The sequence below is a fragment of the Mustelus asterias genome, chromosome 4 (genome assembly GCF_964213995.1).
Source record: "Mustelus asterias chromosome 4, sMusAst1.hap1.1, whole genome shotgun sequence".
NCBI lineage: Eukaryota > Metazoa > Chordata > Chondrichthyes > Carcharhiniformes > Triakidae > Mustelus > Mustelus asterias.
The window spans coordinates 111354603-111426691 of record NC_135804.1 but is presented as its reverse complement, the minus strand read 5'-3'; the positions used below and the strand labels follow the sequence as shown (position 1 = coordinate 111426691).

At 41.9% G+C, this 72089-nt stretch overlaps 2 protein-coding genes across 7 annotated transcripts in view; one reads left to right on the top strand and one right to left on the bottom strand.

Moving 5' to 3' along the window:
* cstf2 (cleavage stimulation factor, 3' pre-RNA, subunit 2) overlaps positions 1-25517 on the top strand; it is a 60562-nt gene extending 35045 nt beyond the window's left edge. For 2 of the 6 annotated variants that reach the window (XM_078211623.1, XM_078211625.1), the window contains 6 exons: positions 1640-1777; positions 3798-3827; positions 12616-12854; positions 13758-13841; positions 15179-15302; positions 24777-25516. In XM_078211623.1, the coding sequence (XP_078067749.1) occupies positions 1640-1777; positions 3798-3827; positions 12616-12854; positions 13758-13841; positions 15179-15301 (614 nt within the window). In that variant the 3' untranslated portion in view covers position 15302; positions 24777-25516. Of the gene's footprint in view, positions 1-1639; positions 1778-3797; positions 3828-12615; positions 12855-13757; positions 13842-15178; positions 15303-24776 lie in introns of all 6 variants that reach the window. The other 4 variants (XM_078211626.1, XM_078211624.1, XM_078211629.1 and 1 more) reach the window with 2 other exon arrangements.
* A 10294-nt stretch (positions 25518-35811) lies between these two features.
* On the bottom strand, positions 35812-68361 carry LOC144492383 (NADPH oxidase 2-like). The gene is made up of 13 exons (XM_078210388.1): positions 68317-68361; positions 68112-68207; positions 62122-62232; positions 55757-55841; positions 54952-55094; positions 52971-53152; positions 49575-49704; positions 48002-48094; positions 47011-47261; positions 43176-43338; positions 42308-42454; positions 41674-41798; positions 35812-38613 (listed from the first exon to the last, which is right to left on the bottom strand). The coding sequence occupies exons 1-13, from the start codon at positions 68359-68361 to the stop codon at positions 38487-38489; spliced, it is 1698 nt and encodes a 565-aa protein (XP_078066514.1). The 3' UTR covers positions 35812-38486.
* Between the last annotated feature and the right edge of the window lie 3728 nt (positions 68362-72089).

Sequence of the window (72089 nt, the reverse complement as noted above, 5' to 3'; positions counted from 1 at the left end):
CTAAATTACAGCTTTGAAATGTACTTCATTGGATGTAAAATGCTTTGGGATGTCTTATGGACATGAATGGTGCCATGTAAATGCAAGTCCTTTCTCTACAGTCTAGTCGATTTTATGGCATATGTTCACTTTGAAAGATCTTGTATACTAATACAAAGACCAGAAATTTGAGGTGAGGAGAGCAGGTGGGTAATGTGAAGGAAGTATCTTGTGACTATTCAGGGCAATTTCACATATATTTGTTTTTCTACTGGAGATTCATATTCTATCTATATTTCCTATAAACCTGATCAAGCAGTTCTGACCTGTATTTATTATTAGTGAATTGGGAAAGAATTAGTTATTTATCTCTGAACTCAGCAGGACAGAAAGATTTATGCCATGAATGAAAGAGGCATTTCTTCTGAATTTACATTCCTATATATAAATTGAGGGGCATCCAAGCATAAGAACACCTGTCCAAACTGAAGTCTGCACACTTAGATAACTCACAATCATCAAAGACAGGAAAGAAAGATAACCTGTGTTCAGTTCTTAGGAATTATTCATTAACCGTTGTTGTCTCCAGCATCAGCTCTGCATGTCCCTCAGAATAGTAAGTTTCGTAGGATTGGTGGAAATAATGCACAGCTACGATTTTCTCCCATTAGATAGAAAAGCTTTCAGCTAAATTTTTAAAATTACTCTTCGGTATTTTCTCCCCTGCTCTGGTCACTTATGGCTAGGATATGATTTCATGATTGGTTGTCATCCAGTATTGTATCCAGATAGTGGCTATTTATATTGCAAGCCTTTATAATGTGTGTGTCAGGAAGTAGCTCAACTTTGTGCGAGCATCACAAATTCCACCCCCCCCCCCCCCCCCCCCCCCCTCCTCTTTGAGTCTGTTAATCATTGATTGTGGCTAGCACAGAAGATGGGTAGCCCAAAATGACCTTTGTTTGGTCTATGACATAAGCCCTACCTTCCTTAGGTTGTAAAAATATAATAAATATAACATAAACAGTTGGCAAATTTGCTGCAGAAACTAACATTAACTCAACAAAATACATCTAAATTTATTCTGAATTTTAATCAATATGGTATGAGCATTTGGTAAATTATTACCTGGTCCTCCTTGATCCCTAGAACCTAGATGGCCATTGTGGCACAATATCTGGTAAGTGTTTGAAAAGAGAACCATAAAAATTGGAAATCAGCAACAAAACACACAAATACTGGAGTGGGCCAGTGCAGAAGGTCCCCTAAAATATTAACCTGTCATTCTGTTTCAGATCCCTGAAGAACATTACAACAGTAATGTTGTAATTTCTCCCCACAGCAACTTGTTTTTGTGTCTGGTGATGAGGTTTTGACTACAATGTCATTTATATAGTTAACAAATACTTGCCTAGTTTTAGATAATTTTAGTGACCAAAGCCATCTTAAAAGATATAATTGTGGGCCCATATTCAACATATAACCCCTAAAGGGAATGGACAACTGCCACATACTTTCATGAGTTGATGTAAATAAGGAAGAAATACTCTTTTGAAATGAATCTCCATAGTGCCTCTATGCTTGCTTGTGTACCTCCCTGTTCTTTTTCCCTCCCCACCTTCTCTCTCCCTGCCATCATTAGTAGTTATTTGCCTCCTAGGTTCATTTGACCCCCGCAGTATTCCATCTCATGATCCTCGATCTGGACCTCAGCATGATCCTCGCTCCCAACCTCCTGCTCAGCAAGATCCTCGTGGAGGGTCTTACCCGAACACACATCAACCAAATGCACCCATGGGTGAGGAAAACCTAGTCCATCTCCACTCTTAACTCTAGGTTGGCTCACAGTGTCTAGATACAGCACCTCTTACAAAATACTGTTGGAGAGTTTGACTCCAAACTTTTACAAGTTCACTAGATGTTTACAAGTTGGAAGAATATTGATCTAAATTCCTTTAGCCACGCATTTCTGAAGCAGATTATCACCAAATCTGTTAACTGAATAGGATTAACAAATTACACAGTGGACATTCTTCCCTCCTTCAGTCCCTCGAAGATATTGATCAGAATTATTTTGCATGTTGATACTAATGGACTATCAGAAAAGTGTATCAATATAATTGTAATTTTGTGTCAGTATATGATTTGAGTCATAATCTAAATTCACTACAAATTGACCCTTCCACTACCAGACTATAGTGCAAATATATTCTACACATCAAAGTACTCTATGCATACAAACTATTAGGTGTTGACTAGTTCAGGAGGTCAAAATAAGTCCAATATCCAAAATGTGTTGAAACCTTAACATCGTACTTTGAAGTAAATAGCAAGATTTTTTACTGCTTTTTTCTCAATGCCCAGCATGCCATGTCCCCTACCATCTAAGTAATGTGGGCAGTATGTTGCACTTGGCTCTCAGCATTTCCGCCATTAGTATTTCAGAATGCTTCTCTTTTAGAGGACAGTTAACTACATCAGTAATGTTGTACGGCTGCCTAGTAGAAGAACCAAATTCAGGCAGACAGAGAAATACTGACCATCTTCATTTTGGGCTTTAGCAAACCTGTTGGGCCCATTAGCAGAATTCTTCTTTATTTGGCCCATCGTGATGCCATTAGTCTGTGACTTTTTTTTTAGGAAGTGTTAGATGCTGTGAGCCAACCTATAATCCCTTTAATTTGTAATTATTTAGTTCTATGAGGCAGTTCTTGTAAATTGTAATTCATTGTTTCCTTCAAATTTGTTTCACTTTTCAGTATTTAAGCAGTTTTAATTTAAACAATGTCACTGCGTGTTCTAAATTAATGGGATTCTTACTATGCCAAGATAGACATATTGTCATTCTAACACTGCTACGTTATTCTGTAGGAAGGTTTGTGGAATATGTTTGTAGTGTACCTGTAAAATTTAGATACATTTATTTTTGAAAGGTGTATAAAAAATATTTTTTTGGTAACTGATGTCTCTCTTGGCCTTTATAAGGTTCCAATGAGGTTGTCTTAATACCTAATTACCAGTTAGGTTTAATTGATATAGATTAGATATTCTGTCTCCGTTAAGATATGGTGACAAATAGACAGAATTCAGTCAGAGGCCTATAGGCACACTATTAAAAAAAATTCGCTTTGACAATAAAATGAAAAAGGCTATAAGCAGTGAAAAATAATCAAAGCTGATCCAACCCCCTTGCAGAGCATGATGGATTTTGCAGTTGAGATTTACATTTCACAGTCATTACTTAATTTATTATGGGCTGTGACTTTAGCCCAACTACTATCAAGAGACTTAGTATCTGTTAAGAGTCTTTTTCTTACTTGTTTATTGGAAATAGGCATTGCTGATAATGCAACGTTTATTACCCATATCTAATTGCTCTTGAGAAGCTGATGAGTTTCTTAAAATAACTAGTTCATGTGATGAAGGTATACCCAGAGTGCAGTTTGGTAGGGATTTCTAGTATTTTGATCCAGTAGTAATGAAGAAATTATTATATGTTTCCAGGCCAGAATGCTGAGTGACATGGAAGGGAACTTGATAGGTGGCAGTGTTCTCGTGCACTGGTTGCCCTTCAAGGTGGCAAAGATCACAGGTTTAGAAGGTGCTGTCAAATAAGCCATGTTGGGTTGCTGCAATGTATATTGTGGATGCTACACACTGTGGTCACAGCACCAGTGATGGAGGGAGTGAATGTTTATGGTGGTGTGTGGAGTGCCAATCAATGCTGGATGGTGTTGAGGTTCTTGAGTCTTCTTGGAGCTGTAATCGTTGAGGCAACTAAAGAGTATTCTATCATAATCCTGACTTCTGCGTTGCAGATGGTGGAAAGGCTCTGAGGGAATCAGGAGGTGAGTTGCTTGACACACAATACCTGGTCTCTTGACTTATTCCTGGAGCAGCAATATTTATGTGGTTGGTGCAGGTTTGATCAATGTTGATTGGGAGGGATTCACTGATGGTGATGCCATTGAATGTCCTTGTGTGGTAGTTGCATGCGCTCATGTCCCTCATCGCCTGGCATTTGTGTGACACGAATGTTACTTGCCACTTATCAGCTCAAACCTGCATGTCGTCCAGGTCTTCCTGTATTTAGACACTTTGTTATCTGAGAAATAGCAAATGGAGCAGACACTCTGCAGTGATCAGCAAAAATTTCTACTTCTGACGCCATGTTAGAAATGAGGTCATTCATTGATGGAGCAGCTGAAGGTGGTTGGGCCTTGGACAATACACTGAGGAATTCTTGCAGTGATGCCTTGGGCTAAGATGATTGACCTCTCAGCAGCCACAACCATTTTCTGTAGTGCCAGATATGACTCAGCTAATGAAGAGCTTTCCTCAATTACCATTGACTTTCATCTAACAAGAGCTGTTTAATGCCACCTACTGCCTTGATGCCAAGGGCTGTCATTTGTCTCAGCTCTTGATTTCAGCTGTTTTGTCCATGTTTATATCACCTTAATAATGAAGTCTGTAGCTAGTGGAGCTGGTGGAACCCAAACAAACTGAGCATTGATGAGCAAGTTATTGGTGAGCAATTGCTGATTGCTAGCAATGTTGACAACTCATTTCTTCACACTGCTAATAATTGTCAGTGACCTGATGAGGTGGTAAATTGGCTGGGTTGGATTTGACCCACTTTTTGTGGTCAGGACATATTTTCCAATTTGTCAGATAGTTGCAAGTGTTGTAGCAGTACTAACATCTTGGCTATAGTTGCAGTTAGTTCTGGAGCACAAGTCCTGAGCACAAAATGTTGTCGGAGCATTTGCGATAGCCAGTGTTCCTATATGTTTCTTGATATCACATGAAGTGTTTTGATTTGGCTGAAGACTGATATCTGGCTGTGACGGATCAACAATGCAACACCAATGAGTGAATGGGGTTGCAAATTCTTCGGCCTTATCCTTTGCACTTGAATGCTGAGCTCATTCATCATTCAGATGGGGATGTTCGTGGAACTTCCTCCTCTCCTTCATTACATAATTGTCCACCACTGTTCATATGGTGGAATGGACATTGTTAATCTGATTTGTTGGTAATAGAATGCTTTTGCTGTTTAACGTGTCATGTTGGGATTTGAATTTATGTTAATCCAGACCTTGGTTACTAGTCCAGTAACATGCTACTGTATCTGATGTGTGCCTACAATACCTTTTTAGCCATATACTTTGGCTCATCGGGCTTCGGCATAAACGGGCAGAGGCAGGGTAGGTTTAGATAGTTTTTCCTGTGTCATTGGAAGAAAGGGGGAATTATGAGTGTGAGGCCAGTTTGTTCTCAGTGTCGGATGTGGGAGGTCCTGGAGTCAGCTAGCCTCCCGGACGTCCATATCTGCGCCAGGTGCGTCGAGCTACAGCTCCTAAGGGACCACGTTAGCGAACTGGAACTGCAGCTCAATGACCTTCATCTGGTATGGGAGAATGAGGAGGTGATAGATAGGAGTTACAGGCAGGTGGTCACACCGGGGCCACGGGAGACAGACAAGTGGGTCACGGTTAGGAAGGGGAAAGGTCAGGTACTAGAGAGTACCCCAGTGGCTGTGCCCCTTAAAAATAAGTACTCCTGTTTGAGTGCTGTTGGGGGGGAGCAGCCTACCTGGGGGAAGCAACAGTGGCCGTGCCTCCGGCGCAGAGTCCGGCCCGGCAGCTCAGAAGGGTAGAGAAAGGGAGGATGAGCAAACTGACCACCGCACCAGGGTACAGGGAGTCGTCCAAGTGCGGGGAGAAACAAGAAATGTAGTAGAAATTGGGGATAGTACACTTTTGGATGCTGTTGGGGGTGGGGGTACGGGGGGGGTGGGGGACTTAGCAGTGGTAAGCCATAGTGTACAGGTCACTGGCTCAGAGTCTGTCCTTGTGGCTCAGAAGGGAAGGGGGGAGAGGAGTAGAGGATTAGTCATTGGGGCCTCCATTGTTAAAGGGACGGATAGGAGATTCTGTGGGAACGAGAGAGACTCACGGTTGGTGTGTTGCCTCCCAGGAGCCAGAGTCCATGATGTCTCGGATCGTGTTTTTGAAATCCTTAAGGGGGAGGGGGACCAGCCCCAAGTTGTGGTTCACATAGGCACTCAAGACATAGGGAGGAAAAGGGATGGGGATGTAAGGCAGAAATTCAGGGAGTTAGGGTGGAAGCTTAGGGCTAGAACAAACAAAGTTGTTATCTCTGGTTTGTTACCCATGCCACATGATAGTGAGGAGAGGAATAGGGAGAGAGAGCAGTTGAACACGTGGTTACAGGGATGGTGCAGGGGGGAGGGATTCAGATACCTGGACAATTGGGGCTCTTTCTGGGCTAGGTGGGACCTCTACAAACAGGATGGTCTGCACCTGAACCAGAGGGGTACCAATATCTTGGGGGGGAAATTTGCTAATGCTCTTCTGGAGGGTTTAAACTAATTCAGCAGGGGGGTGGGTACCTGAATTGTAGCTCCGGTGTACAGGAGGTTGAGAGTAGTGAGGTCATGGATGAGGTTTCAGGGTCGCAGGAGTGTACTGGCAGACAGGAAGGTGGTTTGAAGTGTGTATACTTCAACGCCAGGAGCATCCGGAATAAGGTGGGTGAGCTTGCAGCATGGGTTGGTACCTGGGATTTCGATGTTGTGGCCATCTCGGAGACATGGATAGAGCAGGGACAGGAATGGTTGTTGCAGGTTCCAGGGTTTAGATGTTTCAGTAAGTGCAGGGAAGGTGGTAAAAGAGGGGGAGGTGTGGCATTGTTAGTCAAGGACAGTATTACGGTGGCAGAAAGGACATTTGATGAGGACTCGTCTACTGAGGTAGTTTGGGCTGAGGTTAGAAACAGGAAAGGAGAGGTCACCCTGTTGGGAGTTTTTTATAGACCTCTGAAAAGTTCCAGAGATGTAGAGGAAAAGATTGCAAAGATGATTCTGGATAGGAGCGAAAGTAACAGGGTAGTTGTACTGGGGGACTTTAACTTTACAAATATTGACTGGAAAAGCTATAGTTCAAGTACTTTAGAGGGGTCAGTTTATGTCCAATGTGTGCAGGAAGGCTTCCTGACACAGTATGTAGATAGACCAACAAGTGGCGAGGCCACATTGGATTTGGTACTGGATAATGAACCAGGCCAGGTGTTCGATTTGGAGGTAGGTGAGCACTTTGGTGACAGTGACCACAATTCGATTACGTTTACCTTAGCAATGGAAAAGGATAGGTATATACCAAAGGGCAAGAGTTGTAGCTGGGGGAAAGGAAATTATGATGCGATTAGGCGAGATTTAGCTGGCATAGGTTGGGGAAGGAAACTGCAGGGGATGGGCACAATTGTAATGTGGAACTTGTTCAAGGAACAGCTACTACGCGTCCTTGATAAATATGTACCTGTCAGGCAGGGAGGAAGCAGACGTGTGAGGGAACCGTGGTTTACTAAGGAGGTTGAATCTCTTGTGAAGAGGAAGAAGGAGACTTATGTTAAGATGAGACGTGAAGGCTCAGTTAGGGCACTTGAGAGTTACAAGTTAGCCAGGAAGGACCTAAAGAAAGAGTTAAGAAGAGCCAGGAGGGGACATGAGAAGTCTTTGGCAGGTAGGATCAAGGAAAATCCTAAAGCTTTCTATGGGTATGTCAGGAGTAAAAGAATGACTAGGGTAAGATTAGGGGCCAGTCAAGGACAGTAGTGGGAAGTTGTACGTGGAGTCTGAAGAGATAGGAGAGGCACTAAATGAATATTTTTCGTCGGTATTCACACTGGAGAGGGACAGTGTTGTCGAGGGGAGTACTGAGATGCAGGCTGTTGGACTGGACGGGATTGAGGTTCATAAGGAGGAGGTGTTAGCAATTCTGGAAAGGGTAAAAATAGATAAGTCCCCTGGGCCGGATGGGATTTATCCTAGGATTCTCTGGGAGGCTAGAGAGGAGATTGCAGAGCCTTTGGCTTTGATCTTTGTGTCGTCGTTGTCTACAGGAACAGTGCCAGAAGAATGGAGGATAGCAAATGTTGTCCCCTTTTTCAAGAAGGGGAGTAGGGACAACCCTGGTAATTATAGACCAGTGAGCCTTACTTCTGTTGTGGGCAAAGTTTTGGAAAGGATTATAAGAGGTAGGATTTATAATCACCGAGAAAGGAATAATTTGATTAGGGATTGTCAGCACGGTTTTGTGAAGGGTAGGTCGTGCCTCACAAACCTTATTGAGTTCTTTGAGAAGGTGACCAAAGAGGTGGATGAGGGTAAAGCGGTTGATGTGGTGTATATGGATTTCAGCAAAGCGTTTGATAAGGTTCCCCATGGTAAGCTTTTGCAGAAAATACGGACACATGGAATTGAGGGTGATTTAGTGGTTTGGATCAGGAATTGGCTCGCTGTAAGAAAACAGAGGGTGGTGGTTGATGGAAAATATTCATCCTGGAGTTCAGTTACTAGTGGTGTACTGCAAGGATCTGTTTTGGGGCCACTGCTGTTTGTCATTTTTATTAATGACCTGGATGATGGCGTAGAAGGATGGATTAGTAAATTTGCGGATGACACTAAAGTCGGTGGAGTTGTAGACAGTGCGGAGGGAAGTGGCAGGTTACAAAGGGACATAGATAAGCTGCAGAGCTGGGCTGAGAGGTGGCAAATGGAGTTTAATGTGGAAAAGTGTGAGGTGATTCACTTTGGAAGGAGTAACAGGAATACAGAGTACTTGGTAGTGTGGATGAACAGAGGGATCTGGGTGTCCATGTGCATAGATCCCTGAAAGTTGGCACCCAGGTTGATAGGGTTGTTAAGAAGGCGTACGGTGTGTTAGCTTTTATTGGTAGAGGGATTGAGTTTCGGAGCCAGGAGGTCATGCTGCAACTGTACAGAACTCTGGTGCGGCCGCACTTGGAGTATTGCGTACAGTTCTGGTCACCGCATTATAGGAAAGATGTGGAAGTGTTGGAAAGGGTGCAGAGGAGATTTACCAGGATGTTGCCTGGTATGGTGGGAAGATCGTATGAGGAAAGGCTGAGGAATTTGAGGTTGTTTTCGTGAGAGAGAAGAAGGTTAAGAGGTGACTTAATAGAGGCATACAAGATGATCAGAGGATTAGATAGGGTGGATAGTGAGAGCCTTTTTCCTCGGATGGTGATGGCTAGCACGAGGGGACATAGCTTTAAATTGAGGGGTGAGAGATATAGGACAGATGTTAGAGGTAGGTTCTTTACTCAGAGAGTAGTAAGGGCGTGGAATGCCCTGCCTGCAGCAGTAGTGGACTCGTCAACATTAAGAGCATTTGAATGGTTATTGGACTAACATATGGATGATATTGGAATAGTGTAGATTAGAGGGGCCTTAGATTGGTTTCACTGGTCGGCGCAACATCAAGGGCCGAAGGGCCTGTACTGCGCTGTAATGTTCTATGTTCTATATACACAATTTTTTGTAGCACGTTATATGCCCATGCAGTAGAGGTGAATGTACTTCCTGTGTATATTTAGTAAAAGTACAATTTCCAGTCTCCATTAACCAAGGAAGGAGACCACGCACAGCATGAATCACAAAAGGTTAGCAGGTATGGTCAGTGATTAGGAAATGGAATGCTAGCCTTTATTGCAGGAGGGTAGAGTATAAAAGTAGGGAATTGTGACCATTGTACAGGACAGTGAAGCCATACCTAGAATAATGTACAGTTTTGATCTCACTATTTAACGAGGGATATAGTAGTGGTGGAAGCAGTTCACAGAATTTTCATTTGGCTCATTCATGCGATGAGGATTTGTCTGATGCAGAAGGTTGTGCAGGTGGACCTAGACTCATTGAAGTCTAGAAAAATGAGAAGTGATCATTTTTGAAATATATAAGATTGTGAGGGGGCTTGACAGGCTAGATGTTAGAAGGATGTTTCCCCTCATGGTTCTCCCTCATAATGGAATATAGAACTAGGGGTGGAGATAAAAATAGTCTCCAATTTAAGCGGGAAATGAGGAAGGCTGTTAGCTTTTGAGATTCTCTTCCTAGAGAGCAGTGAAGGCTGGATCGTTGGATTTATTCAAGGCTGAGTTAGGTGTATTTTTCATCTACAAGGGAGTCACAGATTATGGGTGTCAGGCAGGAAAGTACAGTTAAGACCACAATCAGATCAACCATAATCTTATTTAATGGTGGAGCAGGCTCGATAGGCCGAATGGCCTACTCCTATCAAAGAGCATTCATGCACCTTGCTTTTATTTCTTACCATTTTACCAGAGTTCACAAAAAGGAAAAAATTCACATGCCGAAACCAGCCTCCCGTCCACTTCCCGCTGCGTTGGCAAATTAGGCAGCATAATTAAGAATCTCACGCACCCTGGACATTCTCTCTTCCATCATCTTCCCTTGGGAAAAAGATACAAAAGTCTGAGGTCACGTATCAACTGACACAAGAACAACTTCCTTCCTGCTACCATCAGACTTTTGAATGGACTTATCTTGCATTGGGCTGATCTTTCTCTATACCCTAGCTATGACTATAACACTACATTCTGCACTCTGGTTTCCTTCTCTATGAATGGTATGCTTTGTCTGTATAGTGCGCAAGAAACAATACTTTTCACTGTATGCTAATACATGTGACAATAAATCAAATCAAAATCACACACTTTTGAGGTTACCAGCTTATTGTCGAATCAGAAATGCAGTTTACTATACCTGAATTCCCAATTAGCTGTGTGTTTCTGTGAGATGCATAAGCTCTCCTGTGGTTGATGGTTCTGTATCACCCAATACTACCCTCTGTTTGTGTTCTCACTTAATGAGGCCTTGTTGATGTATACTTTGGGCCTGATTTTACCATTTTGAGTCTAAGTGCCGAATCCGGGCGTCAAATAGATCCACGCCTGCGCATGCGCAGTTCGAAAAAAATCTGACAGAGCGCGTCTGGGCGCGAAAGAAAAAAAAAGCAGAAAGCGGAGAGAGCGTCTCTCTGACGGTCATCCTCTGGTCGGTCGGGGGCAGGAAGGGGTGGGGGGGGGCGGGACCCAGATCATCCTCTGGTCGGGGTTGGGGGGGTGGGGGGTGGGGGGGACCCAGATCATCCTCTGGTCAGGGGTGATTCCGCTGCCAGTCTGCGGCTGATTGGTGGGGAGGGAGGGGGCAGGGGGGTCCGCCGCCACTCTGTGGGCGATCACCCCCTCCCCACCGGAGGAACGAATCCCTCCTGCCAGAGTGGACGTGCGGCCATGCCATCCCACAAAACCTTCAGCATGAAGCGATTCCTCGCTAAGAAGATGAAGCAGAAACGGCCGATTCCACAGTGGATCCGCATGAAAACCGGCAACAAGATCAGTACAAGTCCAAGAGGAGACACTGGCGAAGGACCAAGCTGGGCCTGTAAAGGGATACACCATCACAGGTACACTACCAGCCACAGATTACTCTTCCCTGCAGGGGCAAGAGAGTGGGAGAGATGGCTGCCCCCTCCCTCCCCACCAATCGGCTGCAGACTGGCAGCGGAACCCCCACCTGATCAGAGGATGATCTGGGTCCCCCCCCCCCCCCCCCCCCGCCCCTTCGTCCGTCTGTCTGTTCTCCCCCCCCCCCCCCCACCCCAACCAGAGGATGACCTGGGTCAGCGAGCCATTGCAGGCTTTGAGCCCGCTCTTCGGAAGCTGCAGCGACGACTTCAGACTTTTATTTACCAGGTCGTTAAAAGCGCAGATCCGGATCAGGCCAGAAGTCGGTAAAGTGGGATTTGGCGGTAGAGTTGGGTGCGCGGTTCATTAAGTTGATTTAAATGCATGGAAATGCATTTAAATCGTCGGGCCGCCCGATTCGGGCTCGGAATCGGGTGCAGATCGTGGTATAGGCCCGACGCCCAACTTTACTGCGATTTCACGCCCGAAAACGGGTGCGAGGGTTTGGTAAAATCAGGCTCTTTGTTAGAGCTTCTGAAGCAGTGTTTGAAGTAGGGAAGCTCTCTTCAAAGCAAGTTGTCTATAAATATCAGCTTGGCTCAGTTACTAATGAGTGATGCAGTTGAAGTTAAATCCCTGCTGTCGAACTTGGATTGACATTTCATTGAAATGTGGAAGTATTCTCCGTGGCACAGTTTTAGAAATAGATCCAGGTGAATGTTAAAAATAGGATGGTTTTATTTCAAAAGAGCAAAGAGTTTGCCTGGTTTCCTAAAAACAAATTAACTGCTTGATCTTCTGATCATTTGTGGAACCTTGTCATGTACAAATTGGCTGCTGTTTTGCTACAGAATTAACTGCACGTCAAAGATATAAAACATTTTTGGAATTCCTGCGGATTTGAAACTTTGTTCTTTCTCTCTGTATTAAGTGGTAGTTTGATTGGAATATTAGGAAGAATTTGGATATGGTCGATGTAGTTTGACTTTCGTTTCCGTTGTTTTTGCTGCCTTAACAATGGCCCTGCAAAATCTACATGCCAAAAATATTGCCTGTAGAAAATAATGGCCAAGTTTAATTTGGAAGGATTCTTTTGAAAATGGAAGAAAACATTTGATCAGGTTAATATACATTTGGCATGAAGATTGACAAGTATTGTATGTTGCCATAACCTAAAATAGATCCTCAACATGATGGAAGTAAAATGCAGTATTTAATAATTAATGTTAGACCTGTAAATCATACAATGAGGTGACGGAGTCTCCTGGAAGTTAGAGCTGGAAAGTTATAAGTCAGACTAATTTTCTAATTTGTGCTTAGGTACTAGAGATCCCAGAGGTATCGATTCAAGAGGTATTGACACCAGAGGACCAGGGCCAGGACCTGGACCTGGACCAGGACCAGGGCCAGGTCCAGGACCAGGACCAGGACCAAACCAAGGCCCAGTCTCAAATCCAAGAGGACCAATGGCAGGCGGACTCCAAGTTCCAGGCCCAGGCGCTCATCAAATTGGGAACAGTGGCCCTCAGGGAACCCAACAACCTGTTCCACCTCGACAGGTAGGGAAATTTGACTTGTTGCCAGTGAACCACCCTTTTAAACGGAATTAATTGCTCTTAAAAGTGATTCAAATTATGTCATGAAAAAGAAGAGTTTTCAAATTGTTACATATTTGACACAATTCCCATTTATTTTCTTAAGATCATGATTCTCTCCCTCTACCTCAGTTTAAGGAGTACACAGGCTTCTCTTGCAGCTGAGATAGCAATAGCTTTTCTGCCTTTCCGTGTTGGGTCGAGCAAGTTGGATTGAGTATTTGATTATATTAAATTCACGTCATTGTTAAGGAATGCTACCGAAGGAGTGGCTCGATATTTTCAGTCTTGGTCTGCTGCACCATTAACCATTCTTGAATAATAATCCCGATGCCTTTAAGATCCAAGCTACTCTTGATACCATGCTGTCAAAGCAAATATGTGACCTCAGATTTAAAATATAGCCTTTGTTCCTACTGTGTGCATGATTGATGCCCAGTTGCAATTGTGACAGCTTCTCAGCATAGAAGGTGCAATTGCCATAAGGAAAATTGCTTTCAACAAATGTTAATGACGTATTCTCAAGCTTCTGGAATTTAAATTCCAACCTCGTGTCATACAATTATCGCAATTGTATTTGAATGATTCTTTGACTCTCTATTGAATACTCTGCAACAGAGGAGTGTTCGTCTCTAAGAACTGGAGCTGTCCTGGAAAATTATTTTGTTCAGAACCTATTATCTTAGAATTCCTAGTGACACTATTGTCATTTGTGGTGGCTAAGACCTTGTTGATGAATTTGTGAAAATGCTTTCACATGGTTCTTGTTTTTTTACTAGTGAACAATGCGTTGAGGCATTTCTGTTGGACAATTTAAATAAATATATTTTGGTGTTTACCTACATTTCTTGCACTTCTTTCTCTCAGGGTCCTGCTCATGCTGTGGCTGGAGGCCAGCCTGGAGGATTCAGTCCTGCTCAGACTCAGGTGACACCACAGGACCATGAGAAGGTTAGTGCTGAAACTGTGGAAGGAAGAATGAAATTATATAGCAGGGTTTATATCGAATTTATTTTCACAAATACTTTTTCAGTATTTAACTTAGTGTACCAAGCAAGTGTTAAATCAATCGCCGGGCAACTTTGAAGTTTCATCTAAACTCAACTTCCTGTCCATTTTGTAAAGATAATGTGTTGAAGCTTTAGAGAGTTAAGAAGTTGGGATATGCATTTTAATTTTCTCTGTATGTGGAGAAGAAAATCACAACAAAACTTCCTGGATTATTGCTCACCACCTGCCAACTGGTTGAAGAGCCACATTAGCCCTGGGCTTAAGTCCGAAAGATACTGACTGGAAAATGTAGTGCAGCTTTTCAGTACTCTTGGCAAATTTGGCATAAGATGGACAAGAGCTTTTTGCACTAAACACTTCAATTAGAGCTAGTCCTGAAAGTTGCACTTCAGAAAATGAGATTTCATATACTATTTTCACAACCTGAAATATTTCAATATATTTTAAATCCCTCACACAATTTCCGAGTTTCAAAATATCTAAGGCTATTTTTGATGTAAATTTTTAGTCGGGGGGCTGTATGGTGGTGGGTGAAAATTTACTGCAAGATCACTAGTAACTTCTTGTATAATTTGATTAATTATTAGTTTTATGCTTTGATCTTACAGCTGTGTCACACTTAAGCAACGTCGCTCCACAAATGTTTTTTTCTAATTTATTTACTCTTCATGAGTGAATAGGAATAAGATTTGTCAAATGTGGAAAAATAAAATTTAAGGACTTGTTTTGAAGTATTGGCAATACGAGGCTTTTTTTTTACACTCTCCTATCCATCATATCTCGGTGCAATGCAAGAGGGCATCTTGATTCTAAGGTTATCACAGCTCTTAGAATTCTGTCCTAATTCAACGGCCATACCCTTGCGTTTTCAGCAGTGATCACTAGATAGCAATTAGGAGCAGAATTCCAGGGTATATTCTTTCACCCCCACTCTAGGATAACCTAGGTCCTTAAATCTCAATCAGCTGAGATCAGTGGACTCACTAAAAGACTTTGATTTGGCATGGAAACTCCCTGGTCTATGTAGCTCATTATCTCACTTGCTTTGCAACTTGACCAATTGCAATGCTTATTTTAGTGATCAAGGGTATTTTTTGATAATTTTCTCCCTGAGGATTTATTGAACATAGTCTGTGAGAGGAATGGAATTGATAGACCAAGTGTATGTTCGCATTCCAGACTTCCTTCTGATTAATGAGCCAGAAAGTAGGACTAAGTATTTTTCATGCATCATTTTTTTACCCCCTCATTTGACTTTTGTTTTCTTCTGCTTTCAGGCTGCATTGATTATGCAGGTACTCCAATTGACTCCAGAGCAGATTGCCATGCTTCCCCCGGAGCAGAGACAGAGCATTCTTATCCTGAAAGAACAGATTCAGAAATCTGCAGGAGCTCCTTGAGGTAAAGTGGGAGAGAAGTTGCTATCCGGTTAGGCACCAAACAGAATGTAGAATGATAATTGTGGCAATACAGTGAGGAATTGAACAATATTGTTCTGTGCCCAGTACCCCATAAAGGAAGTAGTCAGCTAAACATATAAAATATATATATAATTTGTAAGATTAGATTAATATTCTGAAATGTTGTTTGGTTTATTATACTGGAGTGAAAAGAAAAATGTTAAGCACCCCCTTCCTCAATACATTAAATAGCTTGGATAGAGTACATAATGTTGCAGTTTGTATGTGGTCTGTTAAAAGAGTAGACTTAATAGGTGGGTTGATTCTCATTCTGTGCTTTCTTGTGATCGTCCTAGATCTGTGACTTTTCAGTTTAACAGAGCAAGCTAAATTTGTGTCGTTCACTACTTGGTCCTTAAGGACTGAAATCTGATATGGTGCTTTGGTTCAGGCACTGCAATTTTAGCTTACTCCATAAGATATTGGGCTATCTCAGCACTTAATAACATAGCTTTGTTTTTCCTGACTGCATGATGAGAGAGTGAATCCTGGTTCCAACCACATCCACAGCAAAACCTGTCTGTAAATTGTGGCAAAGACACATGGTAATACAAAGCTGCAAAGGGCTACAGTTGAAGGGGAGGCTTCTTAGCACCATCCAAACCCATAGCCACTGCCATCTAGAAAACAAGAGCAGCAGGTACATGGGAGCATCACCACCTGCAAGTTCCCCTCCAAGCTATTTACCATCCTGACCTGGAAATATATTACCCCTTCTTCACTGGATCAAAATCCTGGAACCACGCCTCCCTAACAGCAGTGGGTGTTCCTACATCACATGTACTGCAACTGTTCAAGAAGGCAGCTCACAACCACCTTCTCAAGGGCAATTACAGATGGGCAATGAATGCTGGCTTAGTCAGTGAAGCCCACATCCCTGAATGAAAGAAAACTTTCTCTCCTGGGAGGCATTAGTGAAGCAAGTGGGTTTTTAATGACAATTCACTAGTTCTGGCCTTCATTACTGATGTTGACTTTTTTATTTCTTTTCATTTTAATAAGCTGAATTTAAATTCCCTAACTGCTGTGTTGGGATTTGAACTCCAATTAGATCAGGTTTCTAGATTACTTGTTCAGTGTCATAACTATGCCACATAGACCTATACATTTATTACGTAACATAACTATGCATCATAGACCTTTATACAAAATAAAAAACCTGTGACTTAAGGTATAATCTGGAAATGCTGTATTCCATGCACTGAAGTCTTGAAACTTAGTTTGTTTATTTTGGACAGTAAACTTATATGTGTCTGCAACTGTGCAGAATTAATTTGCTATAAGTCCAGAGGAGAGATCCCTACAACTTTGTGGCACTCGAAGTGTAATTTCTGCAGTGAATCCAGCAAGTTGTATGTCAAAAGAATGTTGTTTGTCCAGCCTAGGGGACATCAGATTTGTTATAGCAAAGTTGCTGTCAAGTCAGGCATGAAAGGGGAACAGCTCATTGATTTAAAAAAAAAATTATTTGCATGGGGTAAATGCTTAATAGCTGTGAATACAATGATATGGACTGTCCCAGCACTTGATGTTATCAGATATTGGCGCTCTGTGTGTAAATTAACATCAGCTTCCTCAGACGGTGGTTTCTGAATTAACAATTTATAAAGCAACGCAGATTTTTAATGATAAACCTTTTCCTTTGCATCGAATACCATTATTGCTTGGCTTCTCTTCATTCACATAACAACACTGAAAACATGAAGGCCCACAGTGAATCCCAAATTTTTCAGACCTGAGACCATAGAAGTTCTATGACAAGATTGTCATTTTGGAGTACATGATTTTGCATGATTTTGTTCAGACCTCTTGCACATCCATAAAGCTGTGGCCTGTAATTTCCTGGCTCCCAGTGTCATATTTGTGAGGATATCCCAATCGTGCACTGGGGAACCCCTCTCAGAAATTCCCAGGTAAGGGTTTACTTGGTAGTTTTCCAGAAACACTAACTTCCCTTGTGCAATTGCGCTGTGGTGGGAATCATCTGACAAAGCGATTTAAATCCCTAACTTGGGGTAATTCTGCCAGCGTTACATTAGTAGTTACCCTGAAAGAGTTAGAAGAAATAAAAGCACTTCTCACTTAAGCATGACTATTTTAAACACTCAGACACAGCCCTGCATGGGACAGCACCCACAGTCCTGAACACCCAGGGGATCTGCTCCTCCCTGAAGCTAATCACCCTAACTTCATAGTATTCCCCATCCACACCAAAATTGTCTCCCCAATCAGACCGCACCCTCAACCTGACTGCAAACCCCCCCTTCCCCTTCCGATGTCTAAATGTCCCCCACCCACCATCTAATCCCCTTCCCTCTACCGACACAATCCTCCGACCAGCCAAATCCTAGTCACTCACTTCTCCCTGGCCTATCAAATTACCCTGGGCCTTTTAAACCTATCTGCTTCTTTCTGGCAGCAGGTGCAGTAAAAAAAAAGGTGGCATGGCCTCCCTGAGTTTGCTGGAGTTGCGGAGACTCTTTTACTGCAACAGAGGTTTCTAGAGTAGATCAGGGTGCTTTAAACTCTTATAATTCCAACGGGCTATGACTTTACTCTTCCGCTAGTAAGAAGTTATGGTCCTGTGTCTCCATTAAACATATTCATCTATACAGCTCTTGCTGACTTTGCTTACCGATGATGGCCAAAACAGAGGGAGTATCAACCAGAGCCTGGCAAGGACAGATCTAATCAACATCACCAGTGCTATTAGCTATCATCAACAACTGAAGCAAGAAGAGTGAGACCCAGTGATAAGACAGAGTGGGGGGAAAGTTTGCAATTGCTTTCCCATCCAAAGAATCACAGTGTTTGAGAAATGGAATTTTTATTATAGCTTAATATGAGCTACAAAAATTGTATGATTGGGTGACTTAAATGTCAACTTGTTTATCTCATCCACATAGCAAAGTGTTGATTCTTGGCCAATGCAGACTTTTCATCTTTGCTCGCACGTGTTTGGTTTGTACGATTGTTGCAATAAAGGGAAGTCAAAGTCTGATGGATTAGGTCCCTTTTGCACTAACCATGCAATGTATGTAACTAGTGTTATGAACTATGTTGGTAGAGGATGCTGACTTATCAATTCAGTAGCATGGGTTTTGTGTATCTAAGCACAGTACTCATTATTTTTATGATTTATGTAATGTCATTCTCGTGGCAAAAGTTTACTGGGGAGCATGGCTATTTGGAGTTGGCACAGTTCTTTCTTGATCAGTATACTGACACCCATATGATTGGATAGTCAAGTGGTTAAAACACAAGCAGCGATTAATGTCCATTTTTAGGATGTAGCTCCTATTCAATTTCTTCCAGGCCCTGAAGGAGTTGTAAGTGAGCTGCTGGTTAGGTGTGTCTTTTATGATAATCCACCCAACTTCAAATAAACCAATGATGTACAATTGAAAAATAGTATTTATTGAGGGACTATCCAGTTGCTGAATATTATAAGGAAATTGACATTATTGAATCTTAGTGATGGTAAGAATTAGTGTTCAGAGGGCCAAACCCAATTTAAATTTTGAATCTTTCTCAATCTGCTAACAGAAGCTCAAATATCATCAAGACACGCCACACCTGTAAATGAGTATCCTAACTTCAATTTGTGAATAATCAGCTGGATTACAACACACTGAGTGAGAGATTGTTGATACTCCTTCTTGTCACGCACTGCATCACATTTTCACCCAGGCAGTTTCATGTTTCCAGCATCCATTGTCTTTTGTCGCCGCTATATTGGTGTGATATTTGTGGCATTTTGGCTGGTTTTGCCCTCAAACTCATGGATTATAAGCGCTGTTTATAAATTTTTGGGGAGGAGCATTTTGGTTGGCTGAGAGATCTTATTTTATAGTTAAACAGCCACTGGTAGTCTTGTGGCTTATGAGTGAAGAGTTCTCATTTAGACAAGTTCTGGATGGTGGCCATCCATGGAGCTGTACTTTAGTGCAGGTCACAGTTTTTAAAGAAGTTTGGAGAAGAAAATTACAGGGGATCAAATGGAATATTCCAGAGTGTCCCAAGCTTTTCCCACCACGGAACACTTTTGACCTCCCAAGAGTTCTGACATAACCCCTGAGAAATATTCTTCTTATGTTGAAGAGTTAAACCACAAAAAAAGTGTTTATGCACAACAGGTACAAACATTAAAAAAATTATAGAAGTATTTTCTATTTTTTATATTTATGATAGTTTCTCTTTTTCAGCAAAGTACTTAAGTGGTAGCAGCTTTTTGTCACTTTTAATGGGAGGAGTGATGCTGCTTATTTTGCTCACATTCTTTTAATATTAGGGATGCTGCTGGAGAGCTGGATTCTCCATTCAGCCACACACATGCACACACTCACCCCCTCTCCATCTCGCATAAAGAAATGATTATAAACACTTCTTTGTTCCTGTAACAAATTGCACACTTAAAAGTCATTGTACGTGCACAGCAAATAAGTAGGTAGGTTGACTCAATCTGTATTTACGCTATACAAGGCAATGCATTGTCTCTGCAACTTTTATTATTTATTCAAACTTACTTCCTCCTGGCTTGTCCAAACAATTATTGAGGTAATCAGGAAGAATGGAATATTCCAGTGTTTCCCAAACTGGGTTCCGTAGAACCCTTGGTTCCCATTGGAGACATCCATTGTAAATCGGAGGCGATCTTCATACCGCGTTGGCTGCTGGTAGGCACACTAGTCAGCCTATCGGCAGCCAATGCACTAAGATGCAAGCTTTTGAGTGGACCACTCTCACTCACTCAGTCTCTCATGCACACTCGCGCACAAATATCTCAAATATCTCTCTCTCACTCTCAGCTCTCTCTCTCACAAACTCACACTCGCAACTGTCTCTTTCTTACACATGCACGCGCACTCAGCTTTCTCACCCATGCCCAATGGCCACTTTCTCTCCCTTGCTCTGTGGCCATTTCCATTCCCATGCCCCGTGGCTACTGCCTACCTCGCTCCACCATATACTCGCCTTCGCTCTTGGCCTTGCCTGCAACTTTTAATATCTACTTTGCCACTATTGGCAGATTGTCCATGCAAAAGCTGGCTTCTTAGTATATTGGCTGCCGATAGGCTGACAAGTGTACCTACCAGCAGCCAGTGCAGTGTGAAGACCACCTCCGATTTACAATGAATGTCTCCAATGGAAACACAGGGTTCTGCAGAACCCAGTTTGGGAAACACTGGAATATTCCATTCTTCCTGATTACCTCAATAATTGTTTGGACAAGCCAGGAGGAAGCAAGTTTGAATAAATAATAAAAGTTGCAGAGACAATGTATTGCTTTGTATAATGTAAATACAGATTGAGTCAACCTACCTACTCATTTGTTGTGCATGTACAATAACCTTTAAGTGTGCAATTTGTTATAGGAACAAAGAAGTGTTTATAATAATTTCTTTACGTGCTCTTAATGAGCTCGGATGTATAAATCTCTTGAATCTGTGCCAATGGAGCTGACTATGCCAAATGTCTCACATTACTGACAAGTTACTGTAAACCCATTCACTCATCCAATGAAACTTTCTGGAAAATTATGCAGTAAAATATCCTTTATGTGTAAATCCAAAATCAAAACCATCCAAAGAAAGACGCTTTCTTTGAACCTCATTGTTCCACACTGTTCACCTGCAATTTTTGTGGTGAACCTGTCAAAAAGAAACTTATTGCAGGCATCATGTATTTATTATTCAGTGATACTTTCCAGTCATTTTATTTATATTTAGCTATAGATGTGAGCTGTGTAATGTAAGTTTATATGCAGTATCCAAAAACCAAAATTATCTGAAATCCAAAATGCAATTGGCTCCATGGGTTTTGGATAAAGGATACTTGACCTGTAATGCTGAATAATCCAATCAAGGAAGCAAAATAAAATTGAACTATTTATACTGATGGTGTGAAAAGTATTTATTTTTGTTTTCAAACTTTTTATTTCACTTAATTAGTATTAAAAATGTATTTTAATAGCCCTTATTAATACCTTATACCTATGTATAAGTTGTTTGCTGAGTTTGCCTACAAAATAACAGTCACTACATTGACTCTGAAATGTTCTAGTAAGTATTATCCATTTGGGCAAGAGTGTAAAAGATGCAAGCATTACAAGTGATATTTTGCGTACAGTAAGCTCACACTTAGTTTTCTGGTTGTGTGCCTGAAAATCATGACTTCAAGTGAAACAACTTCATGTGAATCCTGGGTTCCCTTAGGAATCAATGTTAAAGCCGGCTTTGGGTTCCTTCGAGCATTTCTTACTCGGAAAAAACAGTGTACAAGTTCAAATACTGTACCATACTAGTGTGGCACTGTGCAGCAGTCCTAGCTGGAATAACTTGCATAAAATAAATCACTCTGGGCCAGCATTTATCACCGAGTCCTAACTGTCCTCCACTTCAGAGGGCATTTGAGAGTCAGCCACAATGCTGTTGATCTGAAGTTACATGTAGGCCAGACCAGGTAAGGGTGAAAGAGTTCCTTCCCGAAAGGACATTAGTGAACCAGAGGGGTTTTTATGACAATTGAGAATGGTTTCATGGTCATATTAGACTTTTTATTCCAGATCTTTTTTGAATTTGAGTTTCACCATCTGCCATGGTTTACCACCCTCTGAGTGGAGGCGTTTCTCCTCATCCTGGCTGATCCTGCATCCTGTTACTGTGACGCCTTGTTCTAGATACCTGCACTCCAGCCAGATGGAACATTATCCCTGCATCCAGTCTATCCGACCCTGTCAAAATTTTGTTAATATTTTGTCGACCCAATCTCCTCAGCTGATAAAGCTATTTAATTTAATTTCTTCTTTTCATCTTATTCATCCATTTTTATTCCTTTATATTCTTATTTCTGTTTTTCCACTTCTTAAATCTCGCTTTCCATTCCCCTCCCCCCACCACACACACAAACACCCTTGCCCCACTAGGACCAACTGCCTCATTTTTACATTCTGCACCTTTGTTCTGCCATTCACACATTCTGATCTCTTAATGGATGCTCTTAGCACCATTCTCAGCCTTTATCATCGCCATTCACATTCCCCTTGTCTTTCTGTCAATGATCACAGCCCTCCTGACCATTCTACCCCCATCCTCCGCCCGCCCCACGCCAACCGCTGACCTCCCTCCTGCCCCCATCGATCCCAATGGCAGAGTGGCAGCAGGACCCCCCGCTCCCACCGATTGCTCCCTAGGCTCCGCCACCTTGGCACTGCCTGATGAACATTGGCACTTTGCCCCTTGGGCAATGCCAGGGGGCACCACCCCCTCTTTCATCCGATCCTCTGGGGAGGCCTGGTTGCTCCCCAACCCCCTTCACTCCAGCAGGATCACGAAAGCGGGGAGCTACTCTAAACCCCCTGGAGTGAAACACTGGCACAATGGGAGAGGTTAGTGGGCCCGGAGAATTCAGTCCTGGGTCCACTGATTTAAAATATCATTTAAATGCTAGCCCCGCCGATTTCCAATACGGAGCAGACCGTGCCGGAAACCTGGTGCTAGAGCATGCTAGTGGGGCGGGAACGCTCGTGGAAACCCCGTGAATCGCCCCCCCTCTTTCTCTCTTGTTGCTAAAAAGGCTTAATAAACCTAGCAGCAGCAAATGCAGGACAGAAACAAGCTGTGATTGGAGGAACAGTCCCTTGCAGAAATCTTCATCCTCACTGGTCTTAGCGCATTTTCAACAATTCCCCCAAGGCCCACATAGAAGTGCTTTGTGGGCCGTGGATTGAAGAAGGCTGTATTAATGGTTAATAAATGCCCTAAATAGTTGAAGCCCATCACAGATCCCTGTGGGACACAGCTGGACACAGCTAGTCACTGCTTGCAATTGGAGCACCTGCCTTTCATCCCTGTTCTCAGTCTCTTGCTGTTAAGCCAACTTCTTAACCAGGTCAATAATTTTCCACTACTTCAGTCACCTCTTCAGATTTGTCAGGCATCATCTACACTTTACAGATCAGATCTGTAGAACTGTCAATCTGGTTATTTAAATCCCCAGTCCTTTAACAGTTTGGTAAAAATAACCTCCCTGCACCAGCAGTTGTTGAAAAAAATCTGTTAAAGCAGTTACAAAAGCTGTTTATTGATGTTAACCTAAGGGATATCATTATTAATGGTTGACTGCTTTCCACAACCTACATTTCTCCCAGTGGGGACAGTTGTAAATTCATAGATCAGTTGGCAGCTCAAAGAGGTTATTAAAGGATTCGTTGCCTTTGATGTGGGGTTATCAAAACAAACATTTATATTTACAGTTCTACAGATCTAATCCACCCTTCAAAGCATTTATGACTAGTCACATTTGTAACTCCCACACTGTGAGTTAACGCCTTTGTAACAGTGAAAATTGTGTTTACTTGAACTCCGCATTATTCCAATTGGCCCAGCAGAGTTTGGGTTTCTGTCGTGGGATATGTTGAAAATAGGGCAGAAGTTATGAATCCTGGCCATGTCTGTCATTTTTAAAGGGTCACCAAGTTTCCATGATTTCGCAAAAAATCACACCTAGGAATGCCTAGTGTTACTGTGAAAGATATGGCCTCATATGAGCAAATGGTCATAGAACAAAGAAATCTTGCTGAACTTAATCTAATTACCTTATATCCAGTACTGCAGTTTCTAACAGTGTACATAATTAAAAGTAGGTAAAAATTATGTACATCATGAAAAAGAAAGGGTAACCAGTACAAACCTTGGCAACTAAAGTCCGATCTATTTTTTCAAAGCTACCCATTCACAATTCTAGTGTTACAAAACCGACCAACATCATTTTTGGCTGCCAATTTATATTCATAAGGGATTATGTCTTTAAAGTTTTGGATGCGCTTTCATGAATCCTGAGTTTTTATTATAGGGAAAGGTGTAATAGATACACCTTTTATTTCATCTCAACATAGCTCCTGAGGTCCGCCCAGGGTCAATACTGGGTAAGATGGCATGGAGGATGTAAGGGAAAGGGTGATGGGTGGAGGACATGGGTTGGTATTAAGTTGGCATGGGGCAATGGAGGTGAGTGGGGAGGTGTGAGTTGTCATGGGGCTCTGAGGGATTATGGGGTGGGTAAGGGCACATGGGTTCGTGGGCGAGGGAGTAATTGTATTTGCCACTCCCCTGGAATGAAGAAATGTGCCATTCATCCTAAGGCGGGGACGCTGAGCCAAGAGATTTCCCGGTTTATGTCACTGAACTCGGGGTGAAATTCCAGGCCCTAGTGTTCAGCCCTACTTTAGGAGTAACAAACAGTTGGGTTAGTTTTACTCCAAGAAGCCAAAACCAGTAGTGGGGTAGACATTTAACAGAAAATGATCTACTGTTAATTTTTTGCCTTGTTTTTGTTCTGGATGCGGACATTTGCTATCTGCTCTCTCAGCTGTTCCGAAGAAGAATCTGAATGTCTTTCTCTCTCTGCCTTTCAGAATGGACACTTAGTCGGCTGCCAGCTTCTTGAAGTTTCATTGTCCCTGATTACCTATTATAGTGGCGGTGTATCATAGTTGTCATCCTGATTTGCTTCAACTCAACGAAGGAGAGAGAAAAGAATTCAAAGGACTTTTATCACCAATGGAAACACTTGTTAATTGAATTTGTTTTCTTAACTTTTTGTTGAAAATGCATCATGGAATTTTGACGCATTGAGAAATACATAGTATGGGAGGTGGAAAAGAGGCAATGTTCATATGGCTTGCTGTCTTGTGGTTACTCTCAGGTTGAAAATTGTTTTCCATTTGAAGGAGGAAACCACAGAATATATACTGACCCTTCAAATGGTCAAGAAAACTGGTATTACATCTAGGAAAAATCATCATTCAGACCATTTTATTTGCAAAGCAGATGTTCAAACGGATCTTGTCTGTTTCCTACACACCTGAAAAGTCAACTGTTTCCCAAACAGCCCAACACATGACCCCCCCCCCCCCCCCCCAGCAAAATAGGTCTTTTTATGTTCCACTGCATGTTAGTGCTGAGATTTTTACTGCTGCACTGTTTATAAACCTGTTTCTCCACCCTCCCCATCTTTAAAAACAAGATACACCCACGTCCAGTAAGTATGCCAAATGTTTGTTTGGCATTAAAGGTCAGTTGAGTTCTCTGTTGAGTGTGTTGGAGAAATGTGATGTTCTTGCAACATTTTTACATTAAAAAAATCTTCAAATGCACCTCAGTGTTCAGACTAATTTTTCCTTTATTCATAACATGTAGAGTAAGCTAGCAGAATTTAAAAACTCTTATACAAGCAATTCAGTGTGCATGCCTCGAGTGAGATTTCACAGTAGCCTGATTGGCATAATGAGAGAAGTGATTGTGAGATCCAAAGGAGAATTGAGAGCCAAGACCATCATTGTCAGAATGAAGGATGTGTTAACCTCAGATACTGAACTTGAAATTGGGAAAAGAGTGTGGGGGTGCTACACATCTTCGTGCCTCCGAAATACAGACAACAAACAAAGAGACAATTGGTAAATTTAATGCATTCAAAATATGGGCATATTGGAGGATATCCTACATAGACTAAAGAGGAAGTGGTTGAAAAATTAGTGAGAGAGGCAGATACAATACTTCAGTAACATCATTCAAGTAGACAGAGACAGTTGCTGAAGGGAAGATCAACATAAAACATGAGAGAAGCAGATGAGAAAATAGGTGGCTGATAAAATGGATTGAATGTAGTTGATTTATCCAGAAGGTGTAGATGGCGGATGGAGTTCAATCCAGATAAATGCGAAGTGATGCATTTTGGTAGAACTAACGTAGGGGGGAGCTGTACGATAAATGGCAGAACCATAAAGGGTGTAGATACGCAGAGGGACCCGGGTGTGCAAGTCCACAGATCCTTAAAGGTGACGTCACAGGTGGAGAAGGTAGTGAATAAGGCATATGGCATGCTTGCCTTTATAGGACAGGGCATAGAGTATAAAAGTTGGGGTCTGATGTTGCAGTTGTATAGAACGTTGGTTCGGCCGCATTTGGAATACTGCGCCCAGTTCTGGTCGCCACATAACCAGAAGGACGTGGAGGCTTTAGAGAGAGTGCAGAGGAGGTTTACCAGGATGTTGCCTGGTATGGAAGGGCTTAGTTATGAGGAGAGATTGGGTAAACTGGGGTTGTTCTCACTGGAAAGACGGAGGATGAGGGATGACCTAATAGAGGTGTATAAAATTATGAAAGGCATAGATAGGGTGAACGGTGGGAAGCTTTTTCCCAGATTGGTGGTGACGTTCACGAGGGGTCATAGGTTCAAGGTGAGGGGGGGAGAGGTTTAACATGGATATCAGAAGGACGTATTTTACACAGAAGGTGGTGGGGGCCTGGAATGCGCTGCCAGGCAAGGTGGTGGAGGCGGACACACTGGGAACGTTTAAGACTTATCTAGATAGCCACATGAACGGAGTGGGAATGGAGGGATACAAAAGAATGGTCTAGTTTGGACCAGGGAGCAGTGCGGGCTTGGAGGGCCGAAGGGCCTGTTCCTGTGCTGTATTGTTCTTTGTTCTTTGTGTAAGGGCAGCACAGACAGGTGGAGGTCCGTGGCAGTAAATCTTATGGGAAGAAGGTAACACCAACGAACAAATGATTGGCGTAGCTGCCAAAAAATAAGTTGAACCACAGATGGGGAAAATCACTGACTTTGAAACAAAAAAATTACATTTTCTGAACAAGTTGTTGGAACAATGTTTTCTCGTCTTGCTGAAAAGAACACACTCTTGTTATTACTCTAGTTGTTTGTGTGGAACAGCACTCTTCCCTGCTTAGGCAGTTTCAATCATATGCTATTGCTAACAGCCTATAGGTTGATCAAAGTCTTAGGATTCCTGATTTCTTGAAGGCATGTACTGGACAATGCTTCACTTTATTGTTTTGCCGTTACTGCACATGATTAGAGTGACCATTTTGAAATCCCCAAATTCAATTGAGAACTCAAACAACCAATCTGCTGATTTACCTCCAACCTGCAAGACCAACAGCAGGACTCCAGGTTTGCCAAGCAACTTGCATCAAGTCTCAGCCCCTTGGTGCCTATTTATCTTGGAGCCTCTGGCCATCGCATGCCAATCAAACCAAGTCTATCTGCAGCAATCTCATCTCGCTGCATCACCATCCACTTTAAAGGGATTCTGCTTTACCGTTTTCATGATGTGGACTGGGGTAAACACAGTAAGAGTTTTAACAACACTAGGTTAAAGTCCAACAGGTTTATTTGGTAGCAAATGCCATTAGCTTTTGGAGCGTTGCTCCTTCGTCAGATGGAGTGGATATCTGCTCTCAAACAGGGCATACAGAGACACAAAATCAAGTTACAGAATACTGATTAGAATGCGAATCTCCACAACCAACCAGGTCTTAAAGATACAGATATGGCTGTCCTGTCTGGAAACAACACACATCTCCCCAACCTGTGCTCAATGCTCCCTCCACTCTCACCGTCTCACTCACCGCTCCGAAAGCTAATGGCATTTGCTACCAAATAAACCTGTTGGACTTTAACCTGGTGTTGTTAAAACTCTTACTGTGTTTACCGTTTTCAGCCAGGAACCCATTGGAATTGGAACTTCACCGAACCTCCTAGCCTTTGATTCTGGAAATCATGTGAAGTGATAATCGATTTCTATTCTTTTACAGTTCGGTTATTGATAGTTGGAGAATATCTCTTTTCTATCCAACTTTGTGTGTGTGTGTTCGAATGTGAATAAACTAACCTTTTGATTTAATCATAGTTTGCTGTGTGACTTTAAAAATTGAACTTCACAAACTGAGGGTTTGGGGAAACATACCACAGCCTATCTTTAAATAAAAACACCTCCGCTTACAGACAGAAGGCCAAGATAAAGGAGTCTAGTTTAGCCTCTCTCTTGTCCATAACAGACAACTTGTGCGAGTTTTCTAAATCTGGATTGTTCTTTATTCGGCTGAGATCCTAATTCGCACCAAGTCCTGGACACCCATCACCCCTGCAGCTCTGACATACGGTCATTTAGGCTCGAAATGTTGGCTCTATTCTTTCTCCACAGATGCTGTCAGACCTGCTGAGATTTTTCCAGCATTTTCTATTTTTGTTTCATCACCCCTGCGTTTGCTGAACAACATTGGTTCCTTGTCCAGTAAGGCCGTGATCATAAAATACTCATTCGTTTTCCAATCCCAATCGCTCTTTGGCCTGCTCAAAAAGTGCTTTAATTTCCTCCAGCTCTGGGTTTGTGTGAATTCCGGTGCCCCCCCTGCCCCCCATCTCCTCCCCTTTCATCTTGACCCACTACCGTGCCTTCAGCTGCCAAGTCCTTAAGCTCCCTGAAATTTCCTCTCCAAACCCCTCTGCCTCACCACTTTTCAGCCTTATCTCCCTAAATCTCCCTTTTGATGCGCGATTAATTCACATGGGAGGCTAGAACGTACCCGGGAATAAAGGCTTTTATTCACGACAAATAGGAGCACACTACTTAACAATATTATCCCAGACTAAAGACTGCTAGGAAGTAGCAGTGACCTTTATACCTCTGTAAGAAGGTGGAGCCGAACAGAGTGTACCACATAAACAATAATAACAGGTGTAACACCCAAACCCTAACCCCAACAGTAACAAGAGTAACATATGTACAAGTACCCATAGTGATAACCATCTATGGTTCACCACACCTTTTTAACTAGGTGTTTGATTCCATGCCTTAATGCCTACTTTGGCTCAGTGTCATGTTTTGTTCGGCTGCTCTGAAGCACCTTGGGCAATTTGCAACATTTAAGGCATTTATATAAACACAAGTTATTTCTGAAGAAAGCTACAGTTTGAATTAATTGTGACCAGAAGGAAAAAGGGTGCATGACAAATGTCATCCATTATACTTGTACCCTGGTAAAGGAGGGTGTGGCTTGAAATAATTCATGGAAAATAGTTTTCCTAGACGAGCATGCAGATTATTTAAGATTAGCCATAGAGTCATAGAGTTTTCCAGCACAGCAAGAGGCCCTTTGGCCCATTGTGTCTGTGCCAGCCGTCAAACATCTATCCTAATCCCATTTTCCAGCGCTTGGCCCATAGCTTCGTATACTATGGCATTTAAAGTGCTCAACTAAATGTTTCTTAAATGTTGTGAGGGTTCCTGCCCCTACCACTCTGTAAGGCAGAGAGTCCCAGATTCCCACCACCCTCATGGTGAAAAAGCTGTTCCTCAAATCCCATGCAAGTCTCCTGCCCCTTGCCTTAAATCTATGCCTCATGGTTATTGACCTCTCTAGTAAAGTGAAAACTTCCTTCCTATCTACTTTATCTATGTCCGTCATAAATTTGTACACGTCAATCAAGTCTCCCCATTGCCTTCTCTGCCAAAGGAGAACAACCACAGCCTTAACCCACCTCTCTTCAGAGCTGAAATGCTCCAGCCCAGACAGCATCCGGGTGAATCTCCTCTGCACCCTTTCCAGTGCGATTACATCCTTTCTATAGTGAGGTGAGTACTCTAGCTGTGAACTAATGAGCATTTTATACAACTCCATCATAACCTCCCACCTCATATTTTATGTCTCAGCTAATAAAAGCATGTATCCCATATACTTTCTTAACCAGTTTATCTATCTGTCCCGCTGCCTTCAGGGTCCTATGGACATGAATCCCAATGTCCCTCTGGTCTTCTGTACTTCCTAATGTCCTACCATTTATTGTGTATTCCCGTGCCTTGTTAGTCCTTCCAAAATGCATCACCTCACACTTTTCAGGATGAAATTCCAATTTTGCAACTGTTTTGCTCATCTGACCAGTCCATCTATATCGTCCTCTGGTCGAAGGCTTTCCTCCTTGCTATTTACCACAACACCAATTTTTGTGTTATCTGTGAACTTACAGATCATGCCTCCCACATTCATGTCTAGATCATTAATGGAGACTACAAACATCAAGGGACCCAGCACCGATCCCTGCGGTATACTGGACAAAAGACTTCCAATCAAAAAACAACCTTCAGCCATCACCCTCTGTCTCCTGCCACTGAGCCAATTTTTGATCCAATTTGCAAACTTGCTACTCAGTCCACGCAGGACCTCGTCCATTGCTCTTTGGAACAATATCGGAGAAGATATGATACCAAACAGCAATCGGTACTGGAACAAGCCTTTTTCTGTCACGATTGTCAGAGGTTCCTGTGATTTGTTGTCTAAATTCATCTGTAAGTAAGCCTGGCTTAGGTCAATTTTGCTAAAATATTAGCCTCCTGCCAATCCCACAAACAGTATATTGATGTGGGGTAATGGGTACTGTTCCACACATAATACTGGATTTAGGGTGAAGTCTCCACAAATCTTTACAGATCCTTGATGACTAGTACTATTGATGTAGCTAATGCTACAGGTTCCAGACTCCCATCTTCACAAGTCATTCCAAGTCAGCCTCCACTTCTGGCCTGATAGTGTAGGGTACCGACTTTGCCTTCAAGTATTTTGCGTGGTTTCCTTTCTTAATCTTCAATTTAACTGCAATGACTCTCGTATTCCCAATTCTCCATCAAACACATGCATGTATTTCTTTAGACTTTTTGTGAGATCTGATTTTCCATTAGTCATCAAGTTGACTTCAGCCCAATTCAGCCAAAACCTCTCAAACTATGTTTGACCCATCAATGCTGGATAATTGCCCTTTACTATATGTAAAGACAAATTTGCTGTTTGTCTGTTAAGTTGCACAGCCACTTCAATGCTGCCCTACAGTGGAACCATTTGACCTGTGTCTGTCTCCAAGATTATTGAAGTTTTCAAGGGATTGTGTCTAAGTTCTTCCTTATATACAGTTTCTGGCACCAACGAGACTGCTGTCCCAGTGTCGACTTCTATCCTTACTAGCTGTCCATGCAGCAGTGGAGTGACCCAGTATCTATTTGTTGCAGAAACAATGGTTAGCACATTCAGTGACAATTCCTCCTTAAACTGTGACTTGTTTTGTCTCTCTCGACCGTTTTGCACAGCAAGGACACTTCCTTTATTCTGTTTATATGCTGTCTTGGTTTATTCTGGCTTCTTGTTTTTACTCGTAGCTTGCTTTTGATGAGATGAGGTGGGGAGATGAGGAGGAATTTCTTCAGCCAGAGTGTGTGAATCTGTGGAACTCTTTGCCGCAAAAGGCTATGGAGGCCAGGTCATTGAGTGTCTTTAAGACAAAGATAGATAGGTTCTTGATTAATAAGGAGATCAGGGGTTATGGGGAAAAGGCAGGAGAATAGGGATGAGAAAAATATCAGCCATGTTTGAATCAATGGGCCAAGTGGCCTAATTCTGCTCCTATGTCTCAGTCTTATGGTCTTTCTCTTCTAGAAGGCATGCTCTGTGTCCTTTTTTATCCACACCTCTGCATGCAATATCCTTACACCAACATTCTGCAGCTGAATGCCCTGACTTTGCACATTGATGACATGTACGAATTTCAAAACGCTTAGGTGTTGATACAGCTGACATTTTGTGTATTCAAGTATGCTAACTCAGTTGCTGAGTTTCTTTTACAGCTAGTTCCATTGAAACAGCAATTTCCATGGCCTTTTTCAGAGTAAAGTTACTCTGCATTAGCAAACATTTCTGTACTGCTTCACTTCACAGACACAGACAAATCTGTCCCGAATTGTCATTCAACACATCACCAATATTCTGCAAGTCTTTTTGATGTAGCCACGAATTGTGAAATTGATTCTTGATTTCTTTTGTCGAATCTGAAGTGCTCTGCAATCACCAAAGGCTCCAGAGCAAAATGTGCTTGCAAAATTTCTACGATTCATTCATGTGTTTTAGTGCCTGACTTCTCCTGCTGCACTAAACTTCTGAGGAGATGAAACGTTGCTCCACTGATCACAGTCAGGAACATGGGCGCTCTAATATCTTCAGCTATTTTGTTTGCCTGCGCAAAATAGTCAAGACACTCAGTATAGGAGCTCCATTGCTCCACATTTTCATCGACAGGTCCACCACACTACGAAAACAAAAAGGGACGGTCAATAGGGAATTAAAGGTGCTATATTTAAATGCCCGCAGTGTCCGGAACAAGGTAGATGAGCTTGTGGCCCAGATTGTGACTGGCAGGTATGATGTGGTAGGCATCACAGAGACGTGGTTGCAGGGGGTTCAGGACTGGCAGTTAAACATCCAGGGATTCACAACCTATCGAAAAGACAGAGAGGTGGGTAGAGGGGGCGGGGTTGCCTTGTTAATTAGAAATGAAATTAAATCAATAGCACTAAACGACATAGGGTCAGACAATGTGGAGTCTGTGTGGGTAGAGCTGAGGAACCACAAAGGCAAAAAAACCATAATGGGAGTTATGTACAGGCCTCCTGACAGTGGTCAGGACCAGGGGCACAAAATGCACCACGAAATAGAAAGGGCATGTCAGAAAGGCAAGGTCACAGTGATCATGGGGGATTTCAATATGCAGGTGGACTGGGTAAATAATGTTGCCAGTGGACCCAAAGAAAGGGAATTCATTGAATGTTTACAGGATGGCTTTTTGGAACAGCTTGTGATGGAGCCCACGAGGGAACAGGCTATTCTGGACTTAGTGTTATGTAATGAGCCAGACGTGATAAAAGATCTTAAAGTAAGGGAACACTTAGGAAGCAGTGATCATAATATGGTAGAATTCAGTCTGCAATTTGAAAGAAGGAAGGCAGAATCAGATGTGAAGGTTCTACAGTTAAATAAAGGTAATTACAGGCGCATGAGGGAGGAACTGACAAAAATCGACTGGAAGCAGAGCCTAGTGGGAAAGACAGTAGAACAGCAATGGCAGGAGTTTCTGGGAGTAATTGAGGACACAGTGCAGAGGTTCATCCCAAACAAAAGAAAGGTTATCAGAGGGGGGATTAGGCAGCCATGGCTGACAAAGGAAGTCAGGGAATGCATCAAGGCAAAAGAGAGAGCCTATAATGTGGCAAAGAGTAGTGGGAAGTCAGAAGATTGGGAAGGCTATAAAAACAAACAGAGGATAACAAAGAGAGAAATAAGGAAGGAGTGGATCAAATATGAAGGTAGGCTAGCCAGTAACATTAGGAATGATAGTAAAAGTTTCTTTAAATACATTAAAAACAAACGGGAGGCAAAAGTAGACATTGGGCCGCTCCAAAATGACGCTGGTAATCTAGTGATGGGAGACAAGGAAATAGCTGAGGAACTTAATAAGTACTTTGCGTCAGTCTTCACAGTAGAAGACATGAGTAATATCCCAACAATTCAGGAAAGTCAGGGGGCAGAGTTGAATATGGTTGCCATCACAAAGGAGAAAGTGCTAGAGAAACTAAAAGGTCTGAAAATTGATAAATCTCCGGGCCCAGATGGGCTACATCCTAGAGTTCTAAAGGAGATAGCTGAAGAAATAGTGGAGGCGTTAGTTATGATCTTTCAAAAGTCACTGGAGTCAGGGAAAGTCCCAGAGGACTGGAAAATCGCTGTTGTAACCCCACTGTTCAAGAAGGGAACAAGAAAAAAGATGGAAAATTATAGGCCAATTAGCCTAACCTCAGTTGTTGGCAAAATTCTAGAATCCATCATTAAGGATGAGATTTCTAAATTCTTGGAAGTGCAGGGTCGGATTAAGACAAGTCAGCATGGATTTAGTAAGGGGAGGTCGTGCCTGACAAACCTGTTAGAGTTCTTTGAAGAGATAACAAATAGGTTAGACCAAGGAGAGCCAATGGATGTTATCTATCTTGACTTCCAAAAGGCCTTTGACAAGGTGCCTCACGGGAGACTGCTGAGTAAAATAAGGGCCCATGGTATTCGAGGCAAGGTACTAACATGGATTGACGATTGGCTGTCAGACAGAAGGCAGAGAGTTGGGATAAAAGGTTCTTTCTCAGAATGGCAACCGGTGACAAGTGGTGTCCCGCAGGGTTCAGTGTTGGGGCCACAGCTGTTCTCTTTATATATTAACGATCTAGATGACGGGACTGGGAGCATTCTGGCCAAGTTTGCCGATGATACAAAGATAGGTGGAGGGGCAGGTAGTATTGAGGAGGTGGGGAGGCTGCAGAAAGTTTTAGACAGTTTAGGAGAGTGGTCCAAGAAGTGGCTGATGAAATTCAACGTGGGCAAGTGCGAGGTCGTACACTTTGGAAAAAAGAATAGAGGCATGGACTATTTTCTAAACGGTGACAAAATTCATAATGCTAAAGTGCAAAGGGACTTGGGAGTCCTAGTCCAGGATTCTCTAAAGGTAAACTTGCAGGTTGAGTCCGTAATTAAGAAAGCAAATGTAATGTTGGCATTTATCTCAAGAGGCTTGGAATACAAAAGCAGGGATGTACTTCTGAGGCTTTATAAAGCACTGGTTAGGCCGCATTTGGAGTACTGTGAGCAATTTTGGGCCCCACACCTCAGGAAGGACATACTGGCACTGGAGCGGGTCCAGCGGAGATTCACACGGATGATCCCAGGAATGGTAGGCCTGACATACGATGAACGTCTGAGGATCGTGGGATTATATTCATTGGAGTTTAGGAGGTTGAGGGGAGATCTGATAGAAACTTACAAGATAATGAACGGCTTAGATAGGATGGACGTAGGGAAGTTGTTTCCATTAACAGGGGAGACTAGGACGCGGGGGCACAGCCTTAGAATAAAAGGGAGTCACTTTAGAACAGAGATGAGGAGAAATTTCTTCAGCCAGAGAGTGGTGGGTCTGTGGAATTCATTGCCACAGAGGGCTGTGGAGGCCGAGAAGTTGAGCGTCTTCAAGACAGAAATTGATAAATTCTTGATTTCTCGAGGAATTAAGGGCTATGGGGAGAGAGCGGGTAAATGGAGTTGAAATCAACCATGATTGAATGGTGGAGTGGACTCGATGGGCCGAATGGCCTTACTTCCGCTCCTATGTCTTATGGTCTTAAGATGCTGAAAACTCCAGTTATTTTCTTACTAACAGAGGTTTCCTGAATTCATACTTTGCAACACATTTCCAGCAACTATTGTTATAAAGGGGAGGGTGATCTCCTCTCAGAGAACTGGCACTGGCACTCAACCACTCAAAGAAAAGTACCTTCCTTCATAATCTATTAAAGAGTATGTGAGAAATAGTACAATCTGCCTTCAACAATTTTTAGTGGTTAAATCAAAATAACTACCTGAGACTCTTTCTTTAAAAAGAAACAAGTAACACTTTATTTTATCTAACTAACAGATTAACTAAACTAATAACAAACCAAAAAAAAACACGAGTCTAATGGAATGCTGATTAGATAATTACAATTCCCACTTATTAACAAAAAGAAAATAGAATTTTTAGTCAGTCTCAAATGTCAATCAGGTTCATAGTCTTCCGGAATCCTCTTTCTTCTTTGTTGATTTCTCCTGTGTTCCGTTGGTCTGTTCTTCTGAGATGAGATGAGGCTTTCTTTTAAGACTTAAAATGTGGTTGATACACTAACCGAGAGCAGTTTCTGTCTCTCTAGCTGTGAGCCATGGCAGTTGCTGGCAGAGGCTGTGGCTATCTTTCTGGCCATTTGGAACTGGGAGCGGTGGCCTTTATATCCCCGATGACATACCAAAATTCGCACAATAGGATTGGTTTACAGGTTATCAAAACATAAAATTCTAATTTGATAGGCTGCTGCTGTTCAAATGCCTATTTCAAATTGATTGGTTAACATTCAAAAACATTTTCTGATTCAAATACCTAAAGCCTGTTACCCAAGCAACCCTGTTGTTTTGCCCTTGATATATTGTTTCAGACTGTGTACTGGATTTTTGCACCTGCATCTCCTTTTTTAAAAAACTCTTAAGTACAGAAAAACAAAACCACCTTTTAAAACAGACCATGCAATGCTGTCTGCTCTTAGCATTTTTACAATTGTTTCATAACAATTGTTGGGGTGGCATGGTAGCACAGTGGTTAGCACTGCTGCTTCACAGCTCCAGGGACCTAGATTCGATTCCTGGCTTGGGTCACTGTCTGTGTGGAGTTTGCACATTCTCCTCATGTCTGCGTGGGTTTCCTCCGGGTGCTCCGGTTTCCTCCCACAGTCCAAAGATGTGCGGGTTAGGTTGATTGGCCGTGCTAAAATTGCCCCTTAGTGTCCTGAGATGCGTAGGTTGGAGGGATTAGTGGATCAATATGTAGGGATATGGGGGTAGGGCCTGGGTGGGATTGTGGTCGGTGCAGGTTCGATGGGCCCAATGGCCTCTTTCTGCACTGTAGGGTTTCTATGATTCTATGATAATTTTCACAAACACTAACTTCACAAGACTACCTTAAATTTTATTTTTAAACAAGGCAACAACCTGAGTTTCAGCCTCTTTTCACACCCAGCTCTCTAATTGTCCTGCGGAGGATCGCTACTCATGTCCACCTCACCCGTTACGTCCAGAATGCATGCAAAGAATGTCTCCTCTAAGTTTTCTTTTCTCAACTTCTCCGGTAAATTTCCTGTGATGGCTAGCAAGCCCTTGCCACCAGTTTTTATGTTGTATGCTGGAGAATTAATGCTAGGAAGCACAGAGGGTTAAAAATAATGGAGCTTTATTTATAGGGTGATGTTCACTTCATGGTTGCTTCTCTGGCAGTTTTCCATGCTCGTGACCTGTGAAGTCACTTCTGGTGAGTACATGAATATATTAATACACAAGTGCTTAGTGCGGCCACCAAGAACCAATATTAATACATAACAAACACAACAGCTATATTTACAAGCAGCCAGGTCTCTCAAACACCAAATGCAAAAAGGAAAGAATAGTCAGATAATCTCTTCATATCTGGCACTTATGGAGGGATGTGTGTGGGCCAGGACTCTGATAATATCTGCTATTCTTTGAAACCACTTCTATATAGGCAGTTACGGCTTAGGTTCACATCATATCTGAGAGATAGTATCTCAACAGTGCCTCAGTACAGCACTGAATTGTCAGCCGAGGTTATATGAATGAAGTTTGATTCCCACTCTTCTAACACTCGGACAAGACCACAGCCAAGGAGCCAAAATAATACCTTGGTTTGAGTTTTTCATCATCAACGTTGACCTGCATGTTGACCTGGATGTTGACCTGCATGCATTTTGCATAAGAGTGCCTTGAATTTGTTACTGGTTCCTGGATTTCTTTTACATAGGATTTTATCCTCAGAAAAGTTATATGCGATTCACATCTGTTCGGAGTTTATTTCCTTCTTTCCCTTCCTCTATTCAAAATTTGACAGTTGAAGAAGCCAGAGCAAAATCATACAACCAGTATCCAATACTTTAGCTCAGTCTACTCAAGTATGCCAACTCGTAAATCAATACATGATTCAACTTCCTAATGCATTGGTGATTCAATTGTTTTATCATTAACATATCACATGTGTGTGGTTCTTGTCTGACGTTGAAAATGCCACTGTTTATAAGTTAATTAAATTTTGAGTTGCAACCATTGAGGAGACAGGCAACAATTAGGCTTTTTAGAAATCTGTAACATTTCTTTAAAATATGAATGTCCCAAACAGACCATTTGCAGTGTTGCCTCTTTCTAACTTCAAAATCCTAGTCATTGCACGAGTTAGTTGTACCTCCAGGGTGCTGTAGCCTGTCTGTTACCAATCGCAACCCCAGCGATGGTCATGCCCCTGTGCTTAAATGTGGCCCATCTAAGGTCATCTTTGGCGACATTTAGTGTGATTTTGAACTTCCTCTGTTTCAATTTAGGTTCGAGAGACTAAACAAAAATAACCAATTCAAAATCAGACAGGATTTTCTGGTCCCCTCTGCCCCAGGAGGGGACATTCCCTGCCTGGATTTAACAGAACTTTGGTTGGTCCACTAACTTTTTTCTGCCACCCATGACAATTCCTATGGTGGGGAGGACCAGAAAATCCCACCCATTATTTTTCATTCACATTTTAATCCATAATAACATTGCTTTTGAGCATTGTGAATATCTTATTGCGATGACAGTAATATTCATCATGCACATACAAACTTTGTCAGTCCTCGTTTCTCTAACCATTGAAATAAATAGGAAAATGTATAGTCCGATGATTGGATATGCAGGCTGGAATTCTCCAGTGAATTTTAAAATGCTCCAATTCTATGTATTCAGAGCTTTAATGCCACATCTTCAACACTGCTTTGCGAGGGGAATGCCCTCTAAAGTAAGCATTGTCTCTTCAGTATTATTCCATCATTTGATCTTTCCCCTGAAACCTAGAAATTCTCCTTGTTGAAATGGAAGTGGACTCCCAAAGGGTTGACCTCAGAGTACTTGTTTGAGCATTGTTCTAAAACTTTAGCCAGAGGTTGTGGTCCACACAGGAAGACGCCAATAGTTGCTCTGCAAAGATACACGTAAGTTACTCATTTCAGATTCTGTCCTTTTTGCATGCTGTCTTAATTTCTGCAAATCAGGTATTAATTCAGTTGAGATTTATTGAACAAAAGTTTTCTCTTTCATCAGGGTAAAAGGGTATGTGCGAAATTAGTTTGGATTAGATTTAACTAGGACCCAGTGAGCACCACTCAATAGCACAAACTGTCCTGCATTCAGAACAAATTGATAATCTGTTTCAAGGAAACTACAAAATGGTTTATAATGAGACTCCACTTGCAGGGTCAAATGTCCTACCTTTCCCTCAGTCAAGATTTTCCCTTAACAGTGGTTGAAAAGAACATTAGCCCATTTCCAGTCTTTCTGCTGTTTTGCAGGTAGGATGACATTTATGCTGAACCCTCCATTCTATCCTGTCCCCAGGGGAATTATATTTTAATCAAGGACATTCAACAGCCCTCTGCTCTGAGCAATGACTTTAGTAAAGTCCAGCACTTAGCTATATATCTACTTTGTTTGCAATGGGGTGTTGGTGATGTATACACCATACAAAGTTGATCTGTATACACCTGAGAGGAGGAGAGGTGAACTGACATTTCAGGTGTTAACCCATTGATGCGCGATTAATCCACTCGGGAGGCTGGATCGTACCCGGGAATAAAGGCTTTTATTCTCAACAAGAATAGAGCATACTGCTTAACAATACTATCCCAGACTAAGGGCCACTAGGAAGTGGCAGTGACCTTTATACTCCTATAAGAAGGCGGAGCCAAACGGAGTGTACCACAGAACAATGCTAACAGGTGGAACACCCCAACCCTAACCCAACAGTAACAAGAGTAACATATGTACAAGTACCCATAGTGGTAACCATCTATGGTTCAGTACCCATGGTGGTAACCATCTATGGTTCAGTACCCATAGTGGTAACCATCTATGGTTCACCACACCCATCAATGGTTCTGACAATGGGATCTGCCCCAGGAAATTTATTGCTCTTTTCTCTGGGACTATGTCCAGAATTCTCCATTTCCATTCTCCAATAGACCACCCCCCCCCCCCCCCCACCCCCTTTGTATTTTTGCACCTTTGTTTTAAACACTAATGTGTTAGCTTATTGTTCGGGTACACTGAGGGAGAATTTAGCATGGCCAGTGCACTTAATCAAGGATTTTGCATGAAAATCTAATCTGCATTTTATCTTTACAGCTGCTGGCTAATCTCCGTATTTTCAGAATTTTCTGTTCTTATTTATATAACAATGTAGTAATCACAACGTTATTAAAACTATAACATTATTGAAACAGTGCTGAAACAGCCCTGCTCTCCATCTAACATGTCTCATATCTGACCCAGCTGACATGGGGAGCTCAGATCTTTACCCAGGAAATCAATAATGTCGGGATTCTACAACTAACCTTGAGTTTATTTTAAATTGTTCGATTTTGCTTTCTCATTTCCTGCCCCAGAACTTGCTGCACTTTGCTCCACATTCTTAATAGAGATAGTGTTTAGTATACCTTGTGTTAGCCCCTGACAGTATTACATTGTAACTGGCCAGCAGGAAGTGAACTAGATCAGTCTGCAATGTGTGCTATGTGTGCTTTGTTCACTCTTTCCCATAGGGAAGTTCCTGGCATTTATACGTCTCCACAGGGATAGATCGAGGGCTGAAGACTCAGTGCACAAAGATTGCATGCCTAAAGATGTCCGTCTTTAAAATATGGCACAACACAGTGGTAAGGAACTGCGTTTCTCAAATGTCCATTTGTGACAGAATTATGTTAACATAGAAAAATAACTTTTTTGTCCCATGCTGCATTTCATCATTGCCTGTTATTTGGAGCTAATTATTCAGTTCCAAACTGCTTTTTTAAAGTTCATTTATTAGTGTCAGAAGTAGGCTTACATTAGCACTGCAATGAAGTTACTGTGAAAATCCCCTGGTCGCCACACTCCGGTGCCTGTTCGGGTACACTGAGGGAGAATTTAGCATGGCCAGTGCACTTAATCAGCACGTCTTTCGGACTGTGGGAGGAAACCAGACCACCCGGAGAAAACCCATGCAGACACGGGGGAAACATGCAGACTCCACATAGACGGTGACCCAGGCTGGGAATCGAACCCGGGTCTCTGGCTGTGAGGCAGCTGTGTTAATCACTGTGCTGCTGTGCTTAAGTATCTGATGGCTACATGTAATCCATGCCACAAAGTTCACCTTCAATTTTGGTGTGATTAATGACTGATTTTACAAATGCTGTTGTATGGTGCTGCCTGGAACAAAGCCATTCATCTCTTTTCTACAGGAATGAAGGAGAATAATATGAGTGTTCTGCGCTACCCTGATTACTCTCACTTTTTCATGGTCCTCACTCTCCTCTGGTCACTCTCATCTACACATGTTCACTTTCAAAGGGTGGCACAGTAGCACAGTGGTTAGCACTGCCTCACAGTGCCAGGGACTTGGGTTCAATTCCCGGCTTGGGGGACTGCCTGTGTGGAGTTTGCACATTCTCCCTGGGTCTGTGTGTTTGGATTTCCTCTGGGTGCTCCGATTTCCTCCCACAGTCCAAAAATGTGCGGTCAGGTTGATCAGCCTTTGTGTCAGGGGGGCTAGTAGGGTAAATATGTGGGGTTATGGGAATAGGACCTGGGTGGGATTGGTGTCGGTGCAGGCTTGACGGGCCAAATAGCCTCCTTCTGCACTGTAGGGATTCTATGATAATTACCTTGGATCATTTTTGCCAGCCCAAGGTAATCTTATCTCTGGTCACTGACTTGCCCATGGTCACACTCCATCCCCTAGCTAGTCTCATCCACCTCCTGGTCACTCTCACTCAGCCCAGAGGAGCTGGTAAGAGCAGCTCCAGAATGGGTACTGTATGTGGAATGGATTCATAAGGAACAGGAAGAAAATTATAAATATCTGATAGAAGGAATGAAAGCTTTTCAATGTTAAATCCTTTACAGTGAGTATCATAAATAATGAAGGGAAAATCCTTATTGTAGATTGGGGTTGCTGGACATTTATTCACTGAAAGATATTGCCTTGCTTTCACCACTTACTTGGGGTGAGTCTGTGCAATCATCTGAAACTCTTTGTCCCAGTTGGGTCGACCGTAATGTGTTTTCTGTTTGAGTCCAGTCACCACATCAGTCTCTTCATCGATGTGCACCTTTACATGAGTGGCCTATGAGAGCAAGGACAAGAAACACAAAGAGAACTTGGTGCCAGTGTTTAAAGGAACAAATAGCCAGTATTAAATGGATACCTCCATTTCTTTTCCCTTTCCATAGTGGCATGCTAGGGTTTAGAAGCTGTGCAAAGGGCTGCAAACATACCCTTTCACTGTGCTATGGTTGGATTCTGCACTGAATCTTATCAGCTTATTTGTTACGAACAAGCAAAGAAATGTTCACTGAATTTTGGCACTTCCAAACCACCTCCTTTGCTCCATTAAAGCAGCAAGGAGTCCGGGAAAAGCCAGGCTAACTGAAGATGTCACCTTTTAACATCTAACCCTGAAGAGAATTTTGGAAAGAAGCTTCACATGTACTTTATAAAATTTAAAATATATAAGGTTATTTTTAAATTATCATTAGTGCAGTGATGACTATTAATAACCAATATAGTTACATCCTTCTACATGGTGTTTGCTACTTGGACATTGATAACTCGTCATATCTTTAGACACAGTACCTGTGTACTATCCCAGCCAGTCAGATAGAGTTTGTAACTGAGGAAATCATGTTTGCCCAATTGTTCCATTTGATTCTCAAGTGATCGTAAGAGGTCGGCAAACCATTCGAACGCCTGGGTCTCGCGACAGATCCAGAAGAAGTAAATCTACAAACAGATAGGGAGGAAACCATTACACAAAACGGAGCTAGAATATTTCAGCATTTTACATGGGTAATCATTTTTATTTCACTCTAATCAATTCCTTCAGAGTTTCCTTTTTGATAGGAGTGAGGAACAATATTACCCATTCTCTAAAGTGTTCTCTTCAGTGATGGGGAAGATTAGGAAGGGAAGAACACTTCACTGACTGGTCTGATCAACGTGCTGGAGAGCTTTCACAAGTGAGAAGGCACGGTGGCACAGTGGTGCTGTGCTTCATAGCGCCAGAGACCCGGGTTCGATTCCAGCCTCGGGTCACTGTCTGTGCAGAGTCTGCACGTTCTCCCCGTGTCTGTGTGGATTTGCTCTGGCTTCCTCCCACAGTCCAAGGATGTGCAGGTTAGGTTGATTGGCCATGCTAAATTGCCCCTTAGTTCAGGAGGAGTAGCAGGGTAAATATGTGAGGTTACGGAGATAGGGCCTGGGTGGGATTGTGTCGGTGCAGGCTTGATGGGCCAAATGGCCTCCTTCTGCACTAAAGGGATTCTATGATTCTATTCTATGATAGGGTGCAGGGATGGAGAGGAAACTCAATTCATACTGTATCCTTCCTGTCAAGTAGCCATTGAAAGGTCAGTGCCTTTAGGCCAACTAACCTCATGGCTAAAAGGAAATTGGGAAGAGAAAGTATAAGGTTGAGAAATATAAATTTAAAAAACAAACGTACCTTTTTTGTCAGCAGTCCAGCATCAGCTTTCTCATACTTGTACCAGATGGACTTGAGAATGGATGCAAATGGAGTCACTCCAATGCCAGCTCCAACAAGAACACTGACCTCATATTGGAAGACATCTTCACTAGCCGTACCAAAAGGGCCATCCACTGAGATCCTGGATAAAAAGGAAATAATTCACAGTGAATGCAAAGTACTTGTCTATTAATCCAAAATTGCTTACAAAGGGACCCAAGCAGAGACTTCAATGTTGTCCATTCTGCGAGGAACCCTTTAGCTGCTTTGCCATCACATGTCTGTAAGGTATAGCGAAGGTGGACATTACTTACCTATGGCTGTTTGGAAATGGGGATATTTTCAAAATGAACTGGGTTCTCCTAAAAAATACCTCAGTATGTGACTTATTATTTATCTTGGTACAAATGCTAGTTGTTTCCCGTGAATTGTTCTTAGCCTTTAATACATTGACCAGGATTCATGCCTGACAGTAATGAGATGGCTTAACTGTAGTTTACTCCAAGGTTGTTGTTAGTATTCCTTAATAATTAGTCATCTACAGCTCACTCAGTCTCAAGGACAAAGATTCATAACATGGGAGATAGGTACTGCTGATACATCCCCTACTGATTTCCAATGAATCGTCCAGTTCTCCACAATAACCATCAATGCTAGAATATAACTTAGGTGGGTGGGTGGTGGTGTGACAGGTAGAAGTCATGAGCTCAAGCAGATCAAACAGTCCCAACTCCTCCATCCTCCTCTTCCACTTTTGGGTGTAAGTGTAGCATACTAGCGAGTTTTATAGTGTTTTATTACTCCATGGTGACTATCCATGTATCAGCAGCTGAAGATGTTGGGAGATTATTGTAGTATATATGTAAATGAGAATAACTAATGTGCAAGTGGCCAAAACCAAACATATGTGCCCTCAGGGCTGGTAGAATAACTAAGAATGAATGAAAAGTGGCATAGTGCTTGCCAGTATAAGTTGATATGTGCAGAAATATTTCACAAGGTCTAATTGAGATAAAGAATATAGACACATTGGGTTGAATAATAGAGTGGCACACACTATACCCTCACTCCCAGAAAGCATGTTGGTGTGAAGCTGATTGACTCCATGTTGACCAGCCCTGCAACAATAAAATGCTGTGGGGGCTGATTAACTGGGGCTTAGTGGGACATCAGGTTCCACCTCCTGGAACTGCCGGCCAATCTGATTGGCAACTCCATCAGTCCCGGCAGTGCCATGAAGGTGTCAATGGCAGCTGCCAGGACTGCAGCTGAAGTGAGGAGGCCCAAAGCCTCGGATCCATGGAGCAGGTAAGTCCAGGGCCTTGGGCTATGCGTATTAGGGAGAGGAACAGTGGGATTTCAGATTTCAATATCTGCCTGACATCCATATGAGGGTGAGCCCGATGTGGGCAGGAACCTGGTGAAAGAGGCACCCACCCCATTTTGTGTGCCTCCCACAGGATACATGCCCACTGAGGGCAAGTAAAATTCAGCCCCTTTAAAGGAAGCTAGATAAGTGCAAAGGCTTATGCTAATGGGGTTAAATGAAGAGGGTTGGAAGAAGGAGGGTTGGAGCATAAACACCCATATAGACCAATTGGGCCGAATGTTTATATGCTGTAAACTATGTAAACTTCTATGTAAACCTTTCGCTTATTTCTTGAATATACTGTTATGATCCCAGAACGGACCCCAAATTTTCTTACGATCCTGGACAGGAGCGCAAAATTTGGAGCAAACTGATTAGAGATCAGTAATCTTTTTTGTTAAAGTGGACAAAATTTGAAATCACAGTTACTTACTAAGAGAATAAAGCCACAGATCGCATGGAGTTTTAAACAAAAAAACTATACAAAAGTTAGCAAAGCAAACAGTCAACACTACCTATCTTGTACTCCAATATCCAGGATTAACATGAGGTAAAGATGAATGAACAGGCTAATTGTGATCATACGCATTGCAAACTGCATATTAAATGATAGACACAACCAAGTTTGGTTCCTGAATTTTCTTAGCAACTCACCCAAACATCAGTGAATCACAAAAATTCTTTAAAATCTGTCTTCCTCCTGAGGCGCCTCAGCTACTTTTTCAACAATGATTTCCCTTCAAATTCAACTCAGACTGGCCTAATGACTGCTTGCCTCACAGTTGCTCAATCTCTTCTCCTGAGACTGCATCCCCTTAGATTCAAAGCCTGCAACCCAGCATCTAGTTACCAGCATTATTCCAGCTCTCTACTACTCTAGGTAGAACTTTCCTTTGCCCCAACTCCTAGTTTCACAGAGCCAGTGGCTGTTGTTCGCTTCAGCTTCACTGGACTGATAAGTGTAATGACTCATTTTGAAAGACTTAATTTGCAAATACAAAAAGGATTTATTAATAAGAAAACAGCTGCCCCATGGCTGCACCGAGCTCCCTATGCCTCCTACCTAAGAGAGGACTTCACCTCCTAGGGTGATTATTCACTCTGAGTCCCAATTAGTCCCCCAAGCCAGTGACACTTACTCTGCTGTGTTGTCCTTATAGAGACAATCATCACGTATTACCACAGTGCCCTGAGCTTCTCTTAATCCCATTCTCCCCAGCAGCACAAAGCCAGCAACTTCCTGCTACCTCCTTCAGCTCCAGACTCTTCTGAGCAACCACTGCTCACCATGGGCTGCTGTTTCTTCGGCCTCTTGAACTGACCTGTGTGGTCTGTTAATATCTCCCAACAGGCTTCCACACTTGCTCTGAGGCAGGACCTAATGCATTAACATTGTACATTCTGTACTTTAAATCTTACAATTCCCCACCAACCAAAGGTCACCATCACAGGTGCTAACTTACAAAAACATACAGAAAAATCCAAAAGTATAGTTTCCCTCACAGGATTTGTCTGAAAAAATTAACAAAATCACGACAAGTGTAATTGGCATTGTATCATAACCCCTGCTGGATATCAGATGGAGTACAATGTTGGTAAATGTGAGGTCATCCATTTTGGTAGGAATAACAGCAAAATGGACTATTATTTAAATGGCAAAAAATTGCAGCATGCTGCTGTGCAGAGGGACCTGGGTGTCCTTGTGCATGAATCACAAAAAGTTGGTTTGCAGCAGGTAATTAAGAAGGCAAATGGAATTTTGTCCTTCATTGCTAGAGGGATGGAATTTAAAAACAGCAAGGTTATGTTGCAGCAGTATAAAGTGCTGGTGAGGCCACACCTGGAGTACTGTGTACAGTTTTAGTCTCCTTACTTGAGATATACTGGCACTAGAAGGGGTGCAGAGGACATTTTCTCGGTTGATTTCGGAGTTGAGAGGTTTGGCTTATGAGGAGAGACAGAGTAGACTGCAACTATACTCATTGGAATCCAGAAGAATGAGGGGAGATCTTATAGAAGCATATAAGATTATGGAGGGAATAGATAAGATAGAAGCAGGGAGTTGCTTCCACTGGCAGGTGAAACTAGAACCGGGGGCATGGCCTCAAAATAAGGGGGAGCAGATTTAGGACTGAGTTGAGGAGGAACTTCTTCACCCAAAGGGTTGTGAATCTGTGGAATTCCCTGCCCAGTGAAGCAGTTGAGGCTACCTCATTGAATGTTTTTAAGGCAAGGATAGATAAATTTGAACAGTAAAGGAATTGAGGATTACGGTGAGTGGGCGGGTAAGTGGAGCTGAGTCCACGAATAGATCAGCCATGATTTTATTGAATGGCGGAGTAGGCTCGAGGGGCCAGGTGGCCTACTCCTGCTCCTAGTTCTTATGTTCTTAAGTTCTATCAGCATAAGATGAATGCATTTTCTGTGTGTTTATCCTTAGTCTACCTTGGTTGTAATTGGTTCATTGCCTCATCTTCATTCTCTCCAAATGCTTGAAACATGCCTTCTGTCCAATCACCAACTGATCGAATGTGAACACTGAAGTAATCCTCTTCCGGGGCAGAGGTCAGAGTGAAGGGATGCCACTCCAGCTGTGAGATGGATGGACAGTTGATGAAAATGTATTGTCCAACTTCTGACTTAAAACCCCTCTTCTGCATCTGCAACTCAAGGACCTTCGATGGATGAATGACAACCTGGAACAAAAGTTACAATGATTTCAAACACACTCTTGATTTTAATGTAATTCCTGCGAATATCATTCATCAAGGTGAGGATGTTGACATTGAACACTTAGAATAAATCTGGATGTGAGGAAAAGCTCCAAGCCACTATGGGGCCTAAATAACATTGATTTGCTGGCCACTTCAGCAGTGTAGAACCAATTTGTACAGGTGTCCAGACACCGCTAAATTGGTTGGAGCCTTTTTATTGGATAGCCATAGTGGCCATTGGCAATGCACAGAGTTTTAAGGCTCCAGTACCTGATTTTGATCTGGATGTCTAAACCTATTTAGACAAGCCAGAACAAGCTCTGACTGCTGAGTATTTCCACATCTTAAATTGTTCAACCAATGATCCTGAAAGGTACTCCTTGAGGTTGTTCAAAAAATGGCTCTAAAACTGCTTGAAATGTCCTTCGCTGCACAGTGAGAGAGAAAACTGATCAACACACTCGAGCTGGCTTAAGACCAACATTGCACAGATTCAAGAGGAATACATATAAAGTTCCTAAAGAGAAAAGAAAATAAATAAAGGGAAACATACATTTTTATTCTTCTTTGAAAGAATGCGTGGAAACTAAACACAGTGATTAATCACTTAACCATGTTTAACTCCAAATATTATGGACATAGTTTGTAAGAATGATTAATGGGGATCACGTATGACTGCACCCTCTTGTCATAGTATCTTGTATCAACCTAGTATTTTCTACCTTGGTGACGACAACCCTCTGCTGGGCTCGATACAGTCGTATTAATCTCTCACAGACATAGAGTATCATCGGCCCAAGCACCCACTTCCAGGTCTGGAACAGAACAACACAATGATATAACTTTTTAGATGTTCTTGCTTTTTACAGTGAGTTTTTTAAAAGTTTATTTATTATTGCCACAAGTAAGGCTTACATTAACACTTCAATGAAGTTACTGTGAAAATCCCCGAGTTGCCACACTCCGCCACCTGTTTGGGTACACTGAGGGCGTATTTTAGCATGGCCAATCCATCTAACCAGCACATCTTTTGGACTGTGGGAGGGAACCGGAGCACCCGGAGGAAACGCACACAGACACGGGAAGAATGTGCAAACTCCACACAGACAGTGACCCAAGGCGGGAATCGAACCCGGGTCCCTGGTGCTGTGAGACAGCAGTGCTAATCACTGCGTCACTGTGCCGCCACTTACCCATGTAGTTAAAGATAAGTGAGGACAGATGGCTCAGTACAATGCAGCAAAGACACCTATCTTAAAAGGTGAGAATGACTCATCACCAAATGCATTTTCTTCTTGTTAATGAAATTATTGTCACTGGAGTGCTGAAGTTATCAGAAAATTAGTTATACATAATATGGGGCTAGATTTTATGGGGAGGGGGAGTGGGTTTCCTGGGTGTTGGTCTGTTAATTGGCTTAAGATGAGAATTTCTGACCCCCATTGGGGAGGAAACCCTGCCTCCAAAAGCTCTCAGCCATGTCACTGGGAGTGGTGGCCACTGCAAGGACTACAGCCAGTCCTCACTGGTGACAGCAATGATATCGGATGCAAAGGCAAGTAGGATACATGGAGCTGTATCACTGGGGCCAGGCTGGTAGCTCCTGGTGAGGGGGGAAAGGTAAATAGGGTGGCGGGGAGGGATATGTAAGGGTAGGAATGTCTTTTATGGGCCTCTGATGGGCACAGGGGCACCAGCCACCAGACCAAGCAGTGAATGCTGCACTGTTTCCCACCTTGGATTAAATTCCAGCAGTGGCAGGAGATCTCTAAGTTGCCATTAGTTGACGACTTAATGGCCTCAATTGGCTCATGAGTGGGCAGACCGCTGCACATGTCCACCCTCTGCTGAAGGTAAAATCGCAGTGGTGCAGGCAGCTAGATGCTGGGAACGGTGCTCATGGCATAGTCCCCTCAATTTCTGCCCCTCCTCTTCAATCTGCCAACCTGCCCCCAGGAGGCTGTAAATTCCAGCCCTTCGAGTATCACACTCTGTTTTCACCGTGTTATTAAAGCACACTTAACACAAAAGGACAGCTTTCGAACCTGTATATCTTATCACAATTAGCTCGTTTAGTGTCCTTCCCGACATAGCAGATCAACAGCTTTCCCACAGGACGAGAAATAAATAATAATCATTGAAAGTAACTTTGTAGCTTTTAGCTGCTGCCATATTCAGCCAAGTGGGTGGATGCCATTAGTTCTCCAATCTATTTTCTCACATGTGAAATGAGCGTGATCTGGAGAGACCAAGAGGAGCAGGAGAGAGTGAGGAATTCATTACAAAAATACTCACCATAGGATCTCCTCCCTCAAACGAAGGAATTGGGCATTCAGGGATTTTCCCCCAATCCTCTGTGCGATTATGACAGAAATTGTATTCATGTACCTTCATGCTGTCAGTAGTTTGATGTCGAACAATACGGCTAAGAGAAAAAAAAGGCATATTTCATTTAAAGGGTAAGTGAGACAGATGGTTATCAGAGAACCAGGCAAGTCAGCAAGTAAAATTAGAATTACACACAAAACTTAACTTCCTTTTTGAGATTTTTTTTAAAAGCTCCAGATGAAGCTATCTTTACAAGAGTGACTTTTCAAGATACATTTATGGTGATTTTTTGGATTGCTATTTAATATAGTACTATGATGTGGAGATGCCGACGTTGGACTGGGGTGGGCACAGTAAGAAGTCTCACAACACTAGGTTAAAGTCCAACAGGTTTATTTGGAATCACGAGCTTTTGGAGCGCTGCTCCTTCATCAGGTAAGTAATTCCAAATAAACCTGTTGGACTTTAACCTGGTGTTGTGAGACTTCTTAATATAATACTAAAGTACCATTTGAAATGATAATTCCTGCCAAATTGATGTTGAACACAGTTATAGGTGTGATAAATGTCTTCATTCACTGACATTCACAATGCTTTGGCCTTGATTTTAAATTGAGATGGGATCTCTGCATGTGGGGACCTGGGTGAACAACAAGTTACTTGACAGGGCCCAGGGAGATTTTTGACTCATGTTTCATTTAAGTGCTTGGGACACCTGAATTACATGAACTCAAAGTCTCCACATATCTTTCCTGAATTTCACCCTCTTTCTCACTCATTTGCCATCTTTCCAGAGAATGCTTACTGGGCTGCAGTGCCAACAGTCTGCAATCCACTTGTAACTTTGCTCTAGTGTGGGATGCTGTGCACACACCTGAGGAGGAAGCACCCCAGCTAAGTCTGATCCCGTTTTCTTGAAATGATCAAATGTGCACTCATCTGGTAGGAGGTGCTGGTGATCAGACGTGCCAACCTCAGCTGCTCTCTCTTTTCATACCTTTGCACAAGGAGTGGTGCTCTACCACCACCCTCAGTAAGGACTGCTAACCCAGTACAAACCAAAGATTGAAACTGCACCCAATATTAATAGTTGCTTTTGGGCACTTTGTCCTATGGAATATCTCTCTGATAAAATAACATTACTAAAACATGTTTGTTATCTGGCTATTATCACATTGCTGTTTGTCGGACCTTCCTGTGCGCAAATTGGCAGCTGCCTTTCCTACTTTGCAACTGTGGTTGCAAATCAAAAGTACTTCATTGGCTGTAGAATGTCTTGAGGCATCCCAAGGCCATGAAAGGTGCTTATGATGAATATCTAGTTCTGAGGTAATGTCCAATTCTGGGAAGACTGTTGTTGTGAAGATAAGGTAACTAAAATGCTGGGCTTTAGCGATTGCCAGAACCTCTAAAGGAAAATGGTAGTATAGAAGATTACTCATCTATGTTTAATAGAATCAAAATATAAAAGATAGAGCAATAAAACAGTAGGTGGGCTTACATCGCTGAAGAACTGGAGACATGGGGCCCGATTTTACCATTACGTTGCGCCCATTTTCGGGCACGAAAAATTGGTGAAGTCGGACGTGAGGCCAGTAGCGTGATCCATGCCCGCCTCCACGCCAGTTCCCCTGTACCAAGGCCCGAAAATGGGCGCGACGGCCATTTAAATGCATTTGAATGCATTTAAATTGGCTTAATGGGCTGCACGCCCATCTTTACTGGCACTTTCCCCTTTACCACCGTATTCGCCCATCCAGAATTGGCACGAAACAGACATGCACCATAGAAGTCCGATTCTGGCGCTCCAGTTAATGAGGAGGTAGGTGCCTAACGCCTGACGGCTCTCTGCTTGAGATTGGTGGGGGTAGGAGGGGGGTCAGCTGCCACTCTGCCTGAGATCAGTGGGGAGGGGAAGGCGGAGGCGGGATCACTGTGCCTGGGATCGGTGAGGGGGAAGGGGGAGGGGTCTGCGATCGGTCTGGATGGCGGGAGAATGGGGGGATAAGGGGGCCAGTAATGTTGTGGGGATGGGGCAATGTCTGTGGGGGGCCGGGGGAGGCATTATTCGGCCCACGAGGAATGTGACAGGGGAGCAGCATTCTATCATTTTTTTTCCTGCGCATGCGCAGTTGGTGACGCCGATCGGACCTGCAGGATTTTGGGCGTGTTAAGCCACACCCACAGGCTTGTGCAGCGTATTTCGGACTTGCTGATATTTTTTCAGGCAGAGTATGTATGGGGACTCCTGAGAACGGGTCTAAAAGTCGGATCTGAAACACTCCCAGTTTCAAGTCCGCCCAGCACTTAGAATCAAAATGGTAAAATAGGGCCCATGATGTCTACAGAAGTTGCAAAGAAGTGTATCTCAGAGAGATGTTTTGTTTTGGATGCTAGCGCAAAATTAGTTTAAAGAATGTTCAGTGAACCCTAAAGGCTATGTTGCCAAGAAGATGGATGCAGCTTAAGAAGGTTCTCTGGTCTAAATTTATTTGTGAGTTTGCTGGGAGAGGGGTTTGGTTTGACTTTGAGCTTCAAGTCAATTGTAGCTCATCGAGAAGCCCTGGGAGCTGCCCTGAGCCCTGGTCGCCATTTATAGCTTGGTGCAACCGGGCGACTAAAGTTCAAAGAGAACCAGAGACAGTGCCAGTGAAGCTAGCAGTCTGCAAAAAGAGTTAAAAATAATTAGAGGCGGGATTGCAGTTTTGTGAAATTAAGTCTCAGGAGGACAGATTGAATCATGAGGAGATGAACTGTTGTTTTGGTAGTTAAAGTTAGAATGACTTTTGAGGGAGGTCAGAGGCTAGATTTTCAAAAGTGAAGAGTTGAAATCCCTTGTGACAGAGACAGAGTCTTATTGAGACTTTGTGACTCACAGTGGTTACTGAAAACTGGGTGGGTTGCTGAGAAATCCATGGTATGTGTCTTGATCACATTTGTCATTTAGTGTGAAGTATGGTGTGTTTGATCACAGTTTGCCTGTTAATCCCTATTTACCTCATGCTTAATTCTGAATGTTACCGTATAAGATGGATATTGTTTGTTGTTCTACTTTGCTGCCTTTTTATAGTAAAGTTTATTTTGTTTGTTTAAAACTGTGGAATCTTAAGGCATTATTCTCTTTGTGGGTAACTGGGATTTCAAACTTTGTCTATTTTAGATAAAAAGTTACTGGTGCCTATCAAAACTTGCTATATAAATGTAAGTTAATTTTTCTTCACAGAAATCTCAACTGTTTTAATTAAGGTATAATCCCACACAGCAGGATTACATTGCTCACAGTTTTCACAGTAACTGAATTGCAGTGTTAATGTAAGCCTGCTTGTGAATAATAAATACCCTTTAACTTTAACTTTTACATACCCAATTCCATGGATGACAAGCCCTGCAAAAAATATGACAAAGAGATGGTGTGTAAACCAGAAGACCTCGAAGTACGATCTGCGAATGGTGTCTGTCGAGGATGTGATCATGATAATAAGCGCAATTGTGATGATGACTCCAGTTAGTCCAGCCACAGAGGTGAATGCAACATAGGTGGGTGTCTGAGAAGCAAATGTACACGTGTTACCGATAGCAACACTTACCAAAAAGCAATGATTCTGACTAAACCAGATTTTCACACATAATCCAAATGATAAAGACTTTTTATGACATTACTGACATTTAAAAGTGACATTTTTACTATTGGGAGCTTAGATTTGGGATCTAATTCCTTTATAATTTTTGTAATTGTGTATTTGGGACAATTTTAAAGTTTATTTTGCTTGTATACCGAGCAAGTATTATACAAAGTGGAACAAGCAAACATGAATGATTAGATTTCTGAATGTTCACATTAATGTTTTTCAGCTAATGTTAATTGCATTGTCAGTAAACACTCGCAGTTAAATGTTAACTGCTGATTATCAGATGCCTCTGCATTATTCCTCTACATATTGGACAGGTTTGCCTTTAGCAACGGAAAGTAAACGTTAACCTAAAATAAAACTTTTTAAAATTGAATTATGTGTTAAAACTTAATTCCCATTTTACAGATTCCCTTTTAACTCTTTTAAATTGGCTCTTGGTTGATTCTGATGTTGCTGAAGTTATATCTCCCCCCAGTTCCATATTCTGTTTTTGCCTTCTCTCCAGCAGTTGGCAGGCCAAGAAAACCGATTATTGACCTGCTTGAGATCTGTACTGAAGCCAATCTTAAGGAGGTTAAGAGGTGTTATGATTTGTAATTTGATGTAGCGAATAGGGGCATTTATGGATCTTGTTTGTCTCCCTTGTGGGACCGTGAATTGGGTTCAATTGAATTTGTTTTTTGGAGCAAGCAAGGAATGGAATTGGGTTTGCCCGGTTCACTCTGAGCATTGGCTTTTTAACTTTAAGAATGAAGTTTAAAAAATTTTTTTAAAAAGGGGGCATTTATGAAAATACCATTAAAACCTTGTTAGTATTTGGAAGTGAAGGAATTGACTTTTCCATCCTTAGGTCTGATACTCATCACCAGAATGTTATTAGATTTAACTCTTCCTGGGTAGGGTGATTCTTGATTCTTGGAAGTGCTTTATGTCAGAATAAGTAGCCTTTATTATTGCTGCTGGTGGACTGCAGTAATTGGGTTCTTAATAATAAAACAGTTTTAACATCACTGTCCTATTTTTGGTGCTGTTGAGTAGTCCAGCTCTCCTCAGGCACCGTTGAAGTCCTGTCATTGTGAGCGCACTGCCTTCAAGTAGCATAATGCAGGGAAGAGCTCTTAACATTGTACATGCTTAGTGCACAGGTAGTGTGCACTAAAACTACCAATAGATGGTCATTCAGCAGTTAATACTAATTATAGAAAATGCTGACCATGAATCAATTACAGTATTGAGCTATGCAAGATTTTAAAAAGTGAATTATAGAAACATAAATATGAAATGAAAGAGGATGGGAGAGCATGAATAACTAAATTCCAGGATGGAAATGGAGATAGTGATAGCACAGACAGAATGGGCTGAACAGGCTCCATCTGATCCACAATTTCTGTAATTCTTTGGATATAAACAAGATTAACAATGTTCATGCAGTGAAAGTGTTGACTGTCCCAAAAATTAAAATACAAGTTTAAAATTAGATGGTTAAGAATAGGAAAGGAAATTTTAAAGATTTCTTTCATTCAAATAATAGTGTTTCAAAGCAGATTATGAGGAAATGCCTTTGAAGGAGACAACATTATGGGTTCAAAAGGATTGACTGTTCCTGGAGGGCAAAAAGATTGATGCATATGGCAAGAAGGTGATGAGTTAGATACATATAATTTTTTGTTCTGTTAAAAATTGCTATCTACTAACAAGTATGTGCTTCTTACCATCTGATCTGATCTAATAGGATTCAACCACTTGCTGGTATTATCCCCAATACGAGACAGCACAGCATCCAATGTCTGTTCTTTTGACTGTTGACTGTTGTTGAACCATTCGAAGTTCAGTAAATGTGCCACAATATGAATTGCTGAGGGAACAAGATGACCACAATGTTAGATAGCAAAATGCAGGTTGCTCTTCTTTTCCTCAGAACAAGGCTTAAAGGAAACCCTAATTGCAGATGAATTAAAAGCTCACATTGCTTCTTTGTCGAGCCATATAGAAAGAATTGTGTTACAATAAAGCCATAAATTTCTGGCCATCATTGTTGTAATTAGACTGACGATATAAAATATTTCCTGTTCTCCGCACATTAGCAAAGTTGCACATTCTGGTGTCCAGAGTTGTTGTGAATTATAATAAATGATTAATTTTCCCAGTACAATTGATCACAAGACAGGAATATTAAGTTTGAATTTTGCTTTTAAATTCACAACATCAGTCATTGGTTCACCTACACTGTGTCAATCACTGCAGCAACATCCCTGCAATCCCAATGAAACTTTTGGCAATGTGAACCTCCCCAAATTATTCAAATGACCCTGTAAAATCAGCTAAGACTTGGAATAGGAGCATGGAGTAGCCAGAGGTTATGCCCTGCTTGAGGCTCTGCCACTGTTTCAGCCGAGGAGAAAATCCCATCCTCCCACAAAATTATGTGAGCAAAGAAATTGTAAACATGCAAAAACTAAAAACATTGGCTGGGTGCAAGGGTGTTGGAAGAATGCCACTTTGCCCACAAGAGCCTACCTGTTTGCAAGGCAATCATATAGGCTACCAGTTTATGGAATGTGATGTTCTTGTCCAGCTGTTTTCTTGCACTGCACCTGCAACACTAACACAGAAAGAGGAAAAACAGTCAAAAATCCAACCTGGAATCTTACCAATCAGTCTGGCTGTACAGTGATAGCATATGGAGGCAAAGCTAAAGCTTTTCTACTCTGCTGTAATGATACATTGCCAGGAATTTTCCAGCCATTTATGCCCCGCTGTCATATTGGATGTAATTTCAAGCAGTGAAGATGTGCCATGATACATTTTGAAAGCAAAGTTATGGAGAGGGAATGCATGTTAAATAACAAAACTTCAAAAAGAGCAGAGAAGCAGAGAGACTGAGAAAGTTAAAGGCAGGAGGACAGGTTAATAAAGTTGTAAAGAAAATCTGAATCCCAGTTTAAGAGCATAATGTACCAAAGCAATGAAGTAATATAAAATTATACACATTATTAGTTAGGTTGTAAATTACTTTGTGCCTGTTTGGTTACCTTAGTGATGGAGAAGTCTGGCTTAATTGCTTTACTTTATTTTCTAAAAATTCTCTTGTTTTTATTTCTTGCAAACTTCACATCAATGTGAAAACTAAAGGAAAATATTACTTGTAAGTACTAGATCTTCATTTCCTGCAGATAATGGCCAGAATCTTCTGGCCATTCACACCCGCAGGCTTCTTTGGTCCCGCTGCAGTGAACAAAGATTTGGCTGAGTGCCACAGTGTAGGTGAACCAATGGCAGCTGATGAAGGAAAGTATGCCGTATGCCTTCTTAATCACCTTGGCCACCTGTGTTGCCACTTTTAGGGAACTGTGGACCTGCGTGCCCAGACCCCACTGTATGTTAATGTTCCAAAGGGTTCTGCCATTTACAGTATAATTCATACCTAAATTTGATCCTCCAAGCTGTATCACCTCGCATTTGTCTGGATTAAACTCCACAAAGTGTCTTCTATACCTGGATTCAGGTCAATTGAGAAAAGCAATGATGCTGACATCGATCCTTGAGGAGCACAGCTGTTTATATCCTTACAGTTCAAAAAGCACGTCAACCATATTCTTTGTTTTCTATGCTTTATTCAACCTCCTATTCGTACTGCCACTTTCATAATATTGTCTTAATCAACAAACTTTCTATGTGCACCTTGTCAAATGTCTCCCTACATCTTTCTTCCTTTAAGATACTCCTTAAAACTTGCTTCTTTCCCCAAGGTCATCTGACCAAATGTTGCTTTGCATGGCTTGTTGTTATACTTTATTTGATATACCCCTGTGAGGCACCTTGGGACATTTCATTAGAGTTAAAGGCACTACATTAATGTGGATTATTGTTGAAAAACCATGCACAAAATATCCATAAGTGTTCTTTATCACGACAATCTGTTACTTTGTCAAAGAACTCTACTATATTTGCTAAACACTAGTTGCCTTTTACAAATCTATGCTGGTTGTCCTTAATTAGTCCATGTTTTTCCATGACTGCTAGAAACTGACCATCTACCAATGTTAGGCTGACGGGATGTAGTTATCTGCTTTATCTCTTTCCTTCTTGAACAGAGATATTATGTTGGGAACTTCCAAGTCTTCAGCAACAAATTCCATATCCAGAAGTGCATAAGGATTGTGATTAAAGCTTCTGCTATTTCCTAATGGATTACCCTGAGTTTAAAAAGTTTATTAGTGCCACAAGTAGGCTTTCATTCACACTGCAATGAAATTATGTGAAAATCCCCTAGTCACCACACTCCGGCGTTTGTTCAGGTGCACTGAGAGAGAATTTAGCATGGCCAATGCACCGAACCAGCACATCTTTCAGACTGTGGGAGGAAACCGGAGCACCCTGAGGAAGCCCATGCAGACATGGGAGAATATGCAGACTTCGCACAGACAGTGACCCAAGCCGGGAATCGAACCCCAGCCCCTGGCGCTGTGAGGCAGCAGTGCTAACCACTGTGCCAGCGTCATTCACCGTCACCTCATCATTCTAGAATGCAAAGCAGCGAATTCAGCACTTTGTCCACTTATTTCTGTCATTTTTCATGTAGCACTTCCTTACCTACCAACTTATATATCTATTTACTCTACTTCTCAATTAGCAATTTAGTATCTGCTATTTCTTCATCCTCCATGACATTTCCTTTAATGACTAATCAACCCTACTGTTGCATTACTGTAAAAAGGTTTACTTTTTCCTTTTCCCAATCTACTGAAATACTTAATTTTAAACATTCTATATTTTTGCTTGATTTCCTGTTGTATTATTAACACTAGATTCTTCATGTGCCTCTGTCCATAAGTCTCATTTTAATGTATTACTCATAAATTAATTCCAGATTTTGTTGCAATTATTTATGCCTTGTGAGCAGTGGTGGACGGACACACTGGGGGGGGGGGCCCACGCTCACCTTCATTTCTGCCTCTCCCCCCACCCCCACCACCAATAATGTCTTGTCCCTTCCCCGAAGGGTTATAACTGAATAATGTTTAAAAAAGTAAAGTAAAGTTTATTTATTAGTCGCAAGTAGGCTTCCGTTAACACGGCAATGAGATTACTGTGGAAATCCCCTCGTCGCCACACTCCGGCACCTGTTCAGGTACATTGAGGGAGAATTTAGCATGGCCAATACACCCAACTTGCACATCTTTGGACTATGGAAACTGGAGCACCTGGAGGAAATCCATGTAGACACAGGGAGAATGTGCAAACTCCACACAGTGACCCAAGCCAGGAATCGAACCTGGGTCCCTGGTGCTGTGAGGTAGCAGTGCTAACCACTGTTCTTGTTAATTTTCATAAATTGGTTTCACCATGGGTTTATTTCATGGGAAATAAACAATTTGTGAGTCAATAGAATTCACAAGTAGCTATAACATAGGCTTTCAGCTTAAATTTATACAGCGATTTTGTCTAGGATGTATCCATTGCCCAGGAGATCAGAGAGAGAGGATTGTTACTGCAGTATTGGACGCCTAGAAGCTGACACCATTCACAGGCTCTACACAGGCACTCGCTGACAGATCAGATCTTAAGTGAAGCGAAGGCTGGTTCGTAATATTTCCTTTTAATTTTGCTATAAGTGAAAAGTGTTGTCGAATTTTACTCTCAATTCTACCAAACACTTTTGACGATTGTCTTTTAGATGGGAAATGAGAGGCAGTGAGTGTGTGCTACCAATCCAGTGTCACTGGAAAATTCCCTTCCCTCTTAAACAAGAACTGTGGGACCGACCCAGTGTCAAAGGTTTGAGTCATGGAGGAAGTTTGGAGAAGCTGGGATTCTCAACCTTTAAAGAAGGCACCTGAAAGATGATCATAGCTTAAGATCGTGGAGAGATAGGGAAATATATATCCAAAATATTATGTTGTATTAAATTGTGAGAGTAAGACACAGATTCACAGGTTCAAACAAGTAGAAGGCAGATTTAGGACTAGAATCAGAAGGGATCTTCCACACAGAAGAGGTTGTTTTAACTTTTGTGATCATGTAAAATAGGGAATATGGATTGGGAGTCCATTCTCCACCTTTCCATTTTCTCTCCATTGACTTTACTGGAGAAGTTTATAACAGGTAGAGGCTCTAAAATCACCCACTTGGCATTATGGACAAAAGTTAAAATTACCCCTATAGAGAGGTCACTGAATGGAATGGATAGAGTTGTGAAGACGAAACCCTGGAATTATGTAATAAATACCTGGAATTGGGCCAATTTAGTGGACAGAGGAAATCAAATGTCGTCAATTGACCTTCATTGCCTGTGATTATTGTGTCATTCAATTATATTGTTATGTACACCCATGCAATTGCCAAATTCTAGGTGTGACTCTGTGTGACTGGGTGTGTCTGTGTTATTAGCATTTTTGAGTAGGTTACACTCAGTGTCTCTGCAATTGTTAGCTCAATGAGGAAGTAAAGCCTAAATATTCCAAGATTACACCCCACACCTACACTCACTTAATGCAGTTACAAGATTTAAATTAGACATGGTAACGTAACAAAGGTTAGGTTAAATATACAACTTCCTCTTTAAGGGATTATTTGACATAAAAGAAGGAGATGCTACATCCTCAGACAGATCACAAATACCTGCAGGATATCAGATTTCAAGAGGCAAAAATGATTATTATCAATTCAGACACAAGATGCTCATGAGTTTCCAGCGATTGGGTGGAATTTAATCCCATCGTGATGGCAACCATGTCAACTGGGTCTACTTCATCACCGGAGATGCCCCATGTCAGTGTCTCGCTGACAGAAGCGGCAGAAAAACCTCCCTGATTGAGTCAGAGGAAGGAAGGGACTGACGTGGGATTCTCAACTGCCGGTGTGGGATGCCATTTAGTCTCAATGATGAGCCATTTGGCACGTCTTATCCCTGAGCCCACCTCAATTCAGTGGTGGCTCAGCAAGAAAATGGGAACCACATGGCTTCCCTGTGCTTTTTGAAAGCTGCCCAGCAAACCGTCTCAGGTTTGCCAGTGACCAAGCCTCCAAGGGTTAGTGAGGGTGGCTGTTGCTTGGCTTCGTAACCTAAGAACCCGGCATCAGGAAGGGGAAACCGCTGAGAGTCACCCCCTCTGACACCCCCCTCTTCAATGAGACCCACTCGGCAATCCTTATCCCACCTGCATTCACCTTTGGCCTGTGGTCCCTTGGCAGTCTTGGGCCTCTGGTGATTACATTGCTGGCAGCCGCTGCCATTCCCAGTGGCACAGATAGCAATGAGGGACTGCCACGTCCATTGACTGGCAGCTCTCGGCAGATCGTATTTCTGCCACTGTGGTCCTGAATCCCAACAGAGCTCTTAATGCCATTGGGACTCCACCATAGAACTGATAGGGGTTTCCAGCTTGTTCTCTAACTGGTGGGTGAGACAGCCATCAGGCCAATTAAATCCTGCCCATAAATCTTTCCGTTGATTTTCTTTTTTAAGTTTGCTTTTACTATTTCTCTCCCTTCCTTTCCTGGAGGTGTTGACTTCTTGTGAAATGTACAATACCTCAACTACAATCGCCTTCCTGAGGGCATTTAGGACGGGCAATGAATGTCAATCTAACCAGCGATGCCCATATCCCGCAAACAAATTTAAAAATCACACAGTGAGCCTTGAGAACAAGTGCTAGGGGCCAATCCCCATTGGGCAACATCAGAGTTGAACCAATCCAGCCTTCACTAAATTTCCCATAATGTTTACAGGAGTTACTGGATCACAGTCAGTGTCCTGAGACCAGAAGGCACTGGAAATTAAACACCCGATGCAAGGTCATCAACCTGAAATGTTAACTTTGTTTCTGTCTCCACCATTTACTCCCTGACCTGCTGAATATTTCCAGCATTTTCTGTTTTGATTTCAGCACCTAGCTTGTCATTATGGCACATTTTTCTTTATAAAATATGCAAACTTTACACCCTTTGATTCAGAAAGGTTCCTGTAACAGTAAGAAAATGGCTGAAGCGAAATACATCATTTCGCCATGACAGTTTATTTATTAGTGTCACAAATAGGCTTACACTAACACTACAATAAAGTTACTGTGAAAATCCACTAGTCTCCACACTCCAGCGCCTGTTCAGGTACACTGAGAAATAATTTAGCATGGCCAATGCACCTAACCAGCACGTCTTTCAAACTGTGGGATGAAACAGGAGCACCCGAAGGAAACCCACGCAGACACAGAGAGAACATGTAGACTCCACGTAGACAGTGACCCAAGCTGGGAATCGAACCCGGGTCTGTGGCACTGTGAAGCAGCAATGCGAGCCACTGTGCGACGGTGCTACCCACTGGAGTATGGCATCCTAAATGATCGATTCTGAAATTCTTCAAATGGGATGTCCAATCTTTATCTTAACTAGCAGAGACAAGTGGCACCATTTCTTAGTTGTAGGCAGAGTTGTAGGCTATCCCTGCCATGGTGTTCTTCTTTCCAATATAGAGAATCTGAGATTCAATTGCTTTCTCTTGCAGAGAGGTTAAAGCCTGACACTTGAATATTGCAGACATTTATCAGGTTGACTAGCTTGTGAAGTAAATTTGAATGAAAATGTAACAGCTGGGTGTAGCTATATTGGTGCTGGGAAATTCCTGGAAATTCTCCCCCTCCGACACCAAATTAATCAGAAATCCCATTCATGTACATAAACAAGGTTGCAACAGTACAACAGAACAATGAACTTAGGATCCGACTAATCATTTTCTCAATGAGTAATACATCTGTTCACTGTGCCAACTCATGAGGTTAAACAAGAGAAATGGTATCATATCACAAATGAAACTATCACCAAGTATCTCATTCTACACCACAGTTACTCCTGGAGTGATGAGGAAAAAAAGGAATGTTTCTTACGGAGCAGGATCCTCGGAGGAAGGTCAGTAAATTCCGGCACACAGGGAGCAGAATCAACAAGCAGTTGAAGTTGAGGCTGGCAGCAGGAGCTCGTGCCCAGGCTAGTGCAGACTAGGTGTAAACACAGGAAAATACAGATGAGCCTTTTAATCTTCATTGCCTGGGTTAACTTTATTACAAGAGTTTAAAGGCTAGTTTTAACTTCTGGTGGTGGCCGAAAGTGGCGAATAGTGCACAGGACACTAGTTAGACCCTCTGCCTGAATTGGGCAGAGTGTTTTAACTGATTTCTGTCCACCATCAGTAAAAGTTAAAAATCAGCCCTACTTAGCCCTTAACTTTTATGAACCTCCATGTTTTTCAGGTTAAAACAAAAATCATCAGTGATAATTAGTACTAACCATGTGCTCTATAAATAATTATATGATACATACATCAGTGTTATATCCAGTAACATAAACAGCATCTTTTAAAGTTCTCTGAGTGTGGAACCCTTTCCAAATATTGTAGAGACAGATGCTGAAAAAAGTTGCTATGATTGCAGAACATTTTTTTGTCTGAAGGAACAGTATAGTGAGGTCAGCAATACTGAAACATACTAAAACAATACAAGGTGTAATTTTGCAATCCTTCTTCCTGGAAAATGGGAAATGGGCGGCACGGTAGCACAGTGGTTAGCACTGCTGCTTCACAGCTCCAGGGTCCCGGGTTCGATTCCCGGCTCGGGTCACTGTCTGTGTGGAGTTTGCACATTCTCCTCGTGTCTGCGTGGGTTTCCTCCGGGTGCTCCGGTTTCCTCCCACAGGCCAAAGACGTGCAGGTTAGGTGGATTGGCCATGATAAATTGCCACTTAGTGTCAGGGGGATTGGCATGGTAATTACATGGGGTTACAGGGATAGGGGCTGGGTGGGATAGTTGTCAGGGCAGGCACGATGGACTGAATAGCCTCCTTCTGTACTGTCGGCATTCTATGATGCGTGTAATGGTAAACATTAGAAATAAGGTAAAGTTTTAAGTGGGTTTAATATAACGCTTCTGTGGAAGGAAGGGCAAAACCTATAGTTAGATTCATGCTAGACAAAAGTGTTTGTATGAATGGGGGTTGGTTCAATTCCAACTGTGTTTTTATTGACTAAACCACTACAAGTATGCAGACGTTGCTTAGCAACTGGAGGTCCTTGTAAGGTAGAAAGGTTTTTTGTTCTTAGTTCAGCTTAATTTGTGGGCAGTTGGGACAGGACACTAGGGAGTGAACATTTCTCAACAGAAGAAAGACTGGACAGGACAAGAGAGTTGCAAAGAGGCAGGCTTCCCAAAGAACCAATTACTCTCCAGATAACCAGGGAATTGGGACAGAAGGAATGTTTTAAGATGACTGAAGTTAAGGGAACAGAGACTAAGGTATTGTTCAGAAGAATTCAAGAAAGAGTAAACAAAGTTTTCTGAGTTAAAGAGACAATTGCAGTAACCACATTTAAAGTGGGAAAGGAGAATTCAGAAGTAAATCAAAAGTTTGATGCCATTTTAATATAGCCTGGGAATTGAGAGTTAAAGCAATTGTGAACAGTTTGTACAACAGTCAAGGCAAATAAATCCTTAAGGGGTGGTGTAAAACCTAGATACTGGATCTGCTGTTAAAAGTGGAGCAAAAGCTTTGTTTAAAAGAGTAATTTGGAAAACCTGGTCTGGATTTCAGAATGCAAACCAGTAATGGAAAGCATTATTGTGAACAAAGATTTTAAAGTGCATTTTAGGAAGTGGAGTTTGGAAACTCTCATTTGACAATCATCTGGGGGAATTCTGAGGAGAAATTGACAGACGCTAACTTGGGTTCAGAGCAAAGTGTGTGTATTTGACCATAGTCAATATGTGTGCTGAAAGGGACTTAGTATTAATGAGGCCATTGTAGCTTAAAATGTACTTTGTAATCTGTGCTAATCTTAAACCTGTGTATACTTGTTAAGATAAGGGGGTGTAAATGATTTTTTTCTTGTTATTAAGACTAATTAGAGGTCCTGCGACTTTGTTCCTCCATGTTTTCTTGCCAGGATTCCATTCTGGGATTTCCCGTCCAGTTATAACATCAACTGGGATCGTAACATCTCCACACCCTTCCTGGCAGTGCATTCTAGATCCAAACCACTTACTGTGTGATAAAATGTTTTCTCATATTGAGTTTGTTTCTTTTAAAAATCACTTTAAATCTCTTCCCTCTCATTATTGACCCTTTTACGAATGGGAACATTTTCTCCCTATTTACCCTGTCCAGCTCCCTCATGAACATCTTTATCAAATCTCCTCTTAAAGCCTTCTCCTCTGCATGGAGAATAGTTCCAACCACTCTGATCTATCCTCATAACCAAAGTTTCTCATCCCTGGAAGCATTCTTTAAAACCTCTTCTGTATTCCCTCCAATGCGTTCATATCCTTTTGATAGTGTGGCACTCAGAACTGTACACAATATTTCAACTGAAGTCTAACTAGTGTCGTATACAAGTTCAGTATAACCATCTTGCTATTATACTGTATTCCCTTATTAAGAAAGTCTGTGATGCTGCTTTATTAATTGCTCTCTCCCGCTCTCTCCACCTCTCCTGTTACCTTCAATGACCTTTGCATATATATAACCAGGGCCCGTCTCTCCTGTACCCCGTTAACAATTTTATCCCTTATTTAATATTGTCTCTCCATGTTCTTCCTTCCAAAATGAATCATCTCACACTTCTCATTAAACTTCATCTGTCAACTATCTGCCTACTCCACCCAACTTATCTACGTCCCTTTGAAGTTCCACACTGTCCTCTTCAGTTTACAAATCTTTCACGTTTTGTATCATCTGCAAACTTTGAATTTGTCCCCCTGCACACCAAGATTTAGATCATTAACATATATCAGGAAAGGCAAAGGTCCCAATTCCCGACTCCTAAGGAACATCACCAAAACCCTTCCTCCAGCCTGAAAAATATCCATTGACCATTATTCTCTGCTTCTTATTATTCAGCCAATTTTATACACACATTGCTACTGTTCCTTTTATTCCATGAACTGTATATTTTCTCACATTTTGTTATGTGGCACTGTATCGAATGCCTTTTGAAAGTCCATGTACATCACATCAGCAGCATTACCCTTGTTGGACTGGACACCTACTGCTGCAGAAAAGTTTCCCGTACACAATCTAGGAACATTTGCCCCTCTCAGCCTTTTGCGCTACCACCGTCCCACTCTACATTTGGGTAATTAAAGTCCCCCATTATAGCTACTCTATAATGTTTGTATCTCTCTGTAATTTCCCTGCGAATTTGTTCTTCTACATCCTTCTCGCTAGTTGCTGGGCTGTTGATTACACTGAGCAATGTAATTGCAGCTTTTTGTTCCTTAGCTCTAGCTCAATTGATTCTGTCCTTGAATCCTCTGAGACATCCATTTTCTGCAGCACTGATATAATGTGAATCGTTGGGGCCCGAGCACAGATCCCTGTGCTACTCCATTAGTCACTGGCTGCAAGTCAGAAAAAGTTCCATTTATGGCAACTCTTTCTTCTTATCTACCAACCAGCTTTCTATCCATCTCAAGACACTACCCGCAATCCCATGCCTTTCAACTTTTCCGAGTAGTCTGCTATGTGAGACCTTGTTAAAAGCCTTCTGAAAGTCTAACTAAAACATATCCATCAATTCTCCTGAGTCAACTCTACTAGTTACACCGTCAAAGAATTCCAATAGATTTGTCAAGCATGATTTCTCCTTTGTAAATCCATGCTGACTTTGCCTGATTATACCACTGCTTTCTAAATGCTGAGTTATGAAATCCTTGATAATGGACTCTAGCAACTTCCCCAGTACTGGTGTTAAGCTTACTAGTCTATAGTTCTTTTTTTTCTCTCTACCTCCTTTTTTGAATAGCGGGCTTACATGAGCTACCCTCCAATCTGTAGGAACCAGTTCAGAGTGCAAAGAATTTTGGAAAATGAACACCAATGCATCTACTATTTCCAGTGCCACTTCCTTAAGTGCTCTGGATGAAGATTATCAGGACCTGGGGATTTATCCACTTTCAATTACATCAATTTTCCCCAAATTATTTCTCTACAAATACTGATTTCCTTCAGCTCCTCAATAAAAGCCTGTTTCTCTCAGGATGTCCAGCTCATTATTCATGTCTTCCTTTGTGAAGACAGAAGCAAAGTACGATTTAGTTCCTCAGCCATTTCTTTGTTCCCCATTATGAATTCTTCTGTTTCTGACTGTAAGGGGCCTACATTAGTTTTTGCTAATCTTTTCTCTCTACTTACCTATAGAAACTTTTACAGTTTTTATGTTCCCCGCTAAGTTACTTTCATACTCTATTTCCCCCTTCTTAATCAATTCTTTGGTTCATGTCCAGCCTGCTACAATTCCCATGGCGGGCAGGCCAGGAAAATTCCACCCTATGACTTCACACATATTACAGGACACGCATTCCATTCAGAGCTGCCCTGCCATGTCTTTACTTCTCTTGTATTAACTCTATTCTACTTTGAATTACTTGTATCACTTTACTACAATGACTCTAACGTTCCCTTATTCCAGATGCTGGTTTACATATGTGTCTGATGTTCCGTTAGTACGTAGCATATTATGTATCCATGAGAATGTTCTGTGGTATTACATATAATTATAACATGTCGGTTGTGCAATGCATTGTTGTTTCTACTAAGCAATGTTCATTTCAAATTTGGAGCCAAGGGCAACATTTTGTCAACACTATATTTGGTCATGTAAGTTGAAGAAATCTGAACATTGTAATTGCTGGGAAGAGCATGGTGCATACATGATGTGATGTTCAATTCTTTAAAAAAGCTGAACAGGATTGAACAGGATTTAAATTTAACAGGATTTTAATTTGGCTCAGTCTGCCAAACACCTGCAACTCAGGCTTTGAACAGAGTCTGTTGTTACTGCAGAAATTAATGTCTAATTCCCCTTTTCTATCCTATTTGTGTCAAAATTCTTGACAAGATTAATTCTCTCCAAGTACCTGTGGAAGGTGCAGTTGACAAGTGGGAATTATTGGCTAACATTTACAGGATTGTGGCTTCGAGACTGGTGGCTGTGTCTTCCCCAAGAAGTGACATTTCTAATAAAAGTAGGTGATTTCTCAGAAAGTCCCCAGAGTTCTTATATTGTGGAGAAATAATATTACAAATCAACATAAAGAAATGATTGGATTGGGACATTTTCCCAACTATGAAAAAGAACAACTGAGACTCCAGACCTTCTTGTATGGCTATACAAAGCAGTCTTATACATATGGTACTCATTTTCTACTGTATTCTTAAAGCTGAATTCTAAATAAAATTATCCAATGATTATCTAATGAGAAAACTCATTAGATAATTATCCAAATTATCTAATGAGCAAACTCAAAAATATGGCCAAGTTAACATTGCAACTGTGGAACAAATGAGCTACCTCATATCCCCCAGTTCACTTCTATCCTAACTTCCTATGGGACATTCGCTTTGTATTCTGCAAGGTACCTTCTCCATGTTGTACTGTCTCACAGTGAACTCTCTCTGTATCCCATTGTCACTTAGGGCACATTTTCTGATTCCCACTGCCCTGCAGTGCACCCTTTCTGTTTCCGAATGTCCCATAGTGAAACCTCTCTGTATCCCACTGTTACACAGGGCGCCATCTCTATATCCCACTGCCTTATAGTGCACTTACTCCATATCCCATTGCCCCACAGGGCACAATCCCTATATTCTGCAGTCGCACAATGTACCACCTTCATATCTATGTGAGATCAATTCAGTGTGTTCCATTTACTATGACACATCTATCAGATATTGCAGCGATTTTCAGTTACTCATCAGCTATAAACATTCTTGTCAAACTTCATTTCGGAAAAAACGTCAAAGAGGTTTATCTAATTGCTCAATGGTGAAGGAAACATTACAGACATGAAACTGAACATCAAGAAACAACGAAAGTGTGAGTACTTACTCCAATAATTGCTCTCGTGTACTGGAATTTTGGATTGTATTCATAATGCATGTAATAATACACAAACAGAAAGATGTTGATTCCCAGCCACACCACCTATGAGTAAAAGATTACAGAGATTACTTCAACTCAGCAGCAAGCTCTTCTCCAACCATTGCGATTGAAGTTAATAGATTCAACAAAGTAGTCTAAATGTTCTCCTTACAATAACCAGGGCGGACAGTCCATGGTTAATCACCCAGTTGCTCATGATTCCGAAGCTTCTGTAATTCAACTGGTGATAAAGCAATTGCAGCATGATTTTATACTTAATAGAAGAGGCGGGGAACTGTGTTGGCTAACCCATGCTTCAAGGAAGTAGCAGTTGATTCTATTGCAAAATCAATTCTCCCTTCCTCTCTGTTTGTTTATTCCTGTATTTCACGCTTGTCTTTGTCAGGAAGTATTAAAGAATACTTGATTTATGTCACATTAAAACTTCACAAAGCACTTCACAATTAAATGCCTTTGATATTATGTTTATATGCATTTATATAAAACCTTTTCTGACCAGCAGTTGTCTCAAAGCACCTTACTGTACTTTTGAAGTGTAGTCATTGTTATAATGTAGGAAACACAGCAGCCAATTTGTGCACGGCAAGTTTGCATAAACAGCAACGTGATAATAATCACTTGATCTGTTTTTGTGATGTTGAATGAAGAATAAATGCTGGACACCAAGGATAACTCTCCTGTTCTTCTTCGAAATAGTGCCATAGGCTCTTCCACTTGAGGAGATAGATGGGACCTTAGTTTAACAACTCAATCGAAACCTAACCCCTCCAAAAGTGCAGGATTCCTCCAGTACTTCACCGGATTATCAACCTTAACTTTTGTGCTCAAGCTCTGGAGTGAGACTTGAAAGTATAACCTGGTGAACCAGAGATAAGCGTGCTACCATCAGAGCCACACAAAAGTTAAAGTTCATTTATTAGTCACAAGTAAGGCTTACATTAACACTGCAATGAAGTTACTGTGAAATTCCCCTGGTTGCCACAGTCCAGCACCTGTTCGGATCAATGCACCTAACCAGCACGTCTTTCAGAATGTGGAAGGAAACCAGAACATCCGGAGGAAACCCACGCAGACACGGGGAGAATGTGCAAACTCCACACAGACAGTGCCCCAAGCCAGGAATCGAACCCAGGTCCCTGGTGCTGTGAAGCAGCAATGCTAACCACTGTGCTACCGTTTCCAGCCTCCCAGCTGCGTGTTTCTTGATAGAGGTGGATATTGCCAAGGCTGCAGGAAGAAGAGTGTGCCTCCATGTTAAAGAGACCCCAAGGGCCAGGTTAATTTATTTTAATTTTCTGTGGCAAGGCAGGAAAGCACAAGCAATTGGAAGGGTGAATCCACCAGCTGCGGCTTCAAAGACACAAGGCAGCCATTGCCACTGGAGGGAACCACCGTGGACCATTAAGGAAGGCTGGAACATGTTAATAAACCACCATAGTTTATTTGGCAGTCTCGCTCAGGACAGACATCTATCCCAACACTGGTAACATGCTAATGAGGGCAGGAAGTGAAATTTAGTTGGCCGCCCCCAGGCATTGATTAGTGGGTGGCCACTCCGCTGATCTTCCCACCCTGAGAATCCTGTAGTGGTGAGCAGACATTGGGCATCCCTCCCAATACCTTCCACTGCCATTTTATCATCCTCCTGCCTCCCAGTCCATTTCCAAAGGGCTGGTAAAAATTCAGGTTTTGGGTTGATGACCTGATGAAAGTTTACCAGCATCTGCAGCATTTAACTCTCAGTTTGAACCATTGCTTGACTGAGTTCGGCAAAGACATATCAGACCTGGGACTTCCCTGCTTTGAATGACTCTCCGGTTATCCTTGCACTGAACTCTATGAAGGTTTGAAAATAATTTCGTATTAGGACAAAATCCCTTTCCAGCTGATCTTGGGTTTCTCAAATTTTAGACCAGAGACTTCAGAAAACACGACAAATTCTCACATGCAGATGAATGTCACTCTTCCTAACGAAAAGGCACCTTTTACTAACCCTCTTTTATTGCTTTCCAAAAAAATAATGATTTTGTAACCATGATAGCCTAGACTGAAATGGCAGTAACGTCTTTGCATTTTCAATTAAAAAATCATTATAGGTTTCAAGTAAATGTATCGGTCGCACATCCTGCAGCTTATTATTAAATTGCTACTCAGTTGAAGACTGAAAGGGAATTGTTTGAAAGATATTCATAATTATACGCTTTAAGGCGTACTGCTTAGTACCCTCCCCTACACCTGCCCATAACATTTAGTACAGGTAATGATGCAGTAAATCATACAGCTTACGTACAGCACAGTCTGACACAGCCTGAGCTCAGTAATGTGGGAGAGTTGTGGTGGGGGAAGGAGGGCTAGCATTAAAACCATTGTAAACATTTTGGCAATATTTGTCTATGTGACCACAGGAGCGTATATCATAAAGGAGTATTGTTGCATTGACGAGCGCCTTCAAACAACACTGGATTAGAATCTGAAGGGGAGATATTGGCTTGTGCATTGCTGCTACTGTACACAGACTTATGTCGTTTAACTGGGGCAGTGTGGCATTCTTCAATCATACCAATGAAGAACACCACATAGCTTAGGACCTGTAGTACTGCCTGTCCCAAGTGAATCAAGTCTAACGGCATGACACAAACAAATTTTACCCCTGTGTATAGATCCAGATTTTGTTTCTTATATTTGTATCGCTACCTTTTTAAAAAATCCTCCACTATCACCCCTTTCGCAGTTTAATCTCTCTTGCCTTCCATTCTGTTACAGACCTTCCCTTTTGTTCTTCCCTCTCCTCCCACCTTTACCTGCCTGTAACTTTCTTAGAAACCTGTTACGCCGCTAACGTCTTCCAGTTCTGATGAAAAGATATTAGCCTGAAAGATTAACCTCTGTTTCTGACTTTACGATGCTTTACGGACCACTGTGCATTTGCAACATTTTCTGTTTTTGTTTCAGGTTTCCAGCATCCACAATATTTTGCTTTTGGATTACTATCTTGTTGGAACGGAACATTATATAGATAGGTTTGGACTGAGATGATCAAGTACTTCATTGGATGTAACTTATACTTTTTGTTTAACTCTTTATTTCAGCCCTGACATCCACAGTGGGTAAATGCTGAAACACAATAGGAAACATAAAAAGGGAAAAATGCTAAGATGTCTCAGCTGAAACTTTTAAATTGACAGTGAGGGAGTCTGTGAAAACGGGACTGATTTTCACACTGACATTTTTCTCCCTTCCAATAAGGAAGTTTCCAGCTTCCAGTCAGTGTTTTCCCAGACGGGTTGTTATGTTAGGGAATTACCTCAAGCCTCAACTCTTATCTGCACAAACATGAATCAGGTGAGTTGGTTGAGTGATAAGAGTTTTTGAAAGGAATGAGAAAATTAATTGAGCTAAAGCAACCACGAGGAAGTATCACACCACTTCCTGAAATCCTGAAAGATTGGGAACACACAGAATCTTTAAACAGAGAAATACTGCAAGGGTTGCCAAGCTTAATACCCCTTACTGGTCATCTAATTCCTGTAATGTCACACTTGGCTACATTTTTATGAGCTTTATCAGAGGCCTTACCTGATAGGCCTGGTTGAAATGCCACCCGAGTGTTTGAGCAACATTCCTTGTGCCTTATTTTAACAAAATCAACCCATTTATTTTTAAAGAGTAAATTAATTTGTTTAACACACATAGATAAGCAGTAACCAACCACAAAAAATAATGCTCAGCTGAATTTCAATCCTCTGGATGCTTTCTGTATTTTTTTCTTGCTCATTGTTATATTTGCAATTTGTTTTTGTTCATGGGATGCAAATGTCACTGACAAGGTCTCACAACACTAGGTTAAAGTCCACACTTGATCGTCAAGTGAGACTTCTTACTGTGCACATCCCATCCAATGCCGGCATCTTCACATCACTGAAA

What these genes read in the sequence shown, in the direction of transcription:
- LOC144492383 (XM_078210388.1), bottom strand. Translation starts at nt 68,361, where the DNA reads ATGAGCAACTGGGTGATTAACCATGGACTGTCCGCCCTGGTTATT. An exon ending in CTTGTCATCCATGGAATTGG is followed by an intron (nt 49,705 to 52,970) that starts GTATGTAAAAGT and finishes TTTTTCTCTTAG; the next exon opens with CCGTATTGTTCGACATCAAA. An exon ending in TTGAGGGAGGAGATCCTATG is followed by an intron (nt 48,095 to 49,574) that starts GTGAGTATTTTT and finishes GTTCTGTTCCAG; the next exon opens with ACCTGGAAGTGGGTGCTTGG.